This window comes from Ovis aries, chromosome 17, assembly GCF_016772045.2.
Source record: "Ovis aries strain OAR_USU_Benz2616 breed Rambouillet chromosome 17, ARS-UI_Ramb_v3.0, whole genome shotgun sequence".
NCBI lineage: Eukaryota > Metazoa > Chordata > Mammalia > Artiodactyla > Bovidae > Ovis > Ovis aries.
The window spans coordinates 67,053,852-67,125,940 of NC_056070.1; positions in this window are offsets into that span (position 1 = coordinate 67,053,852).

Consider the following 72,089-nt stretch of genomic DNA (forward strand, 5'->3'; position numbering starts at 1 on the left):
ATTTTGTGAGTTTCAGCCGTATACTGCATGTGGAAGTGCTTCGTTTCTATTTCTAGATAATACTCAACCTTGGGAATACACCATGGTTTTTTTATCTGTTCCTTAATTGGACATCTGAGCAGAGTTCTCAGTTTAGGGCTCTTACATGTACAGCCACTACAGACATTCTTTTGACAAATGTATGTAGCTGGTCCTCTGGGGTGTGGGCCTGGGAGGAGGATATCTGGTCTCCAGGGAAGGAGCAAGCTTACTTTAGCAGATGCGGCCAGATAGCTCTCCAGGGGGGCTGTACCATTCTGCTTTCCCAGTGGCATTCCGAGTGCTCTACATCCTCACCAACACTTGACGGGATCCGTCTCGTTGGCTTCCATCATTCAGGTGGGTGTGTAGTAGGATCTGGGTGTGTCTTCATTCACATTCTCCTGGTGCCTAGGAAGATCGTCACTCTGGGCGGTGACTGCGGTCATGAAATTAAAAGATGCTTGATCCCTGGGAGGAAAGCTATGACCAACCTAGACAGTATTAAGAAGCAGACACATCACTTTGCTAGCAAAGGTCCTTCTGGTCCAAGCTATGGTTTTTCCAGTAGTCATGTACAGATGTGACAGTTGGACCATTAAGAAGGCTGAGCACCTAAGAACTGATGCTTTCAAATTGTAGTTGTGAAGAAGATTCTTGAGAGTCCCTTGGACTGCAAGGAGAAATCAAACCAGTCAATCCTAAAGGAAATCAACCCTGAATATTCATTGGAAGGACTGATACTGAAGCTGAAGCTCCAATATTTTGGCCACCTGATGCGAAGAGCTAACTCATTGGAAAAGAGCCTGATACTGGGAAATATTGAGGGCAGGAGGAGAAGGGGAGGACAGAGGATGAGATGGTTGGATGGCATCACTGACACAATGGACATGAGTTTGATTGAACTCAGGGACATCGTGAAGGACAGGGAAGCCTGGCATGCTGCAGAACACGACTTAGCGACCGAACAGCGACAACCAAGTGGCTAGTGAGGTCGCCCACTTTTATGTACGTTCACTGGCCATTTGTCTGTCCTCAGCGGTGAAGGGCTTGTTCTAGTGTTTTGTCCATTCTATTGGGTTGTTTGTCCTTGTCTTTATCTGGATACAAATCCTTGTCGGTTGGAAGGATTGCAAATGTCTTCTCCCACTCTGCTGTGCAACTTGCCTTTTCATTCTGTTATGGTCTTTTGGTGAAGAGAGATTTTCAAATTTCAATCCGGTCCAATTTGCAAAGATTGGCTTTTACAGCAGTGCTTTTTCTGTGCAGTACAGAATTTTGATCCTCTTTAAAAAAGAGGAATCTGCTCGAAATAAATTTTAGTTAAGCTTCTAAGAGAACAAATCCGTTGGGCATTTTGTGGGTTTTTTTTTTTTTTGCCCCGCCTATTAATCCACACACCTCAACTTGGTGTACATGGATCCAGTGAGTAAAGATTATGGTAAATTATTCATTCACTGTGCATCCGTCTATCCATCCATTTACTCAATTATGGAGATTTGAGTGCCAGGCACTGTGCTTCTAAGAACTTGAGTCACACAGACGAATACAACAAACAGACATAGTTCATGACCTCAAGAAATATAAAATTCCCAGAAAGAAACATAGGGTAAAATTCACAGTGACCTTGACTCTGGGAAAGATTTTTTTTTTTTGGCTGTACTGGGTCTTTGTTGTAGCGCATGGGCTTCTCATTGTGATGGCTTTTCTTGCCGCCGAGCACAGGCTCAGATGCCCTGTGGCATGTGAGATCCTCCCGGACCAGGGGTTGAACCTGTGTTCCCTGCACTGGCAGGGATTCTTAACCACTGGACCACCAGGAAAGTCCCTTCTTAAATAAGACATGAAAAGAATGAAAACACATGAACTATAAAAGCAAAAATAAATCCATATGTTGGACCTCATTAAGATGAAAGAATTTTGCTTTACTAAAGACACTTTAAGAAAGGCTGAAAACAAGTTTTCCAGTAATCTCTTTCTTTATTCATCCATTCAGTGTTTACTGAGCACACATTATGTGCCAGGGAGCATGGTGGGCCCTGTGTAATCACACCTGGAAGAGAATGGTCAAGGAAGCATATTATGGGACCCTGTGCGATGGGGGCTGTGGTCGAAATCAGGGCCAAGGTGGTGGGGATGGTGAGGAGGACACCTGGAAGGCTTCCTTGAGGAGGCGATCTTTAAACTCGGCTCTGAAGGCTGAATACCAGAAAACAGTCACAGGCTAGGAGTTAGGAAAGAGGAGGCAGGTTCCAGAATGGAAAGTCGATTTAAGACCTGGAAGGAAGGAAGGAAAGTCGCTCAGTTGTGTCTGACTCTTTGCAACCCCATGGACTGTAGCCTATCCTCTGTCCATGAGATTTTCCAGGCAATAGTACTGGAGTGGATTGCCATTTCCTTCTCCAGGGGATCTTCCTGACCCAGGGATCGAACCCAGGTCTCCCGCATTGTAGACAGACGCTTTACGGTCTGAGCCACCAGGAAAGTCTAAGCTAAGACCTGGAGGGGCAGCCAAAGGAAGGACAAGAGGCGAGCCTGGAGAGGAGGCGGCTCGGCCACGTCTCAGAGGGGTCCACGTGCCGTGAGAAGGGCTGGGATTGCATTGCGAGGGCAACAGGAATGTCGGGAAGACGGGAACATCTTAGAAATAAGAGCAAGTAGAATTTCAGGGCCCTGTTCATCCTCCCCTCCTCCAGGCATCCCCTGGGCGGGGGAGGGGGGCAGCCCGCAGGGGGCGGGAGTGACGCCCACGCGCCCCAGACAGAAGGTCCCCACGTGGGGTGTCGGCTCTGCAGCTGAGCCTCCGCAGCCACACCCGCCCTCCTTCTGGGGGAGCCGGGAGGTGGTGGGGCTGGGGGCCGCGGGGGAGGGTCGCGCCGCAGTTGCGCTCCGCTAGGCAGCCTGCCGGGCAGACTAAGGGGCTCCCCGCCAAGGGAGGTGTGATCTCCCCCCACAGCTCGGCGTCCTGGAGTGCGAACTTCAAACGCCCGATTCCCAACATTTGGCCGATTTTTTTTTCCCCTTACCTCAAAGCAAATGCAGCTCCAACGTGGGCTTCTGGCGCCCGACCCTGGAGCAGTTGGCTGTTTTGCCCGGATGAGAGGGGCTCACTCAGGGGGACCAAGGAAGGGAAATCTAGCTGGGGAAGAGGGAGGCGAGACCTCGGGCAGGGTCATCGCGGGTGGGGATGTGGCTGCTCGGATGGATGGAAATGCTAACAGAGGCACAGAGCAGGCAGGCAATGTGGTCAGAATGAGACCAGGACCTACCATCCCCTCTGCGTCCTTGTCCGCACACTCAACTCCCCGAACGAGGAAGATCCCCTTTCCCGTCTTCTAAGGGGGTGAGCCTCCCCACACTCCCTGCGGCTGGGGCTGAGCATGGGGCCTGACATGGACCCACATCCGAGTGGAGAGCAGAAACAGGGAGAGAGAAGGGAGAGAAAGAGGGAAGGAAGAGGAGGTGAAGGGAGAGAATTCGGTCTCGACAGAAACAGCACAACCTCTCACACAGCAGAGAACCATATCTTGCTGCTCCCGGCCCGGATCTCACAGAGGACACAGCTGCAAAAAGAGGCAGGCGCAGAAGGGAGAGACTGTACGGCCCCAGCTGCGTGGGTGTCAAACCAGGCCGCAGTAGGCTCTGCAGGAGCCGTTGGAAGAACGGTCACCCCTGGGGTCAGGTAGTAACTGGGGATGCAGGTGGGTGTTGGGAATATTCTACGCTCTTGATCTCGCTGATGGTTCGGGGGGCAGCCACGTATGAGAGAGTCTATTGAGTTGTAACATAAAGATGGGTGGACTTCAGAATACACGTTCCTATGGGTACATTTTAGAGCTCCATCACTCTTTAAAAGTGGATAACAAGACAGAAAATGGATGTATGGATGGACAAAGGACAGATACTCATTCAGTGGATATGTATGGACTCTTCATGTGAGCAGGACTCTGTGGGGTTTTGGGGGTGCCCAGAGACAAACCAGTCTCAGTCTTTTCTTCCAAAGAATTCACAGTCAGACCGACCAGGAGACAGGTGCACGCAGGCAGGCGACGCAACAAAACAACAGGAGGGCCGCGGTTGGAAAGAAGGGAGGGGCTGGACCAGAGGAGAGGGGAGATATTTGCCAAGAGCATCAGATGGGCAGAATGGGATGAAAACACAGAACCAGACTGAAAGCAGAAGCCTGAGCAGAAAGAAATGTGAAAAATAGAAATGGATGGATGGGTGGACAGAGGAATGGGTGGGTGGGTGGATAGAGGAATAATGGATTGATAGATAGAGGAATGGCTGGTTGGCTGTCTGGATGGATGGATAGAGGGATGGATGGATGAATAGATAGATGGATGGATGGGTGGATAGAGAAATGGATGGATGGATAGAGGGATGGATGGATGGATGGAGGGAAGGAAGGAAGCAGGGATGGATGGGGATTTTATTTTACTCCTTGAAAGCTGAAATTGCCTTACACATAGTACATGTTTAATTAGATGTTGAATGAGCAAGTAAATGAATCTGATATGTTCCAGTTTTCTAGCAAGGCTTATAGCAAGGTAACTAGGCAAGGATCTTAAACATTTTGAGCTTCTTTTGGATCTGAACATCTACTTGCTCAGATCCAGCCTACAGAATAATCAGGGACCCAAGAAAGACCGTGGAACAGGGGGTTTGTTGTGGCTTTATTTATAATGGCACAGGTTAGGTGGCAACAACCCCTGAAAGGTAACAGCAAGGGCCTTAATGCAGCCACACAGGAATATGTAGCTCAACAGAGAGCTTCCCTGGTGCCTCAGACAGTAAAGAATCTGCCTGCAATGCAGGAGACCCAGGTTCTATCCCTGGGTGGGGAAGATCCACTGGAGAAAGAAGTAGTTACCTGCTCCAGTGTTCTTGCCTGGAGAACCCCATGGACAGGGGAGCCTGGTGGGCTATAGTCCATGGGGTCATAAAGAGTCAGACATGACTGAGCGACCCACTTTCACTTTTTTTCACATAGGGCAAGGCAAAAAATGTCATCAATGACTCGAGGAGATGTTTAGGGTGGGAGAAAAGGGCAAAATAAAATCATTAGTATATAAAAGTAGTTATACCATATGAAAGCACTAACGTTTGTGTTTTGTTTTTTTTTTTAAAGAAAGGACTTAGAAAAACATCGTGTGGAGGCGTTTCTTGCGGCTTTCCCTAAGAGGCAGGATAATTTTGTTTTCTGCTTTGTTACAGATTCTGCACTAACCACCGTGCAATGACAACAGAGAGCTTTAGTTATCGGACAAAGAAAGGCCCTTCCTGTTTTGCCAACTTCAAGGAAAAATAAAAAGGAAATTTGTTCTAAAAAATGATGATGGTGTCAGTGATGTAATAATGATAATCAAGTCAAAAATATTCTCACCCTGAAGTTGCTCCTTTTTCAGTTCTCATGAACACTTGTGTCCCTCCCAGCATCAGTATTAAAAGGCTCAAGAAACAGATCTGTTTGTCCCTGGAAACAGAGCTTTCATTCATAACTACACGTCTGCTGAGCACCTACTATGAGCTGGGTAAGCCTATGGGCTGCAAAAGATTCTCTTTGCTGGGAGTGTGCCTTTTGTTAGGTGTCAAGCCTGAATAGCTGGACTGTCACCCCTGTTCGCCCAAGCAGGGGGTAAGAAGAGTGCCTAGCATCTATGGAGTCCTGATTCCGTGCCAGGGCCCCGACATTCATCACAGAGACTGACCTCAAGCCAGTCCACGAGACCAGCTCTGTGTGCATTTCACCAGCCAGGAGACTGAGGCTCAGAGAGGCCAGGGAGCTTGCCCCAGGACACATGGAAAAGAGCCTGTGGTCACACCTTCAAGGCCACCCTCTTCACGCCCCCTCTCTAAGACCTGCTTTCTCTTTGCAATTACATTCATTCAGAAAAGGCAAAGAGACGATGAAAAGATAACATACTGTCATGCTGTGGAAAGTTTTGTGGAAGAAACCCAGTGGGATGAAAGGCAAAGGGTGACCGATGTGCATGGGGGCCAGATTAGACAGAAGGGGCTCCATGAAGTGTGAGACATGAGTGAAGGAGAACACCATGGGGAGAAATACAGGGAGTATTCCAGGTAGCAGGTATGGCAAGTGCAAAGGCCCCGTGGCAGGACAGAGCTCAGCACAGACAAGGAACAGGGGAGCTATCACAGCTGGAGTGAGGTGGGCAAGAGAAAAGGGATGTAATTAGCGGTGAGTGTTTGGTAGTGAGTTCCCCATCCCTGGATGCAAACAAGAAAAAGTAAATCAATCACTGCACACATATAGGCTTCAAGTAGGGAGTATGCTAGATTATCTGTATTATAGTAATAGCCGGAGCAAAGGTCATTCACTCATCCATACATATGCTTATTCCGTCAATCATCGAGCATCTACTATGCACCAGACACTGGGCTTTTAGCAAAGACACAAGAAAAGTATAATCAGCATGGCCTCTGTCCTCACAAGGCTTACGGAGAAAATTATAGCATGACCGTTTTGGAAACATTCACTCCGGTAAGGACATTGTGGCTGGCGACTCTGAGATGTTCATATCTTTTAACTTCATTAAATTTTCTTCAAGAAGAAAACTGGCATGCTCCCTTCATAGAGGAGGAGACTGAGGCGGGAAAAGTTGCAGAGACCTGCTTAAATGGTGTGTTAATGACAGAGCTGGGACAAAAGTCTGGATTTGCTAAAATCTGCACGGCAGCTTCCTTCCCAGTGAAGGAATGCACTAAGACCCTTACAGGAAACACTGGGTTCCTTGGAAACACCTCCCACTCCTGTCCCCCACCACCAAAAAACCCCCTCATGCCAATTTGCCAGGTCAGAGGATGCGCTGGGAATTCCCAGTCTTCCTCCCACTTGCCAGGAGGAGACCCAGAGCCTCGAGCCAGGCCACTTCCCTCCCAGCTCCCAGCTTAATGAATTCTCTGCTAAATTAAAGTTGTACTTCATTTTAAATTAAAGGGATTTTTAAAAAATAAAATATCTACAACATTTAAATATCATTAGTAATTACATTTTATTTTATTTTGAGCTGGTTGGAAACATTTTATTTCTAATTAGGTACATTTGTTTTTAATATCCAGTTTACTAAACAGAAAGACCTCTCTAGTAATGATTGGAGAAGGGGTGGGGGGCTTTGCTGGGTCCATCGGGTGATCCAGGGCAGGGGTCTGGACTCTGTGGAGATCAGAAACCATCCCCACTCCAGACCCAAACTCACAACTCTGGAGCCAGTCTTCCCTCTGGTCATCAGAGAAGCCGTGGAGAAAATGCAGAAGTGAATGCTAGTTAAAACTTATAATAATAATCACAGCGAACTAAAAAAAAATTTTTAGCGTTTACTATTTCTAAGGCACTTATGCTAAGCACTTTACTACTCCAAACGCCACTGCTAATGATTATAATCAGCTAACGTTTACTGAGCAGTTGCCATATGCCAGGCGCTTTGCGTGTAGGATTTCTTTTAATCCTCGCAAGAAACTTTTTAAGGTAGATTTCAATGCCTCAGTCTCAATTCTATAATCCAAAAAGCTCTGGAAACTTCAAGTCTTTTCAGTAACGCACCTGGCAGCCGTCCTGACCTCAGGATTGCGCCTACGGGGAGCCCACAAGCTCTGCAGCCCCAATGCCCCTGGGATGGTCCTGGACACTGGCCCAGCCCGCAGGTGAAATCTCTGAAATCTGAACAGGCTCTGGTCCCCTCAAGAGACTTGGACGAGGGATTGTGCACCTGCATTTCTTTTATTCCTATTTCACAGGTGAGGATACAGGTCGGGTGGTGAAATAACGCACCCCAGAGTCATGCAGCGCAGAAGTGTGGATTCAAACCCACATCTGGCTTCCCACGAGCTTCCCAGGTGGCTCAGTAGTAAAGCATCTGCCTGCGATGCAGGAGACCCGGATTTGATCCCTGGGTCGGGAAGATCCCCTGGAGAAGGAAATGGCAACCCACTCCAGTATTCTTGCCTGGAGAATCCCATGGACAGAGGAGCCTGGTGGGCTACAGTCCATGGGGTCGCAAAGAGTTGGCAGGACTGAGTGACTAAACCACCGATACCACTTCCTGTTACATTGTTCAAAGCAGCAGCTGTGATGGTCCTTCACAGACATATTTCTCCTTCCTCTGTCCTGGTCCTAAGTAGGACCAGGACCCAGGACTCAGCCTTATTGCCCCTTCCCTTGTTCAGCTCGCTGGCCAGAGTGTTTGTTGGCTGGCTAAGGAACCTCACAACTTGCACCCTGAAAGGATGACCTTGAAGTTATCTAATTACTGAGCTGGAGGGGGACCTCAGATGTTATGGGATCTACAGTTCAAACCTTGGGGAGGTTTTCATACAAAATGCTGCTCTCTGAGCCCCACTCAGACTGGTGGAATTAGCATCTCCCAGACACCTCCTTCACGATCTGATGGTGAGCACCTCAGCTCCTGGGCTGGCATTCTGCAGCTTAATCACCTCAATCCCCCCCCTCTGTCTCCATCACTTGTATTAATCCTCTGTTCAGCCTCCCTGACAAAGATTCTTGGCCTGTTTTATTTGCATACCTCCAATAACAAGAAGCTCACTCACTCTCATAGCTTTTAAGCCCGTGCTCGAGCCTGATGAAGCGCCCCAGTGCTGATCTCTAGCATACGTGCTTGCTCAATGGCTCAGTTGTGTCCAACTCTTTGTGACCCCATGGATTACAGACCACCCACCGGGCTTCTCTGTCCATGGAGTTTTCCAGCCAAGACTCCTGGAGGGGGTTGCCATTTCCTTCTCCACTGGTCTCCAGAGCCTTGCAAAAGGAGCGACTATTCTTTCACAGGTTAACTTGATGGAGGGCAGATCAGACAAGTATGTGCGTGCGTGTCAGAGGCTGGAGCCATACTCTAATTCATTTGGGAATTATCACTCAGGTAAAGGGATGGGGATGGGGCTTCAGACGTAGCGCCACTGCACATGTGCGCGTGTGACCAGTGGGTTAGACGGCATCATGGATAGTCCTCCAGATGGGCCATCAGGAGGTTCCAGCGCTACCCATCATTTCCTGTGACCTCAGGCGATTTGCTCACCCTCTCTGAGCCTCCCTTCCCTCTTCCCTACAAGATAACAAATAATGACTACGTCTCAGGGGTGTATAGGCTGAGTCCCTGCAGGAAAAGGATGCCATGTTGCAGACGGGAGCCACCGCATAAGGGGACCTATTTACCACGTTGGGGGCAGAGTATCGGAGAAGGCAATGGCACCCCACTCCACTACTCTTGCCTGGAAAATCCCATGGATGGAGGAGCCTGGTAGGCTGCAGTCCATGGGGTCGCTAAGAGTCGGACACGACTGAGCAACTTCACTTTCACTTTTCACTTTCATGCATTGGAGAAGGAAATGGCGACCCACTCCAGTGTTCTTGCCTGGAGAATCCCAGGGACACAGGAGCCTAGTGGGCTGCCGTCTATGGGGTCGCACAGAGTCGGACACGACTGAAGTGACTTGGCAGCAGCAGTTAGCAGGGCAGAGTATAGGAAACCACCAGGAGTGGGGTGGAACCCGGGGTTACTAATAGCAGGAAGCTATTCCCACCCCAGACATGAAAGGGTGAACTAAGGAGGGATTCCAGGCATCTGGAGAGAGAGAGAGGTAAGTGGGAAGGGCTGTGCTGCAAGAGTGGCCAAAGTCTTCGGACACGTGAAGATGCCTGTACCAACTCTGCCGGGAGGAAGGACCTACGCCTCTCCCTAGTCCCGCCCTCGGATCTCCCGCCCGGACTCCCTATTGGCTGACGCCACGGGCGGCTAAGGGAGAGAGACTCCTTGCAGCCCAGGGAAGACAGCTTCCTGGGGTCTGTAGCAGGAGGGAGAGGGTGCAGAGAGGACCCAAAGGGGCAAATGAACAATGTTTGAGCGCATCTGTGCAGCAGACTTAACGAGAGCGTGGACTGCAGAAGCTGGCGTGGTCCCGGGGGCGTACTCAGCCACGGGAGCTTGAGTCCCCTGCCGCTTTCCACCTCTGCGGCTCTTTGCGGTTGTCTAGTCGCTCAGTCCTGCCCCACTCTTTGCCACCCCATGGACCGTAGCCCCCCAGGCTCCTCTGTCTGTGGGATTTCCCAGGCAAGAACACTGGAGTGGCTTGCCACTCCCTTCTTCAGAAGATCTTCCCGACCCAGGGATCGAACCTGTGACTCCCACTTGGCAGGCAGATTCTTTACTGCTGGGCCAACTGGAAAGTTCCTGCTGCTCTTGGTATTGACCAAAAACCCCAAGTAGAATACCTGGCTGGAGGCGCCTTAGGTCTTCCCCTTCGGAGGTGGTCGGGGGGCAGGGGGACCCACCAAGTGGCCAGTTCTGGGCTCTGTGCAGACACAGGGCACACAGCTGCTCCAGGAAACCGGCAGGCTTGAGGCCAGGGGCCTCCGGGGCTGTTTGTGAAATTCCGGCTGCGCGGAGCTGCGAGCTGTTGAAATCAAGAGGCTGACATTTAACATGCAGCAGCTTCCTGTGATGGATAAATATTAAGCACAGCACGACCGACAAGACTAAGTAAATACCTATTAGTCTCGGCGATGGAGTCTGCAGACACAAGGAGAGGATGTCCTAATTGCTCACCCTTCTCGTAATATTAAATAAGCACCCCGCCAGACTTCAGCCAGGACGGGCTGTCTGACTTGGCTCCTCTCTCTTTCTCTCTTTATTTTAATTATAGTAAGTTGAAAAATCTTCCTTGTTTTGAGGCCAGCCCCCAAAATGGATCTCGCAGGTGGAAAACTAACCATTTCCATGATCCTCCTTCAAAGACTAGAATAGAAGGGGAAACTTAGAGATGGTCTAATTCAACCCATCACTTGGCGGGTGCTAAACAAATAAATAAAAGATGAAGGCCAAGGAAGTACGGAGGAAAGTCATCCTGGAAGCGAGCTCTGACTTCTTTCATGTATATTGTAAAGTCTAATTCATATGTGTATATAAATACATGTATAATTATATTATTATATGCATTGTAATCATTCCTAACATATATTTATATATCCACACACATCTTGGCAAGGAGTTACAGGTCCAGGGATGAGCACCACGCATTTGATCAAACAGCAGGTGTTCACTAAGCACCTACTCCAAGAGAGGCACTGTGCGAGGCCCTGAGATAGAAAAGCAAATAAGACAGAATGGGTTATTTTGTTACTACACTATCAGCCTATCACAACTGCTCACGGAGGCAACCTCAGGGCCCAGGGCTTCTGGAGAGAAGAGGAAGGAACATGGAGAGGAGAGAACTAAGCCATGCGTGAGCGTGCCCTACTCTGCCCGAGCTCCGAGCTCTAGGCGAGATTTGTTTGGGGTGGCTTTTGTTCTCACCCCAAGAGCAGCCGCACTCCTTAGTCTATGCCATGTTGGTGTACGCACTGGTTAAGAGCTCTCAGACTTAGGTTAGGCAGACTTGAGTCCCATTACTGACTCTGTGACCTTGGTCAGGTGGTGCAATCTTTCCAAGACTCAAATGCCTCGCCTGTAGAGCCCAGGAAAAGGCGGCGCTTTCTCCAGCAGCCACTGTAACGATCCAAGTGCTCAGATAATGGTGTGTGTGTGTGCTCAGCTGTTTAGTCATGTCCGACTCTTTGTGACCCTAGGGACTGTAGCCCGCCAGGCTCCTCTGTCCATGGGATTTTCCCAGGCAAGAATACTGGAGTGGGCTGCAATGCCCTCCTCCAGGGGATCTTCCTGAGCCAGGGATCAAACCCACGTCCCCTGCGTCTCCTGACTTGGCAAGTAGATTCTTTACCACTATCGCCACCTCGGTAAGCCCCTCCCCAGGTAATGATGCATGCTAAGTTGCTTCAGTCATGATCGACTCTGAGACCCTACAGACTGTAGCCCGCCAGGCCCCTTTGTCCATGGGGATTCTCCAGGCAAGAATAATTGAGTGAGTAGCCATGCCCTTCTCCAGGAGATCTTCCTGACCCAGGGATTGAACCCAGTCTCCCGCACTGCAGGCAGATTTTTTACCAACTGAGCCACCAGTGAAAGTGAAAGTGAAGTCACTCAGTCGTGTCTGACTCTTTGTGACCCCATGGACTGTAGCCTATCAGGCTCCTCCGTCCATGGGATTTTCCAGGTAAGACTGCTAGAGTGGATTGCCAGGGGATCTTCCCAACCCAGGAATCGAACCCAGGTCTCCCACATTGCAGGCAGACACTTCACCATCTGAGCCACCAGTAGCTATCATTATTAAGGTTTGTGCTTGACTAATAGCTTTCAGCTTCCTCCAAAGCTGACTTCTCTGTCTGATCCCTCTGAGTGTCATCCAAGAGGTCAGGGCGAACCCGTCTGAGGACTTGCTCCAAAGGAACATTTAGAAAAGGGAGCACTCAGCAGGGAAGAGGTTTGCCAGGAATCCCAGCAAGCAGGGAGGTGCAGAGTCAAGAACCCCAGGCTAAGGCTGAGAGCTGAAAGCACCACTGAGCAGAAAGGAAAGGAAGTCCATCTCTGAGCCCTGCTGGAAACCGATAGTAGACCTGGAATTCACACTGAGACTGCTTCACCTCACAACATGGGTGCTTTACCACATCACTGCAGGCTCTTTGCAAAGCTGAGGTCCATGAATCCACCCGCTTTGTTGTGCCGTGTCCTTCATGCCGGTAACTAACCTGCTCCATTCCCACGCAAGTTTATTTCAAGGTTAACACTTGCTTTTCATGGGTGACTTTCTGCGCTCTCTCTCATCAGAAATCCCTGCCTGTGCAAGGTGAGTCTGGATGGCGGGGAGTTTTGGAACACAATTCAGTGCTTATGGATTTGAAGCCGTTCGTCACTTTGTGTCCCTTCCAGGATCTCTGATCTCTTCTCTCCTTTAAAATCTTGCCTCTGCCTCATGTTAGAAGCAGTGGCAAGCTCCCCAGTTGATGAGCAGATCCAAAACTTTTGCAAATGTCCATACCAATTGAGTTATCTTAGAATATATCCAGGCCTGTATAGGGTCACCGCCAAAGCCCCTCAGTGGGTGGAACCTTGGGATTCTAGACCAAGTGGTTCATTATCGTGCCTGATATATCAGTTATCTATTGACGTCATGATGCTGTGTAACAAATGGCTACGAAATCTCAGGCAGGTACAGCAATGAACTTGTGTGTGGTCCCCATCGCCTCGTCCCAGTGGTGGCAATTTGGTTCCATAAAAGCTTCCTATTTTCCGGGAGCTGTTACTGGGAGGTCAGGGGTCTCCAGAGGGGTCTGCTAGGACTTACGACATTTTCCAGAGACAGGCCAGCCAGGTATAAAGGCGAAGACGCTGCAGCCACACAGACCAGCTCTTGTAAAGGTGCTAGTCCGTGTTTCTAACAGGTTAGTGACAGGGGCCCCCCAGTGCGATTCGGGGGCAGCCTGGGACAGAAGAGAAGTGGTGGGCTTAGAGGTGGCTTCCCCTGGACCCTCCACTTACTTGCTTCATGACTGTCTGCATGCCACTTCATCTCCCTGAGCCTCGGCATCCCCCGGAAGTGAGAATGACACCCGGCGGGCACGGTACAAGGCACACTGGATACACGGAGCCAGAGGGCGGCCAGGTACTATTTTTGTTTTTGTTTTATCCTTCACTCCCATCCCCTCTTCCTGACTCTTCACAGAAGAAAAACCGCCTGTGCATCTCGGCCGGGGCCCAAGCTTCTGTTTAGTATGCAGCTGACTGTGTTTCCCCAAACCCTCTTTTGAATTTTAGATTATAGGTTTGATTAAGGATTCAAGATATTAGAATATGAGAGTGCAAGTAACGTCCTATTTCCTGCTGTGGTCTCAGGATTTCTCCTCCCCCGCCCCCGTCCTTCCACCCCGCGGACTTTGCTGTATGGTACCCGGGACACAGCAGGCTTGCACAAGCTGCCCTCACCCAAGCCCCTTCTTACAGGTCCAGGTGAGTGAGGCCAGTTTGTCAGAACCTTTGTAAAATCAGGCCTGCTGTCATTCATTCATTCAATTTGCTAAGTAGGAACGAGGCACGTGCCGTGTGCAGGCAGTGTGCTGGGAGCAGGGAAGCAGGGGATGGCAGCCAACCCCAGCCTGCCCTCAAGAACTCAGCATCCTAAATGCCATGGTGATAAAAATGAAAGACCTTTACCCAACGCTTGCTACAAGCACTGCCCAATACTTTCTAATCTCTGTCTCGTAACAGCCAACCCCCGGCCACCTGCCCACACATCCCCAGGTCCCTGACTCAGAGGCAGGACAGGTTGGGGTACCCAGGAGAGAAGGGATCACTGCCCAGGGAGCAGAGGTGGCCACTTCCCTGTGCCAGGCCACGTGCTCAGGGAGGCCCGAGTAGGAGGGAGGATCCTTTAATGACTGCTCACCATAGAGGGAGCACTTCCCAGCCCTACACCCCCACCGTGGACCAGGGCAGATTGGGACAGTCTCTGGGGTTTGGGAAGTAGCCTCTGGTCATCCATGAATGGCTCTGTGCCTGATGACACGTGATATCACTTTCCACTTGGGAGGATGAATGGGCATGGAAAGCTTCCCTCACCATCTGCTGGACCTAGTGCCAGCTTAGGGGGAGGCTCAATGGGTGGACTGATCATCATGTACGTGGTAATAAACATCCAGGTGTCTGCTCATGTGCCCACTTTACAGAAAGGCAAACTGAGACTCCAAGAGTTTAGCAACTCATTCTCATTCTCACAGCAAGCAAGCCAGCAAGAGGTTGGGTGGGGACTTGAACCGATTGACATGAATGGTCCAGGCCTTCGCCTCCGCCTCCCGTGTGCCCAGCAGTTGGGCCTTGGGTAGGGGGAGGAGAGGGGACTGATGTTGTCTCGATGCTCAAAGGCTGACAGTGGAATCAAACTGCCAGGAGTAGGAGTCTGTGATTATGTTTACTTTTTAAATTCTTTCTTATTTCATGGGTTTTGACACATGTACACACCATAAAACCATCACCACCTTCAACATCATGAGCGTATCAGTTACCCCCAGAAGCCTCCTCCAGCCCCTCTGTAATCACACCCTCCCTCCAGCCTCCCACCCAGGCAACCACTCATCTGCTTTCTGTCACCGCAGATGACTTCGCCTCTTCTAGAATTCTGTGTGAATGGAGTCTTACAACATGTAATCTTTGGTGTCTGGCTTCTTTCATTCGGAACAATACCCTTGAAGTTCATCCAAGTTTTTGGAAATGTCAATAGCTCATTCCTTTTTGTTGCCAAGTAGTATTCCGTTGCATGACTGCGCTAGTCTGTTGATCCATTCACCTGCTGATGGGAATAGTTTAAATTGCTTCTAGTTTTTGAGCTATTTCAGAGAAAGCTGCCATGAAGGTTGGTGTTGTCTTTTTATGAGCACACGTTTTCAGTTATCTTGGGTGAGTACTCAGGAGAGCAAAGCCTGGACTATCCGGTAGTGGGATGTTTAAGTATTTTTTAAACTGCAAACCATTTTCCGAAGAGGCTGTGCCCTTTACATTCCCAACAGCAGTGAATGAATGTTTCCGTTTCTCTATGTCACCAGTATCTGCTGTGAACAGTTTTTTAAGTGTTCGACTTTCAAAGAAGTATGCAGTGGTATCTCATTGGGATTTGACCTTGCATTTTCTTTCTTCTTTAAATGAACACCCCACCCATTAGTGATTTTTTCTAATTCAATCAGTGAGGGGAATAGGTAGATGTTACAAGTGGTTCAAAAGAGAATCGGAAAGAGAGCAAACCTGTTTACAGATCAGGAATATTGACACGAATGTGCAAAGAGAGGCAAAATCTGCTTCCTCAAGGGGCTTGGGAGTCAACGGAGCCTCTACCATAACGGATGGAAAATTTACATTTTCTTAATGATGATTGTTGAGCATCTTTCCACCGGCTGCTTTGCTACCTGTATGTCTTCTTTCCTCACCTGCCCATTCAAACTCTGACACTCAGAGAGCAGGTAACCTAGATCCCAGGGGCTTCCCAGGTGGCTCAGCGGTAAAGAATCTGCCTGCCAAGCAGGAGACATGGGTTCTATCCCTGAGTTGAGAAGATCCCCTGGAGAAGAAAATAGCAACCCACTCCAGTATTTTGTCCAACCTATGGACAGAGGCGCCTGGAGGCCTACAGTCCCAGGGTTCACAAAGAGTTGGACACAACTTAGCAACTAAAAAACAACAACAAACCTGGATTCCAGGACTTGGGAAGAGCTGTCCAAGGTCCCAGAACAGGGGCTTGAATGCAAGTCTGATTAGGCTTCCCGTCTTAGCTCACTGCCTGGCTTGTTCACTAAATGAATGAAGGAAATGGGAGGATGAAGTGAGTGAGCACGTGAATTAGCGTGTCTGTGGGCCTCTCTATTTCTCACAAGTAATCAAAACTTCTCAGAGGCTCGGGGAAGGCAAGGCATTTACCTAAGGCCATACAGCCAGGGAATCAGCGTCCCCCTACCAAAAGAATCTCCTCTCCCCTTCTTCTTTTCCAACTGAGGCTTCTAAAGCAAGAACTGTATTCTGATTTTATATATATATATATATATATATATATATATATATATATATTCACATACAATATTTGGCTTTAAAGATGTGCACAGCTATATCTCTCACCTTGGCTTGCAAGCAGTCAGGTTTTATTTGGACAAATGAGGTTTGAGTGCACAGCGGAGATCTGGGTGAGGGGACACAGGTCAGCGCTAAAGAGGAGAAAGAAAACAGGGCTACTTGGTTAGGCTGTGTCGAGGCTTGTTTAGAAAACACGCTCAGTTCACTTTCCCCTGCAGCTAGGAACTTAATCTGGAGGGCTCTCTTCCCAGAATCATCCCAGGCTACGTGCTACCCATCAAACTGCCAGGATTGTTTTTCTTAGAGAACCAGTTTGGAAACAAAACCTTTGAAAATGATTTGCATTAAGGAGCCTTTTGGTTCAGGCTGAGAGGCACGTAGGGATGAACATGAGTTTGGAATGAGATAAAGTCCAATCTGGGTTCCAACCAGATATTAATTAGGACTCTTTCTGTTGTAAGTTATATGACCCAAATCAAACTAAATATATATATATATATATATATATATATATATATGCTGCTAAGTCACTTCAGTCGTGTCCGACTCTGTGCAACCCCACAGACGGCAGCCCACCAGGCTCCCCCGTCCCTGGGATTCTCCAGGCAAGAACTCTGGAGTGGGTTGCCATTTCCTTCTCCAGTGCATGAAAGTGAAAGGTGAAAATGAAGTCGCTCAGTCATGTCTGACTCTTAGTAACCCTATGGGCTGCAGCCTACCAGGCTCCTCCATCCATAGGATCCTCCAGGCAAGAGTACTGGAGTGGGGTGCCGTTGCCTTCTCCATATATATATATATATATATATATATATATATATATATATATCTGTGAATATATATAAACACATTGTCTATTATGTGTCCTGTAATCTGTTCATATAACTGGGAAGTCTGGGCTGGAATGCTTTCAGGCAAGCTGAATCCAACAGTTTTTGTCCCCTTTTAAAATAATGTTATTTTTTGCCATTACAGAATGAATCATGGTCATTTTAGAAAAAGTATTATTTAGTGTATTTTGAAAGTGCTGTATATGGAACTCTGCTCAATGCTACGTAGCAGCCTGGGTGGGAGGGGAGTTTGGGAGAGAATGTACGTATGTGTGTATAGCTGAGTCCCTTTTGCTGTTCACCTGAAACTACACAAGATTGTTAATTGGCTATACCCCAAAACAAAATAAAAAGTGTTTTAAAAAATAAAGTAGAATACACAATGAAGGGGCTTCCCAGGTGGCTCACTGGTAAAGAATCCTACTGCAGGAGACGTGGGTTCAGTCTCTGGCTTGGGAAGATCCTCTGGAGAAGGAAATGGCAACCCACTCCAGTATTCTTGTCTGGAGAATCCCATGGACAGAGGAGCCTGGTGGACTATAGTCCCTGGGGCTGCAAAACAGTTGGACACGACTGAAACAACCCAGCACTCATGCACGCATGCAAGAAAAAAAAGGCCAATAAATTGTAAAAGACCATTCATTGTAAATAAGTTCCATCCCAATTTCAATTGCTAAAATGAATTTACATTTAGCAATATTCAGCTGCTAAAATGTGAAAATAAAAGAGAGAAAAAATGAATACAAACCAACAACAACTAAATAACCTATGTATATCCTGTTAATAACAAAATTCAGTATTTTTTCTCTTTTGATATTCACAGTTGCCTTCTATTTATGATAAGGGTTTTCATTTAACATGGTTACATAAACTAGTTTTGGGAATAAATATGTTTATTAAACAAAATATTTAAATTTTACTTTTAATCATTAAATTTCATTTTATTAAATTAAAATGCATGAATTTAAAATTAAATATGTGTACAAAATAAGTTTGTGGATTTATTTAAAGGAAAATATTAAGTAAATCACAGCAATCCTGATTCAGATACTACAGGCTGGTGAATGAACAACTAAAGACTGGGAAAACCAATTGCCAAAACAGATGGTTTGGCAAAGTGTGGATGCTGTGTAATCATCCAACCTTTCTGAATATGGGGAAGAGAGTCCCCTGCGACTGCAGCACCCTAAATGAACACTTGGCACATTTTCATCTTTCTGATAGATGGAGAGATTGAGGCTGGGGAGGAAGGACGGTGAGTTCAGTTCAACTCAGTTGTATGTTTGCTCCTCTTCCTTCTTAGGACCAACCTCCAAGCCTTACTATTCACTGCATTATCCAGAGAGACTCTCTTGCTGGGTCCAAACCAAAAAGTGGGTTATGTGCACATCCTTTCTCACCACCACTTAGACATTCTTGAGTCCTAGACTTTGATTCATCTTTTCATTGGCTGGACTGCTTCTTCAGTCATTTCTTTTTCCAGAAGGGTACACGAGAATATGTTATTTTCCAAACCCTTCAGCATATGTTCCCTTCTGCTGTTTCCATACATTACAAGCAGTTGGGCTGGGTATAAAATTCTATAAAATTCTTGGGCCGCAACTTTTGTTCTTTTAATATTCCTTTCAGGGAGAATTTATTATTGTGGGGGATAAATCATGGCCTTTCAAAGATAAAATGATTCTTTTAATGTTTCTTTTTTTTTTTTTTCCTGTCTAGATTCTTTTAGGATTCTTTAATGTGCCTTCAGAATCCAAAGTCAGATTTCATCTAGTCATGGTCCCCTTTTCGTTAATTTATCTATAATGTCTTTTGTAATTAGCACATGTACCGTTGCATATGTGTATATGTGATGCTGCTTTTCAAATACTTTCTCAAGATGTTTCTTTCCATTGCATCTCTGATTAATGCTGGAATTGAAATGTTCCAGCATTAACCAAAGATGGTTGCTGATTAGATGACCACTTTAACTAGAAACTTCTCCCCTAATGTAGCAATTAGGGTGATTTCTAGCATCTACTAAGTGCTCAAAATTTTAACCCCCTGACCTGTTTTCCTCATAATTGTTTGGGGAATAGTTGGGCTTCTCATTTGGATAAATTTTGTGTTTATTCATAAATTGTTGTTTCTCATGATCATGTTTTGCCAGATTCCTTTTATTAGGTCCAGAACAAAGTGCTTTCTGATCTCCTAGAACACAAAAGATACCTTCATCTCAATGAAAGAGACTTTTGAGGTTTGACCTGAATCTCTAGAGAAGCACCAGTCTTTCCGTCTCATGCAAACTAACAGCAAACTCTCATGAAACATTTTGAGGTTACAGATGTGCGTTCTGAACTTTCCGTGAGTGAGAAGGCATAAAGCTTCAGCAACTGATAAATTCTTTCTTTCCACAGTGCAATTAAGCTGGCTAAGCAAATGTAAGCAGGATATAAAAGTATTTCTTAAGAAAGAAATAACTTTTTTTCCAAGTAGTTGTTAAAGACCCATCTACAAATTGCATATATGTTAATTATCAATCAAGTACCCTACAAAGGCCCATTGATAAATGATTCCTATGCAAATTCTAAATCCCTTAAGAGAGCTCATTCACAAAAAGATCTATGTGCTAATCACAAACCAAGCAACTTAAACATACCCACATACAACTGGTATATGTGCTAATTACAAGATACATTTTAGATGTTTTCATTTACAAATTAAATACATGCTCAGTGTCCACTAAATAATTTGGAAAATTCTATGCACCAATGGTTTTTATGCTGATTACACAGCAAGTAATTTGAAGCACATATTAGCAAATAAGCCATGTGCTAATTACGCAACACTTTAAAAACACTAATGTACCAATGATTTATGTGCCCTTGACACACTGAACACCTTAGAAACCCCCAAGTACAAATGATTTATATGTAATTACACACTAGACACTGCAGGAACATCCATGTGCAAATGATTTATGTGCTAATTACACCAATACTTAATCTCAAAAATGTCAAACAACAAATTACTTGTATGCTAATCACAAATCCAAACGCTTACTTGCAATTGATTTATGTACTAATTATTAGCTGTGCTTATCTGTTTCCTTTAAAGGCTCATTGTCATCAACAGATTGACAGCTTTCTCCTGGTTGATACTCATTATAAATACAAATAAACTTTGAGTCCATAATGAAAAGATTTGGGGACCCTCTTTTTATCCCCTCTTCCTCCCTTAATCCTGTCCAGTCATTGCAGTCTGATCCCATTCGGGGGCTGTTGTGAATCTGAGGAACTGCCTCTTAGAACAAGCTCGCAGATATTATCCAAGGTAAGAATATGCTCTTCCCAGTGTCTGTTTGGAACCATCCAAAGAAATTAAAAACTGAAGTACAGGTGTTTATTTGCCCCTCAGTCTATACAATCATCTTTCACATTCAAGGGGGCTCTTGCTGTCCCTGTTCTGTTTATACATAAATGTCCTTCTGTTGTCCGTCGAAGCTACTTCTGTCTCTTTATGCGTCATCTAGCATGTCATAGCCGATGGAAACTTTCCATACCCATTAGCCGTTTGGACTGAGATCTCATGAAAGAGGGAGAAATCCAGAACCAGGATTAGACTTCCCAGTTTTACAGACGGGAAAACTGAGGCTCAGAATAGCAAAGCCATCTTTGACCTAATTCCAAAGTCGACCAGACTCTACAGCCTGTGATCCTCCTGAGCGGTCTCCCGGTGTCATTTCTTCCACAAGAGAACTTCCAACTGCCATACTCCCAGAGGCCTCCTGAACCAAAAGACCCACACTGCCCGGAGGCCCAATCACCCTTGCCACCCGTCCCATCTCCTCTCCCCTCTTGGCTTCCTCAGGTCCCTGACCTCTCCCTCCAGACCAGCCTGGCATTCCAAACCAGACTGGGGGCCCCAGCACGCTTCTCACCTCTTTAAGAGTGAAAATGTATATCCCTGAGATTGCGGCTTAATTGACTGATTAATAACAGAAAACCTAATTGAATGCTCCCAGCTTGTATGTACGATGTCTTAATGTTAGAGCCTTGGGAATAAATGCACAGCAGGGGAATCTGAACTGCAGCACAAGCGCTAGCACTTTCATTTTAAGAGTCAATCTCATTATACAAGAAGCTGTTCCCTTGATCCCCCTGGAAAAGCTCAGGCTCTCAAACCAGACTCCCCTTGTACCAGCATCCTCCACTCTATCTTGTCTATGAGATGCAAAGGGGAAGATGGGTTCTCCTCTCTCTCTGTCACCCTCCCTCTCTCTCCCTGTCTCTTTCTCTTTCCTCTTTATTATTTGCTCTCCCCGCTGCATATCTGAGGAGCTCAGTGAATATTCATGAGATGCCATCTTGGGGTCTGTGAATTGCACAGACGTGGGCCCTGGGAGGTGATGTGTAATTTGAACTTGCCGGCGCTGAAGGGTGAAGGAGGCAGGGAGATGCCTCCAAGTGAGTCCTCTAGCTACAGTCTGCTCCTTTTAGCTTTCTCCTTCAGGGAAGCCAGATCTTTTGATGCTCAGAGAGCCGAGGCTGATGTTCTGGGCTCAAAGTGATGGGAGAAGACACCCCAGGCCCCGGGCTGGCGCTCCTACCTGCTAGTCAGCAGCAGCATCTCTGAGGCAGGGCTGCAGCCTCCTGGGCATCCCTATCACTCACCCTGGGCTGTCGTAACAGAGCACCACGGACTGCAGGGCTGAAACAATGGGAAATAATTTTCCCACAGTCTGGAACCTGGAAGTCCAAGGTCAAAGTGTCAGCAGACTTGGCTTCTCTTATTGACTTGTAGAGGCTTCTCTTATCTCTTTTGAAAGAATAAATTAAGAGTCACTTGAATTTTTACTTTCCTTCAGTGAACTTACACTTTTTCCTGGCTGATACCTTCCTTCTGCATCCTGTGCCTCTTTCCGAAAATAGCCCTCCATGATGTGTAACCCTACAGAGCATCTCCCTGTTTGTCATATGAGATGCTGTCCCATTCGGGAATCATTTGATAAGGGCAATTAGATCTCCAAATCGCCACAATTAAATTTTGTTTTTTTTTTTTTTTAACACAGCACCAAGGAAAGGTCATGTGAGAGGGTGGCCTTCTGCAAGCCAAGAGAGTCCTCACCAGGAATAGAATCAGCCCCACTTTGATCTTGAATTTTCCAGCCTACAGATCTGTTGTTTAAGCCACCCTTTTTGGTGTATTTTGTTATGACAGCCCAAGATGATGAAGACAGGTGTTATTCAGTCATTAAATCATGTCCAACTCTTTGAGACCCCATGGACTGCAGCACCCCAGGCTTCCCTGTCCTCCACCAACTTCCAGAACTTGCTCAAACTCATGTCCATTGAGTTGGAGGTCCATCCAACCATCTCATCCTCTGCCGTCCCCTTCTTCTCCTGCCTTCAATCTTTCCGAGCACCACAGTCTTTGCCAATGAGGTGGCTCTTCACATCAGGTGGCCAAAGTATTGGAGTTTCAGCTTCAGCATCAGTCCTTCCAATGAATACTCAGGATTGATTTCCTTTAGGATGGAGCTGGTTTGATCTTGCTATGCAAGGGACTCTCAAGAGTCTTCTCCAGCAATATAGAAATTTGTATGCAGCAATCTGTACCTTTTACTTTCTATAAAGTGAACCTCATACCAAGGTCAGCAAAAAAGAGAAAGGGCAGCCTGACCTCATTTGTACCCCCTAGCTGGTGCATGGGTGATGCAAGTTGCCCTTTCCCATGCCCATTTGGCTCACAAGGAAAGGGAAGCTGGGAATACTGATGGACTGCATGGATACAGTGGCAGCGCAGGGTGTGCAGTCCAGCTGAAGTCTGGTGCCACTTCTGAGGGATGCTAGACCATGGGGGTGATGATGTATAGACCCAGGTGGCGCCCCTGAGGAGCCCAGCCATGACAAGTAAGTAAATATTTACAACACTTCATGGTCTCCACCGTGATGGGCTTCAGAGGGGTCATGAAAGCACCCCAGGGCCACCCAGCAGCCCAGGATGCCAGGAACAGGGGCTTCTGAGCCAAGACTGAAGGATGGTCAGGCACTGAGCCCATTTTGACCCACTTTCCCAGTCCATGCATGGGAGCCTCTAAGCCCTGCTTCTTAAGGTGTGGTCCATGAGTGAGCAGCATCCTTGTCACTTGGAAGCTTGCTGAAAATCAGAATTGTGGCTTCATCCAGACCTACCACATCAGTTCAGTTCAGTTCAGTTCAGTCGCTCAGTCATGTCCGACTCTTTGCGACCCCATGAATCGCAGCACACCAGGCCTCCCTGTCCATCACCATCTCCCGGAGTTCACTCAGACTCACATCCATCGAGTCCGTGATTCCATCCAGCCATCTCATCCTCGGTCGTCCCCTTCTCCTCCTGCCCCCAATCCCTCCCAGCATCAGAGCCTTTTCCAATGAGTCAACTCTTTGCATGAGGTGGCCAAAGTACTGGAGTTTCAGCTTTAGCATCATTCCTTCCAAAGAAATCCCAGGGTTGATCTCCTTCAGAATGGACTGCTTGGATCTCCTTGCAGTCCAAGGGACTCTCAAGAGTCTTCTCCAACACCACAGTTTCAAAGCATCAATTCTTCGGCGCTCAGCTTTCTTCATAGTCCAACTCTCACATCCATACATGACCACAGGAAAAACCATAGCCTTGACTAGATGGACCTTAGTCGGCAAAGTAATGTCTCTGCTTTTGAATATGCTATCTAGGTTGCTCATAACTTTTCTTCCAAGGAGTAAATGTCTTTTAATTTCATGGCTGCTGTCACCATCTGCAGTGATTTTGGAGCCCCCAAAAATAAAGTCTGACCCTGTTTCCACTGTTTCCCCATCTATTTCCCATGAAGTGATGGGACCAGATGCCATGATCTTCGTTTTCTGAATGTTGAGCTTTAAGCCAACTTTTTCACTCTCCTCTTTCACTTTCATCAAGAGGCTTTTGAGTTCCTCTTCACTTTCTGCCATAAGGGTGGTGTCATCTGCATATCTGAGGTTATTGATATTTTTCCCGGCAATCTTGATTCCAGCTTGTGTTTCTTCCAGTCCAGCATTTCTCATGATGTACTCTGCATAGAAGTTAAATAAGCAGGGTGACAATATACAGCCTTGACGTACTCCTTTTCCTATTTGGAACCAGTCTGTTGTTCCATGTCCAGTTCTAATTGCTGCTTCCTGACCTGCATACAGATTTCTCAAGAGGCACGTCAGGTGGTCTGATATTCCCATCTGTTTCAGAATTTTCCACAGTTTATTGTGATCCACACAGTCAAAGGCTTTGGCATAGTCAATAAAGCAGAAATAGATGTTTTTCTGGAACTCTCTTGCTTTTTCCATGATCCAGAGGATGTTGGCAATTTGATCTCTGGTTCCTCTGCCTTTTCTGAAACCACATCAGAATCTGCATTTTAGCAAAACACCCTGGGAAAGCACATTCACTCTGAGAGAGTGTGGCTGTTGATGCTTCAGCTGTACTTGAGGAGCCAGGGAGAGCTGTGAGCAAAAGCGACAACCTCTTAAAGGACCCGATCCCCCTCTGTATCCTGGCTGCCAATACTTTTGACTGCCCGGCCCAGGGTACTCATTCAATCCCAACTGACCCAGCCAACCAAATCGCCTGGGACCATGTGCCTGTACTCAACCTCCTGACCGGCAGGTCTACCCCAGCAGATGGGTGAGCCTTTGATCCAGCAATTTGCTTGCTGGCTGGAAAGCCAGCTACTTCCCTGTGACTAAGGGGGACTTCTCTCTGAGTCCCTGGATAAAGAAGGCTTCCAGGGTGGCGAATTACCTGATAGGTAACAAGGTTCTCTGACCGACTGGGCCTTTTAGCTCCGATAATAAAGCAATCCGCTTGGCCTTTTATCCTTCTCTTGTGACTTCTTGGCTGACACAGGTTTTACAAAGCGAGAAAGTTGTACCAAGCCTGCTAGCTCCAGGGTTTAGCATCTAAAAGAAGGAGGAGGGCCCAGACTCCTCCAGCTCCTCCCCAGGCTACGGCAGAACAGGGCACCTGCAAGCTGAGCTCCCCACACCCCCTTCTCTTGAAAGGTCTGTAGACCGAACAGGTGTCTAGATGATTGTACCTACTATGCAGGTTAGTATAGCTCAGTTGGTAAAGAATCCGCTTGCAATGCAGGAGACCCTGGATCGACTCCTGGGTCAGGAAGATCCCCTGGAGAAGGGCTGCTGCTGCTAAGTCGCTTCAGTCGTGTCCGACTCTGTGCGACCCCACAGACGGCAGACCACCAAGCTCCGCCATCCCTGGGATTCTCCAGGCAAGAACACTGGAGTGGGTTGCCATTGCCTTCTCCAAGGGATAGGCTACCCACTCCAGTCTTCGTGCACTTCCCTAGTGGCTCAGCTGCTAAAGAATCCACCTGCAGTGCGAGAGATCTGTGTTCAATCCCTTGGTTGGGAAGATGCCCTGGAGAAGGGAAAGGCTACCGAATCCAGTTTATTCTGGCCTGGAGAATTCCATGGACTGTATAGTCCATGGGGTCACAAAGAGTTGGACACGACTGAATGACTTTCACTCATGCAGGTTATGCTAGAACTAATGTTAAGATTATATATGGTGGACTTTCCTGGTGGTCCAGGAGTTAAGAACCCGCCTGCCAATGCAGGGGACTCAGGTTCGATCCCTGGTCCAGGAAGATCCCACATACTGGGAAGCAACTAAGCCTGTGCCCCACAACTCCCAAGCCTGCTCGCCTAGAGCCTGTGCTCCACAAGAGAGGAGCCCTGCTGGCCCAACTAGAGGAAAGCCGACGCACAGCGATGGAGACCCAGTGCAGCCAAAAACAAATAAATGATGTTTTTAAGGAGCAAGCACCGTCATGTAAAAGGACCTCAGTAAGCTGTAAGCTCATAGGTAAGCCTGCGGGCAGATCTACTTGCTAAGCCCGCGTGCAGATCTCTTGAAATCGTCTGCTCAGCTATACTGGAGTGATGGGTCCGCGTCATCATTCACTATCTGCCCAGTGCGTTGTATACCACAGGCACCTAATGAATGCTTATCGAGTAAGTGAAGGATTGAATGAGGCAATTGGCAAGGAGCCCAGATGGCAGGCAGATCCAGGCTTGCCGGTTCATCTCCCCTACCCCTCCCTGTTCTCCGACACCTGGAAGGTCCCTGGGGCAGAGAGGAGGGGTCCCACTTGGATGCAGGGGAGTTGCCAGCTCTGCATATGAGAAGGGCCGGAGGGAGAGGGAGCTTGCTCACCCAGCCCAGCCCTGGGGGCTTGGGTCTCCGGCCTCTGGCATGGTCCCCATGGGAAATGCTCACCTTTCCATCTGGGTCAGCCACCTCCCACCGTTTGCCTCCACCCCACCTATCTTCTTCTTCTTTTAATTTGGAGCCTCTTGGTGTTCAGAAGAATGTAGGTTGTGAAATGTAGCTCTCATGTTTCAGGAAGTTTTGGAATACCCATGACTTATAAAGGTGTGTGTTTCCTGAATTTCCCTGGAAAGAAACATGGTTAGAAATTAGGCTCTTCTTGTTGTTTAGTTGCTAAGTCGTGTCCGAGTCTCTTGTGACCCCATATAAGAGCCCACCAGGCTCCTCTGTCCGTGGGATTTCCCAGGCAACAATATTGGAGTGGGTTGTCATTTCCTTCTCCACCACCCATCTTCTGAAATCACAAAACACATGACCTTCAGCCACCCAGGAGGCCTGGAAAATCCAGCTCTGTCTCCTTGCTTCACGTGGGCTGTCAGGAGAGGCCCTTTGGTTCCCAGGCTCCTGGCACCTCCATAACAACCTCAGGGACTTCCCTGGCGGTCCAGTGGTTAAGACCCTGCTCTCCCAATGCCGGGGGTGCGTGTTCCCTCCCTGAGGGGAGAGCGAAGATTCTGCACGCTGCACAGCTCGGCTGAGAAAAGAAGGAAAGAACCATCTGAGACACTGACAGGCCCGAGCGAGGAGGTGACCCCCTCTTAGGGAAAAATCGATGTAAGAGCCTCCTGGTGCCTCATTCCTGTGTCAGACCCAGGGCGGGCATCATCGGGGTGACTTGGCTGCACTGTTACTTTTCCATTTTGGAGCTGGGTCTTCTGTTTGGGCCTGTCAGGTTGATAAGGGCACTGCCTTCAGTACAGACCGAGGCCACAGAAGGTTTGAGTCCTGAGTTCTCTACGGTGTTCAGTAAGTGTGTGTATCTGGGGGGGGGGGGCGCAGGGAGGAGTGTCTGTGACAGACACACACACACGCACACTCACACACACACACATATGCAGAGGAACCTGGGATGGGGTAGGATTCGGGGCAAAGAAGAGTGCAGATGCGAACACAGAGCAGCCAAGAGCGACAGCGGGCGAGGACATTGAAGGAAGTCGAAGGTGCTGGAAGGTAAGAGAGAAGAAAAGGGAGGCACAAAGGGGAGGAAGAAAGAGGGAGGAGATGAGAGGAGACGGGGGAGGGAAGGGGACAGAGAAACAAAGAGAGAGAGAGGGCAGAGCAGAATAGCCGGAGAAAAGGCAGAAATGGGAAAAAAGGAAACAGTTATGAGACAAGAGAGAAAGGAGGGGCAATAAAATAGAGATGGGATTCGGGAGAGGGAAAGGGGGAAAGGCGAGAGAAGGGGGAGGAAGACAAGCAGAATGAGAGAGGGGAGAGAGGCCAGCAGTGTGCCCAGCGCCCCGCCGAGCAAGGCAGGGACACTCGGGTTTTCTTTTCATTGAATTTATTTATTTTTATTTATTGACCGTACCACGCAGCATGTAGGATCTTAGTTCCCTGACCCAAGAGGGAACCCACGTCCCCTGCATTTTGGAAGCTCAGAGTCTTCACTGCTGAAGGATCAGGAAGTCCCCAGCAAGCCTCTATTTTTTTTGGGGCAGCACCAAGGACTGAACCCTCAGACCCTGCAGTGGAAACTCGGAGTCTTCACCGCTGGACCTCCAGGGAAGTTCAGGATTTTTCGTGAGTGTTACTGCCTGTGGATGACAGACAGGTCCAGGGGAAACCAGAGACCCAAACAGTAGTGCAGTGCTGGTGGTGGGGTGCCCAGGTACCCCTGAGTTTGTCCTCTCTGCCCTTCAGAATGGAATTCAGACATCTTGAAATGTGGCTGCACATTACGAGCTCCCCAGTGGCCACAGAGAGGAGTGGAAGCAGTGCTGCGGCAGCAGAGGGAGCCTGGCTCTTCCCCTTTGCCCAGAATCCTGAGTGTCCCCAAGTCAGCTGGGCCCAGCACCCCAGTCCATCTGCCTGTGCCCCCACTCCGTCCCATGGGCCCAAATGAAGCCAAAGGATATTTCATGCTTATGGTGCAGGCAGTCTCCCAGCTTCCCAGAGAGTTAATGCTATTTCTATGTCAATACATGTTTGTTATGTGAATGTCGAATGACTTCAGAGGCGTATTATGTCCCCTTTTGGATGATCTCCTCAAAGAAAGACACCTTGGCACAGAGTCCTTGCTACTGACTCCCCTATTGCACTGTGTGTGGCAGGGTGCAGAAGACCAGTATCATAAACACCAACTAAATAGAACATTAAAAGGCAAACAGAAATTCAATTCCTGTCTCCTGCTTTATAAAAAAAATTTGTACCCCATTATTTTTGAGGAAAAATGTTTCAGAAACTTCTTTAGAACAATGAAAAGAATCATATCATAGGGCTAATAATTATGAGAATCCAAAAGAAAAAAATTTTTAACCAAATAATAAATTTCTGACATTGGAAGTAAAATCTTTTTGAAACTTTTTAGAAGGCAAAAAAAAAATTAATTAATTAATTTTTAAAACAGGATGAGGGACTTCCCTGGTTGTCCAGTGGTTAAGATTTGAGCTTCTACTGCCAGGAGCTCGGGTTCAGTTCCTAGTCAGGGAACTAAGATTCCCACATGCCACGTGGCAAAAATAAATAAAAAACAAGATGAAAAAACTTTCTAAGAAGATTTTCTTAATGTTGACCAAGTATCTCCTTACTCTGAACTCTGAAAGAAATCTATCAAATGGGACTTTATTTACGAACCACAACACTCTGGAAAGACAATTCTACGAAAATGTGTGCTTGCGTGGTCTCACTTTATTTCTTATTACTCCTTGCTATTCTGCTTTTACTCACTGCTTTGTTCTTAGCTGCTGAGAAATCCTAGTATTTTTTAAAGTAGACTCTTGTTGCTGTGTTACAAACATATTCCATACATCCAACACCTGATGTTCGCGGGGTCTCGGGAGCTAAACCATTTGACTAAGAACAGTGAGAAAAATATCCATGTGCACCAAAATCTTACTTAAGGATTGAAAATATACTTTATTACATACCTGTTATGAGCTAGATGTGTATATGTGCACACATACAAGCACACATATGTGCACACAAGCGTGCATGTGTGTGCACTGCAGATACATACGTGTGTGTGCATATGTGTGTTTGTGTGTGTACTTACAACTCAAACCACCGCGAGAATCTCAATTTTGAAAAGAAGAAGAAAAACGCAATCAGAAGACATAAGAATCCTTCAATGACCTCTGCTCGACAATGGAGGCCTTTGGCTGGGCCACACCGGACACTTCTTCTCCGATTACTGGCCATACATGAGTCACCCTTGACCCCCAGAGAAGTGTGAGCAGAAGCTGCTACATGTCTTCCGACAGGTGTTTTACCTTTAATAACTCCGAGGAGCAATTTTGCAGGAATGTGGCCAAGCATTTTTTTCCCAACTATTTATACATTCAACGTGTACCCAATCGGGAGAGGGAGGGATGGGTTAAAAAAAAGAGAGAGAGAGATTTTAATCTCATGAGATTTATTTTTTTGTCATAAAATGACTTAAAGGGAAATGAGGTGGGTGGGTGGCAAATTGTCCCGTATGGAGAGCGTGCTGTGTGCCAGGCGCCACACTGGGGGCTTAATAAACAGCCCCTCATTTAATCCTCATAACGCCCCTATGTGATGGGGATTGCCATCACATTTTAGGGATGAGGAAACAGGCTCAGAGAGGTCCAGACAGTTGCGTGAGATCACTCAGCCTGTCTCGATAGGTCTGGAGCCCTGGTCTGTGTGCTCACAAAGCCTGACACCAGGTTTTTCCTGGATGCCAGAGGTGGCTGCCCTGACTCCTTCTAACAGCCTCCCAGGAAGCTGAGCAATACACGTGGTTTCAACTCTCTTTTCCTAAAGTGTCTCCCTCTCATTCCTCCCATTTGTCCTGTTCGATCCCAGACCCCAACCCAAAGTCTCTGCAGTTTGCAGGTTGTGAAGCTGGATGTTTAAGGGGTTCCCCCAGCCCTGGGAGGGCGTGAAATGCTCGGGAAAGCAAAAGGACTTTCATAAAAAGGCAATTTCTTCAGCACGCAGGGGGGGATAAAAGCCACGATATTTTCCCATTCTTTTTCTTCAGGAGTTGATGAAAACTTGAGACCATGCACAGGCAGGAAGCAGAAAACGATCATTTCCCAGCAGGCAGCCGCCGCGCCTGTACGCAGGGCACAGTCGAATGGGAGGGTGTACCAGGCTGGTGCCTCTGAGGGATGGTCTTCTCTCTGCAGCCTGGTGGGGGCCCTTCCCCTCTTGGGGTCCCCCTCTGCTGCTCGCCTGCTCTGATGGTCTCCCACGCTCCAGGTTCACTGGGTGAAGCCAGGGGCTGCCCGAGCCCAGCTTTCTGCTGTAGCCCCCACTCCAAGGGGTGGCCTGAGGTGTCGAAGTGGCCCAGCAAACACCTTCTGACTTCTGGGAGATCGTCGGGAGCACTAGTAAGCTCATGTGCCTCTTGCTGTTTGTACTTGGCAAAGAATGTACCTCTGGAAAAGAACATTCTTCCTAATCCTGACACTGCTGGGGGTTGGAATGAGGGGACAGGCTCAGACACCCGTTCCCACCTCTGACAAGTCGCCCGGGGCTCTACTTTGTGGTTGTGCTAGGCTTCGGCTTCCCTGGTGACTCAGATGGTTAAGAATCTGCCCGCAGTGCAGGAGACCTGGGTTCGATCCCTGGGTGGGGAAGATCCCCTGGACAAGGGAATGGCTACCCACTCCAGTACTCTTGCCTGGAGAATGCCATGGAGAGAGGAGCCTGGCGGCTACAGTCCATGAGGTCGCAAAGAGTCAGACATGACTGAGCGACTAACACTTTCACTTTTCTGCAAAAGGTTATTGTTAAAAAGAAGTCCAGCAGACCCTGGTGACACAGAGAACAGAATTGACATCTGCTGGCTGTGGGACCTTGAGCAAGTTGCTCACCCTCTCTGGTTCCTGCACTACACAACAGGCTATACTTCATCTGGCTGTTGGAGAAATGCAAGACCTAAGAACATGACAGCCTGTGGACACATCAGGAGATTCTGTCCCCTTGATGACTGTTACACGAGCTCTGATGGGTTAATTCAACCATAGCTAGGATGAGGACACAGGAAAGGCAGGAAGGCAGGTGGGTCAAGGCGGTGGGGTGGGGACAGCCTAAACACTGGGTTGCCAAGGATTATCTGGCTTTTGTGTGTGTGGTGGAAAGAACTGGGCAACCAAGCTGGAGGAAAGGGGTCTCTGCAGGACCACCTTTGTGAGCATGCCACCTCTGCAGTCACGCAGAGTGACCCCAGCACTTGGCTTCATGCTCGGCTGTCACGCTCCTGAAATTCATATACGTTTTGAAGAAGGGGCTCCATTTGTCCGTTTGCAGGGCACCCTGCAAATGATGCTGCCTCTCCTGAGTTTCAGCCCATGTAGTCATCCTATAGCTGCATGTCAGCTGCTACGGCTACAAAACAGGCGTGCCGGAAGGTGAGGGCATGATGCTACAGGTGACAAAACAATGCCTGTGCTCTTCTGGGGGCCTCCTGAGCTGTGCCGAGCACTCCCCATGCCTTGCACCACGCTTGGCACCAAATAAAGACATGTTGAACACCCTGGTGAGTTTGGGACTCAATACCCAGTGCCCGCTTGTAGGACAGCAAGGAGTTCAATCACAGGAAATTAGAACCAGCCGGACCTCGGTTCACATCCTAACCCCTCTACCCAGCAGTTGTGACCTTGGGCAAAACCCTACCCTTCTCCGCAACTTCATGGTTTACCATGGGAGTGATAACACTACCTCTTTTCGAAGTTACTGGGGGCTTAAGTGAGATTGTGTGTGTTGAGCAGCAAGCTGAGTATTTTAATAGCAACCCTTAAAGTCCATTTATTTATTAACTGAGGACCTGCTCTGGGTGGGCTCTGACCACACAGTGGCGAGCTGATTCATCCCTGACCCTCGGTGGGTTGACAGCCCAGATGGAGGGCAGCCGATAAAGAAGCAGAGGCTGCTAGGTAATTTCAGGTGGTGGCCAGCAGGGAGGGAGGGCTCTGCCATGTGGAGGAGGTGACTAATCCGGAGACAGTGCCTTCCAACTTCAGGGTTGAACCGGTTATGAGCTGGCGCTGAGGCTTTCAACCCTATCCACGGTGCAGCGCAATTCAAAAGCTTTAGTCGCTCAGTCGTGTCCGACCCCATGGACTGCAGCCCGCCAAGCTCCTCTGTCCATGGGATTCTCCAGGCAAGAATACTGGAGTGGGTTGCCATGCCCTTCTCCAGGGGATCTTCCAGACCAAGGATCGAACCCGGGTCTCCTGCATTGCAGGCGGAATCTTTAACACCTGAGCTACCACGAGGTATGCAGCATGGTTAGGGGAGGGAAATATTTTCTAGGAATTTCCAGACAATTCGCCCCCAACTCTACGCCTGGAGAAGAAACTGCGTCTCCCCACCTCCGGGTGGGATACAGGGTGGGGGGGCAACCACCCCCCAGGGGACCCCACTAGGAGCCTCCCAGCACCCTGCAGCCCTGGGACCCTGCCCCCAGGGACTGGTGAGTGCTAAGAACAAACAGAAAGGGAAATGAACAAATTATCCTGATAATTTGTTTAAGAAGAGGCGGGGGGGGAAAGGCACCCAAGAAAAATGATATCCACTAAGACGGTGGGTTTCTAATGAATGTACGGATAATGAAATAAACCCGTTTAGGCCACGCTTGGCCCTGATCTTCCCAGGCCTAGATTAAAAAATGGAACATCTGTGATGATTTAATTTACATCTTAATAACAAACAGGCCTCGAGAAACCCGCGGATAAATGCCTTTTATTGCCGGCGTATCTTTTGCACTGCAGCTTGAATGAAAACTCTGGTAATTAATTGTTTTAAGCGATTCTATTAAAAAGTGTCTGCAAGTGCTGTGTGCCGAATGTTTATGTGGGCCAGGCTGCCACAGGAATATAGACAAGCCGAGCAGCGGGCGGAGAACGAGGTGACTTAGTCTTTTTTTTTTTTTTTTTCTTTCCACATTCATTGCCTTAAAGACACGCAGTCTTTTTATTCTTTCTAAAAAAGATAGATGGGAAGCTCGCTCATTTCCCTTCCATGGTTTTCAAGTCTTGTCTCTGAAGTGACACAGGCATGGTCCCCTCCCTGCAGTCCCCTCCCTCCCCTGACATCGACTTGAGAGTCTCCTCTGACCCACCCCAGAAACTGCGGCCACGTCGCTTCCTGTTTCCAACCTTCAGATTCCTAGTCTGGAAAATGGGGCCATGACTACACTGCGGCTGGATGGTAATGGTGTCAGGAACTCTTTCGAGAGATGGTTCCTTCGAAACAAACTAAGGAGGGTGGATGTGCCAGGCAAGGTGCTCGGTAGACTCCAGGGCTTGCTTCACGGCTCCCGGCATCCGTGAGCCTCTGGTCGCAGGGTGGGGGGAGCAGGCAATAAATGGGCGATAGGTGAGTGACCTCCTCCAGCCCTGGTTCCAGCCCTGGCTGCACATTAGAACCCCCGGGGGAGCTTTTATCACAAACCCAGGCCCCCACCTACCCCTCAGAGGTCTTTATTTAATTAGTCTGGGGTGGAGTCCAGACATCAGTATTTTTTTTTGAAAGCTCCCCAGAGGATCATGGAGGCATATAGGATTTTTGGATATTTTTAACTCAGCTCAGAGCTGTGACGGGAAGAGAAGGTCTCAGAAAGGAGAATCTGAGGAGCAATCAGGGTGGCCTCCTGGGGGTGGTGACATCCATGGTCAGGACCCTGTGTGGGTCTGAGGAAGAGTGTTCCAAGCACAGGGAACAGCATATGTGAAGGCTCTACCAGGGCTAGATGGATGTATTTGTTGGACAGAAAAGTGGGTGTTTATGCTGAGGGTCAGGGATGGGGGAAGGTGCTTCCTGGGCTGGCTGCCTCTCCCCTCCTCACCTCCAGCCCCCTAGTCTGGACCGGGATCCAGCTCTGTATTCCCTTAGCCCCCAAGCAACCTGTCACAGCCCAGAGCACAGTGGAGCATTATTGGTTGTGTCTGTCTATAGACTAAGGAGGGGGCTGGATTTGGGATGGCAGGTGGATCACAAGCCTGGCTGAGCCATCCAACAGAAGGGCCGTCTCCGCGTGGGACCCTGTCCAGATATTTGTCTTCCCAGCCCCTGTACCCACTGCAGAACATCACATACAGCGCTTCTATCCAAGGAGGAGAGTGAAGTCAGGCTTCAGGGGACAGGCTCTGGGTCTGCCGCCTGCTTCCTAGTCCCCATCTTCGTTTCTTGCATGTGATCCTTTTTCAAATTCTAACTTTAAGACTATTCCTCCCATACACAGTCTTTACAAAAGTGGAGATGGGCCTGGTTGGCAAACACAAGCAGAAAGCCCAACTTCAATGAGAAATCAAAGGAAAAGACATTAAAGCAATTAACATATAAAGCCTTAAATTAAAAAAAAAAATTGTTGTTGTTGTTGCTAAGGTAACCTGTCCCTGAAAATCAGGACGCAGTGAGAAGGGCCCCTTGCATATTCCTGGTGGGGACATAACACAAGGGGAGGGCGTCTTTGGAGTATGTGAGGCAACCAACTAAACTTCCCTAAACAACATGCCCTGGCCCTGGGCTCCAGCTCCTAAGGGGATGCCTTGGAGATCAAAACACAACAATGCTCCCTGCAGTATTGCATATGAGCCCCCAAATGGGCATTGACCTAAATGTCTACCCAAGGGAAAATGAAAAATGAGTTATGACTTATCTGAAGGCAGAATATTATGCAGCCATTGAAATGTTTACAAAAATGAGTAACAGCATGGAAACATAATTGTAACATAATAGTAATTGAAAAGGAAAAAAGACAAAATTACATAGCAAATATGTCAGGCACACACACAGAAAGAAAGGCACAGGGCAAAGACTCCAAATAAAACCATAAAACAATAAAATAGCCTCTGGTTACATTACTGGAAATGGAAATTAAGGCATCTTGTTTGTTTTGCTTTGGAGGGAATGGGGAAGGGTTTACCATAGTCTGTTCTTCTCGGCTAAGAATTGTAAAGGTTTTTTTCATCATATAGCTCCATTTGCCCACAGGTAGAAATCTCAGTCTCCAGAATAGGCCAGGATAGGCTAGACTAGGCTGGATTCCTGCTCCTCCATTCACCAATCCTGTGACTTTAGGTAAACCATCTCCTCTGAAACTCGGTCTCCTCATCTGTAAAATGGGCTCATTCATGCCATGTGAGACCATCATGGGGAACTTAGCAAAATCAAGGTGTAAAGCCTTCAGAGTCAGCCTAAATATTAGCATAGATCAATGTCATGATTATTTTCACAAGAGAAATTATTTTCACGAGTGAGATTATTTTTAATCAGAGGTCATTCAATTTTGTAGAGCTTCTCATGTGGCGCTAGTGGTAAAGAACCCTCCTGCCAATGCAGGAGATGCAAGAGACTTGGATTCAATACCTGGATCAGGAAGATCACCTGGGGAGGAAATAGCCACCCACTCCAGTATTCTTGCCTGGAAAATTCCACAGGCAGAGGAACCTGGTGAGCTATAGTCCTTTCAGTTTTGTACATTAAAAAAAGTTACAAATCTTTCTTAAGTGAAATAGCCCCCCAAATCTGGGCCACAAATTAATAAAGGAAGCTACACCTGAATCCAAGGGTCTGTGACCCACATTTGTCAGGGCTGCTGCAGGTGCTGTGGGAGGATCCCCCTTTTCTACAGACTTTGGCCATCCACCTGAGATCTTTGAGAATCCCTCTTTGAACGGGGTGGGCAGGACCAGAGAGACAGGGTGGGTGTGGAGAACGAGGGCAGAGCTGTTAGAAAGCCAGAGATCTGGGTCAAGACTCAGAGACCGAGACCCTCAGTTTCCTGACCTATGAAAAGGATGGGTGGGTGAATCGAGCTTGGCTTTTCTCAGCAAGGACTACCTGGATATGAGTCTGATGCATCCTGTCCAGTGCAAGGCTCTCTTCTAAGACACCAGTTTATTACGAAATGCATTTGACCATGGACATTCCCCCCAGCTGCACTCTCACGGTTGGTTTCGTGGCATAATGACATTTACCAACCTGCAAACACCACTTGGGAAGCTGAGAATAAAGGCAATGCATTCATTTCACATCTATTTCACATCAGTTGAGAAGCTGATGTGTGTCCAGCAGCAACATGGGTGTTGAGGATACAGCAGGCAGCAACACAGAGGAAAATTCCTGCCCTTGCAGAGGCAGGCAAAATGAACCTCGTAAGTAGGTAGGTTATAGAGCGTGATTGTTGCTGTTCAGTCACTAAGCTGTGTCCAACTCTTTGAGACCCCACGGACTGCAGCACGCCAGGCTTCCCTGTCCATCACCAACTCCCGGAGCTTGCTCAGATTCATGTCCATTGAGTCAGTGATGCCACCCAACCACCTCATCCTCTGTCGTCCCCTTCTCCTCCTGCCCTCAGTCTTTCCCAGCATCAGGGTCTTTTCCAATGAGTTGGCTCTTTGCATCAGGTGGCCAAAATATTGGAGCGCCAGCTTCAGCATCAGTCCTTCCAATGAATATTCAGGGTTGATTTTCTTTAGAATCGACTGGTTTGATCTCCTTGCAGTCCAAGGGATTCTCAAGAGTCTTCTCTAACACCACAGCTTGAAAGCATCAGTTCTTCAGTGCTCAGCTCTAACATCCATACATGACTACTGGGAAAACCATAGCTTTGACTAGACGGACCTTTTTCGGTAAAGCAATGTCTCTTCTTCTTAACATGCTGTCTAGGCTGGTCATAGCCTTTCTTCCAAGGAGTAAGCATCTTTTAATTTCATGGCTGCAGTCACCATCTGCAGTGATTTTGGAGCCCAAGAAAAGAAAGTCTGTCACCGATTCCATTGTTTCCCCATCTATATGCCATGAAGTGATGGCAAATAGAGTTTGATAGAAGATGCCATATTCTATAGAAAAAAAAAGGCAGGAAAAAGTAGGGGAAATAAAAGGATCAGAGGGAGGGGTTTTGATTTTCAATAGAGTCGTCCAGGTTGCTTCATGGAGAAGCTGACATTTGAAGAACAGCTGGAAGGAACAGAGGGAGGTATTGAGGCATTTATTGCCAGGAACAGAGTTTCAGGCAGGAAGAGCAGCCAGCGCAAAGGCCCTGGGGCAGGGATATGCATGGCTTGGAAGAGGTGAGTGGGCTGGAGCAGAGTGAGCAAGGGACACTGGGCGGGCAAGGACAGAGGGGAATCCAGGCCATTGCAAGGATGCTGGCCGTCGTTCTAAGCACTTTACAGCCCAGGGACTAGAAACAGGGCTCCCGCCCTCCGCCACTCTCACCCCACCTGTGTCTGAGAAACTCCATCATGCCAAAGGGGGACAGTACAGAGGGGCTTCCTTTTGCTCTCCTCCGCAGGCAGCCCCTTCCGCGGGACCCACACCCTGCAGAATCAGTCTCCTTGTTCCCCACATACAGAGAGAGGGGCAATGCAAGCTTGGCAGAGTCTGTCGCCCACCGCCTCACGCACCATGGTGGAGGGGGTGTTGAAGATGCCAACTCAGGTCTAAAGGGCTCCATGCCTGGGCCAGCCCTCAGAGAGACCGAGTTCCGTGATGGAGGAAAAGCTTAATCAGCGTGGCCCCTCCCCTCACCTCCATCTCACGGGGACACTCCAAGGCATTTTAGGAAAAAAATTAAAGTGCTGTACTGCTTTACTCAGTGGGAAGTAAATATATGAGATTCATTATCCCAAGAGGTGGTGCAGACTAAAAATACATGTTGGTTTGCGGAGGGTTTCGATTAAAAGTAGGGATGATGGATTCGGGGCGTGTTATGAAGGGAAGCGAGGCAGCTTGGTGAGGAGGCAGGACTGGAAGAAGGCGAGGTCACAGAGGGCAGCGGTCACCTCCAACCCCGACCTCTCTGGGAGCATTTGGGAGGCAGCTCATAGGAGGGGTTCATGGGACTCTGGAGCCACGCAAGCCCGGGTTGCGACCCCAGCTCCAGCTTGCGTATGCCGCGGGCAAGTCTTCCGCCCCTCTGACTGCAGGCTCTTCTATGAAACCGGGAGAGCAGGAGCCTCACCCCATGGCAGCAGCGCGCTGATTAGACGGGATAACGGATGTAGCCAAGCACGCTTGGCGATGCAGGCGTTTGGTCAATGTCTGTCTCCCCTCCAACACCGGGAAGTGTCAGAGGCCCCTCTCTGCCCAGCTGGTGCCTGACACACGGGAAGAATACTGGCTGAGCTACATGTCAGCCTCCTGCATGGCCAAGCCTATCTACATGGGAGCCGGATCCACCCCGTTCTGCTTCCTCAGGGAGCTACTCAGCCATCCTAGCAAAGTCCTACCAGCCCGGGGAACCACCCAGCTAGCCCTAACAAAGAGCCGCCAGCCAGAGTCAGAGGAAGAAGCTAAAGGCTTCGAAGTCTAGACATACACACACTGCTATATTGAAAATAGGGAACCAACCAGGACCCATGTAGGCCCTTAGGGAATATCCATAATCTCAATATTCTATAAAACCCTAAATGGGAAAATAACTTGAGAAAGAACAGGTACATGGAACGCATGAGTCACTTGGCTGCACACTAGAAACACAACATCGCTGATCAACTATACTCCAACATAAAATTAAATTTTTTAATTAAAAAAATAAAAATTTACAAACAAAAATGACTCCTAATCCAGACAGATATCACCCTCCACAGTCTAATCCCCAAGGAGTGGCAGGATGGAGTGGGGTATGGGTGAGCGGGGGGGTTGGGGGCTGGAAACTAATGTTTCCGTTCTGTTGTTGCCATCATTCAGTTGCTAAGTCGTGTCAGACTCTTTTCGACTGCAGCACACCGGGCCCCTCTGTCCTTCACTATCTCCTTGAATTTGCTCAAATTCACATCCACTGAATTGGTGATGCCATCCAACCATCTCATCCTCTGTCGTCCCCTTCTCCTCCTGTCCTCAGTCTTTCCCAGCATCAGAGTCTTTTCCAGTGAGTTGGCTCTTTGCATCAGGTGGCCAAAAATTGGAACTACGGATGGCCAAAATATTGGAACTATGGATGGCCAAAATATTAGCACTGCAGCTTTAGCACCAGTCCTTCCAGTGAATATCCAAGGTCAATTTCCAGTCTGAGGTTTCATTACTTTTTCCATTCTAAAAATTGTGGATTTCGGCTGGGTGGAGTGTTTCCTTTTCTCTACAGTAAGAGAACAGTCCAGAGGCTAAAAGCAATCACAAACAAGCTGGCTTCACATCTCAGTGCAACGAAGTCACAGAGTACTTCCTCGGTGGCAGGGGCAGACCTCAAGTCCTAGAACGACCCAGCCCCAGAGGAACACAACACAAGCAAATCATTTAAAATTTTTAGAAGCCATTTTTTAAGAAAAAAACCTGGGAAATTAATTGTAATAGTATCTTCCTTAACCCGCTGCATCAGAAACACAGTTCCAACCTGCAACCAACAGACAGACGGAAGGACAGACCCAGATGGAGAGACAGGAACAGAGAGAGGACCAGAGAATCCTTGAGAGGGAAAGGCTCGAGACATGGGGTAGCCGACCGCCCCAGCTCGCCTGGCACCAAAAGGGCACGCGGGATGTGGGACTTCCTGTGCGGGGGCGAGGCGGGTGGGGAACCTCACCAAGAGCCACAGGCACTGCGCGGTGAGCCTAGAAGACGCGGGGGGTGGTGGGAGAGAAGCCGCTGGTCGGAAAGGGGCTGGCAGGGGCCCTGCCCCCCAGGCCAGGCTGGGGTCCGTCGCTGGGCAGCCCTGGAGAGTTGCTAGGGGCAACATGACACCAAGCCCACAGGCAAACTCAAAGAAACTTCCCTCAAACGCTCACAAAGCTGACCTTCCCAGAGAGCTACTCCTTTCTTGCATGCGTTGTTAATAGCTCAGTCGTGTCTGACATTTTTGCAACCCCATGGACTATAACCCACCAGGCTCGTGGGATTTCCCAGGCAAGAATACTGGAGAGGGTTGTCATTCGCTTTTCCAGGGGATCTTCCCGGCCCAGGGATCGAACCGGCGTCTCCTGCATCAGCAGGTTGATTCTTTACTACAGAGCCATGGAGGAAGCAATCCTGTCTGCCCCCTGATGACGATTCAAAAGCCCAGGACACATCTGGACCCAAGGCTCTGGCTTCGCATGGTGGCCTCTGAGCCACCTCTTCCAAAATCAAGTCTTGATGAAGTCACTTGCTGACCATCTGACCTCGGACGCCCCCCTCTGCTCCCCCAACTCAGGCTATAGCCTGTCCATCTTCAGCTGGTTGAGCTGTCGCAAAACCCCCCAGCCTGAAATATCCCCGGGTCTAGGTGCTGGGTGATTCCCCCCCTCCTTTTTTCCCCTTTGCTTTCAAATGTTAACCGTGAACGGATTTATTTCAAACCAAATCACCTTTCCCCGTTTCCCGGGGAAAGTGTGACAGTTTGCAAGGCCTGTAATTCTTTTCTTCCGAGTTAAGATTTGCTGGAGAGAAATGGATTTCTCCACATCGCACAAAGAATGCAAGGGAGAGAGGAGGAGATATAAAAAAAGAAAAGGGAGGCATTTGTCAGCTTTGGAGAGTGTGTGTGCACGCACGCGTGCACGGGTGTCTGTCTGTGTATTTCCTGCCGTCAGCCGACATTTCACAGAACTTTGTTTTCACTAGTTAGCACAATTAAAATCACAAGGAGGAGTCAGGTAGAAATCAAAGTTCCTTTACATTTCACCAGAAAGACGAGAGGCTGACTCCTCACTGCATGCACCAATAAAAGATATGTGGTCGCCTTTGGCGGGAGAGGCAAAAAATAAGCAATTTAGGATCTTAAAAGATAAAAGATAATAAAAGTAATTAAGATAATTAACCACCCTGAAGAGAGAAGAATTTACTGCTGTAAATTTTGTATTTTGTTTCGCTTGGCAATACCACAGCTGCCACTCTGCTTAATATACAGCGCGTCAAGCATCTGAGAGTCTTTGGCTGTCAAAAGGCATATATAATAAAAATTTTTAACAGAAGAGGAAGGAGGGGGGAGAGATGAGAGCTGCAATTACAATTTTTTAAAAATCTGGTTAATTGAGTTTGGAGCCAGGTGGTCGGGCTTTCTTTGCGTCCTGCGGATTTGGAAACGAGGAGATTTTAGTCTCTCCACGTTCAGTCTCTGCAGCCATGGAAGGATCCCATCTGTACCACCCTGCTTTCCCCCCCACCGTCCCCACCCATCGGTCCCCAGTGTCACCAACTCAGTTCAGCCCTTATTGTCTCTGTCCTGGGCTGCCCCGTTCCTACCACGCTGTCTGCATGAGCACCAGATACATGAATACCTACGGCTGATTCACGTTGAGGTTTGACAGGAAACAGCAAAATTCTGCAAAGCAATTATCCTTCAATAAAAAAGTAAATAAATTTTTTTAAAAAAGATGCTCCAGCATCCCACTGCAGGGTCTCCCTGGGGCCCTTAGGCCTAAATCCTAATTCCTAGCCTGACATTCAAGCTTCTGAAAGATTGGGTCCCTGTCTCAGCCCTGGGTCCATCCATCCTTCTTACAAAACACAGACACTCAGCGCTCTCAGGTCTTCCTAAAGGACACGATGTTTCTCTCCCCTGGACCCTCTTGCCACACGAGCAGTCTGACAAACTCCTGCTCGCCCTTCATCTGTCAACGTGAGCATCAGAGCTTTTGGAGAATGCCCCCAACAGGTCCCCCACCCCCCAGGGCCCCCATGACATGCTCACTCTCCTGAGACTCGCTGGTCATCTACGCCTCAAGATACGTATCCCATCTGAGCGTATTTTCTGTATCACTCGTCTCCACATTTCGTTGAACAACTGTTTAGCCCCCAGTGAATGCCAGCTACTGCGTGGGCTGTTGTGGGTGCAAAGATAGGTTCATTCCTTCAGGGAAAGTTTATGGAGCATCGATCACGTTCCGGTCACTGATCCAAGTGCTGAAAAAAGTAGCGGGGACATAGAGAGACAAAAGATCCTCATGAAGCAAAAGTTCTGGGGCGGGGGGTGGGGTGCGACAGATGATAATCAAGGAACAAACAAATGTCGGTCATGAGAGGCAATGACCAGGGCGGAAGTGATAAAATAGCAGTAGGGCCGAGAAGGGTAGAGAGATTAGCGCTGGGCAGAGACTCTAGAGAGAGGAGGCAAGGAGGCAGGCATTTAACTGGGACACCAGCACTCCTGGCAGTCGACCTGGTGCGTGGAAAGGCCCTGAGGTGAGCCTGAGTCCGGGGTGCGGAAGGAGACCCTCCAGTATGGCTGGGGCTGGCCAGCGAGGGTGGGTCATAGGAGCTCAGATCACAAGGATCCAGGGTTTCCCTGGTGGTCCAGTAGGTAAGACTCCATGCTCCCAACGCAGGGGGCCTGGGTTCGATTCCTGGTCAGGGAACTAGATGCCACAGGCCGCAACTAAGAGTTTGCATGTTGTAACTAAAGATCCCACGTGCTGCAACGAAGACCCGGCCCAGCCAAATAAATAAGCATTTTTGGAAAGTCACGCAGGACCTTGTAGACTATTCTAGGAGTCTCGGTTCTCCCCTGGGAGGGGCGGAAACTGGAGGATGAGGACGGAGGGGTGACTAGACCTGCTTACTGTCTGCAGCTCATCCTGAGCTGCCGGGGGCAGGGGTGGGGCGGATTTAAGTGGCGAGGGGAGAAGGGGAGGGATTCAAGAGGGGCTGTCATCCCTCCCAGGCCAAAGAGTGACCAGTGAGGACCCCAAATGTCGTGAGCACCTAGCAAGCACCTGGTGCGTGGCAGCCTTTCAGTTCTGGCATGTGTCTGAGTGTGCGTGCGCACACATACACAGGCATGCATGATCCACGCCGTATAGCCTAGAATTTCAGCAGTGAGCAGAGCAAGGTGACCCTGAGTGAGCACACTTGCCGTCTTGCAAAAAGTGCACATGATACAAACCAATGCTTTGTCCAGCACCTGGCTTAATAAGAGATGCTATCTCACCTCCTGAACCTTTTATATCCAATCATGATGCATGAGGGGCTCTCCTGATCTCTTTATGGAATGAATGAATGAATGAGATGAAGACGGGACAGAGACCTGTGAACAAACAGATACCACGAGATGGCTCTAAACCAGAGGCACGAAACGGAATCACAGGTATGAAAGTGCGACAGGAACCCGCTGGAAGAGTCCAGATGACTCCCGGAGGAGGCCCTGCCACCCTGGCTCGGACACACCCTATTCTAGCTGTCCCTCTGGACCCCCAAGTCCCTCCTCCCTGAGAGCCCCTGGCTGCCCTTCCCTCTGTGTCCCCACGGATACGCCTATGCAAGAAGGCCCCCCCGCACCATGTCAATCTGGACCCAGGTGAGGCGGGTGCCTGAGATCTCTCAATAAGCAGACTTCAAGGGGCCCCTATAACTCAGTAGCTAATTACCTCACCCGATCTGTCAGCTCAGCCCTCAGAGGCAAGCAGCCCATTTCTCTGGCAGGCTGGCCCATAAAAAGCCCCAAAACACATGGATTTACTGTATTTATGTATTGGGATTTGGAGAAATACACCTGATACCTGGGGGCCTTGTGGCATGGGGACATGATTTTGAAATCCAGATAGTTAAACTAAGGGAGAATTATAAGAAAGAAAGAGTCAGGAGGCTCCCACTCTTCTGGGAAGCATCCAAGTGGTGGGAGTGCAAGAAAGGTGGAATTTACAGACCCACCACCCTGGTTTGAGGTCCTGAGTTCTGCTCTTCTGCTTAAGCCCTGAGAGACTCAGTCATCTCATCTATAAAGCAGAGAGAGACACTTACTCCTTGGAAGAAAAGTTATGACCAACCTAGACAGTATATTCAAAAGCAGAGACATTACTTTGCCGACTAAGGTCCATCTAGTCAAGGCTATGGTTTTTCCTGTGGTCATGTATGGATGTGAGAGTTGGACTGTGAAGAAGGCTGAGCACAGAAGAATTGATGCTTTTGAACTGTGGTGTTGGAGAAGACTCTTGAGAGTCCCTTGGACTGCAAGGAGATCCAAGCAGTCCATTCTGAAGGAGATCAGCCCTGGGATTTCTTTGGAAGGAATGATGTTGAAGCTGAAGCTCCAGTACTTTGGCCACCTCATGCGAAGAGTTGACTCATTGGAAAAGATTCTGATGCTGGGAGGGACTGGGGCAGGAGGAGAAGGGGACGACCGAGGATGAGATGGCTGGATGGCATCATGGACTCAATGGACGTGAGTCTGAGTGAACTCCGGGAGATGGTGATGGACAGGGAGGCCTGGCGTGCTGTGGTTCACGGGGTCGCAGAGTCGGACACGACTGAGCGACTGGACTGAACTGACTGAAGCACAATGAAGGGGCTTCCCTGGCGGCTCTGGTGGTAAAGAACCCACCTGCCAATGCAGGAGACGCAAAAGATGCAGGTTCAGTCCCTGGATGAGGAAGATCCCCTAGAGGAGGGCATGGCAACCCACTCCAGTATTCTTGCCTGGAGAACCCCATGGACAGAGGAGCCTGGCGGGCCCCAGTCCATGGGGTCGCAAAGAGTTCGACATGACCGAAGCGGCTAGCACGCACACACACGATCATTGTGAAAGAGCAGGCGTATGGCACCCTGGGCATATAGGAAGTGCTCAACAGATAATCAGAGAAGGCGTGTATGTGTACATTCCTCACGCCCAACCCCGCATGTGGCACTTTGCAGGTAGCTCCCCAGTTCTTCCTTACGCCAGGCATGAAATAGGGACCATCACCAGTTCAAGGTCACAAAACCGAGCGGCTCAGGAGGTGAAGGTCAATGGTTCACAGGCAGAGTCCACACTCAGACCCTGTCTGTCTGACACCAGAACCTGTATCCCTAACAGAGTCCCCTCGCTGTTAAAATGTGTATGCTTGGAAATACACGTTTGCTGCATTCTCTGGCTTCACTCACCAATCTCAATGTGCAGGGGGTTGGAGGGAGGGGTCCCTCTATATGGGCATCGAGGAGGACCCCAGATGAAAAGCATTTTAAGGCCAAAATATCTTGTGATTCCTCCCAGGAGAGCTGTCTTTTTAGAGCCTGTGTTTAGAGACTGTAACTTACAATACAAGGGACTAGCTGTTTACCAAGTGGTGACAAGAACACGTGTTCTAGCATCTCAGTACTACCCGCTTCCAATGTGGCAACTATAGGCTGAGATGCAACGGGTCCAGGGAAGAAACTGGAAAGGAAACACACAGCTCCAACTCCTCTCTCCCCAGCCCCCATCCTGGGAGCCTAGCCCAGAACCCCTCCCCCCTCCCCACCCATCAGCAGCCCTGCCTCAGGTCCCAGCTTGCAGGGGCTCCCAGAGGCAGGACCAGCCATCCATCAGTGACAGCCCCTCGTGGTTACTCTGGGAGAGTCACCTTAAGTCCCATGGAAGAGAGGCAGGAGCAAAGAAAAATAGCCCCCATCTTAAGAGCAAGATTCTGGTGCCCACACTGCCCTTATTTCACTGAGAGTGTTGAGCAAGTTGCCTTATCCTGTACAGGCCTCGGTCTCCTCATCTGTAAAATGGGTATAATCACGATGTCACTCCATAGCCACCTTCCCTACAACCCTGGCAGCAAATCACCTACTTTGAAAAGAGGCTTTTTTCAAAGTCTCAGTTTATTCACCTATAAAATGGGTCAATAATGACAATGGTCACAGAGTTGCTTTGAGCCCTCAGTGCCGCGACAGACACCAGAGGTCAGCACACGTTTTCTCTAAAAGGCTGGATATTAAATACTTCGAGCTTTGCAGGCCAGATGGTCTCTGTTGCAACTACTCAATGCCGCCATTGCAACGTCAAAGCAGCCTAAGACAAAATGTGAGCGAATGGGCGTGGCTGTGTGCCAATAAAACTTTATTTCTGGACACTGAAATTTGAATTTCAGATAATTTTCATGTGTCACAGAATAGTATTCTTTTGATTTTTTTCAATGATTTAGAAATGTAAAACATTATTTTTAGCTCACAGATCCCGCCAAAACAGATGGGTGGTTTGCAGCCCCCAATACACACACCAGTTGCACCGTACCTGGCACATAGGCCCTCAGTCAATGTTCATTTTCTCTTTTTCCACTGAAATTTAAGTTACAGGAAGAACAGTGGAGGTCATTCATCCAATATTACTTCCACTTTAGGAAGCTCATCCATCAGACTTGGGAGAAAAACAGAGCTGGTTGTTGTCTTTCCGAATATAAATCCTCTAAGGTGGGGTCCTTGATTTTATCAAAGCAAAATCTCACTTCCAGCTCTGGCCAGACTGGCCCAAAGTGGCTCCTGTTGTCGTTTAGTCTAAGTCGTGCCCCACTGTTTGCGACCCCATCGACTGTATCCCACCAGGCTCCTCTGTCCGTGGGATTTCCCAGGCAACCATTTCCTTCTCCAAGAGATCCCAGGGATCAAACCCATGTCTCCTGCATTGCCAGGTGGATTATTTACCACTGAACCACAGGGGAAGTCCCAAAGTGACTTTACCATGAAATACAAGTATGCTTTGTGATAAGCACATTTCAATGTTTATTTGACAATCCCTATATCCGTAATTGCTCGCAATACCCTTTGAGGTAGCTGCTATTATCCATGACCATTTTTCAGATGAGAAAAGTGAGGCCAGAGCAGTAGAGTCACGCGGCCCATGATTGCACCACTGTGTCTGGGCAGAGTCCGGGTTTGAACTCTGACTGTCTGAACGCAATGACTAGGCTCCAGGGTAACTGGGATACAGTCTTTCCACCTTTGAGAGGATGAAGGTCATGGTACCACCAGCCATCAACTCCCAGCCCCTGACATCCCCCCAGAGAGAAGCCCCTCATCCCACCTCACTGTTCCTAACAGTTAGTTACACCCTCTCCCATGATTCAGTGAAGCTGAGCGGCTTCCCGGCAAGAACATTATTCTTGCAGGGAAGCAAGGGTCTGATGTTGGGGGGATGGGGTGGGCAAGGGAAGGGGTAGCGGGCAAGAAATCAACACATAAGCAATTAAAAGGCGTGTAAGATTTTTAAAAATATATTGCTTCCTCCACATGGGCAGGCTGCAGATCCTGACGGAAGGTTGCACAGATGCCCTGTGCTTTTCTGTCCGGGGACGTAGGAATGGATTCGGCTAATTGAACCCCCATGTAGTGAGAGGTGCGGGGGGATCTCAGGAGTGATCCATCTCCCCTGGCAGGCTCGTTCCGGGAGGCAGACGAGGGAGGCCTTGTCGAGCGCCTTTGTCGAGCGCCTTCCAAGACGAATATCCCCTCAGCACGAGGGACGGCCCACAGAAACCCTCGTTTGTTTTTCGAAATTCTTTTTCTTATAGAACTGACGTGGCAGTTTTTCCCCCTGATTTTTCAGAAGCTACACTTATTTACTGCTCTTTGTGCATCTTCAGAAAAATGTGACTCCAAGTCTTTTCTCCATGGAGCGGGTGGGAGAGGAAGATCAGAAAATGGAAATAACCTATTTTCTTTTTAAAAAGAAACAGTCAAACTCTGTAGTTTATGTCCCTGGGTGCATGTATATTCAGTCACGTCCGACGCTCTGCGACCGCATGGACGGTAGCTCGCCAGGCTCCTCTCTCCATGGGATTCTCCAGGCAAGAGTACTGGAGTGGGGTGCCAGCTCCTACTCCAGGGGATCTTCCCCCGCCCAGGGATCAAACCCGTGTCTCTTGCATCTCCTGCACTGGCAGGCGGATTCTTACCTTGGGTTGCTTTCAGCTTTAATCCATTACAACTAATGCTGCAGTGAACATTCCTGAGCAAAATTTGTTTGCGCAAATGTAGCAGGAACTTGGAGAGGATCGTGTGGTGGTCACTCACACTGCCCCCCTCATATGTCTTGTTCTCCTCTGAGGCCGTGGTAGGACTAGGCTTCCTTGCCCCCTTAGAGACAGATGCATCATGGGCCTGCCGTCAGTGTCCAATGTCACATTTTTCTTGCGTGGTCACTTTGGGACTGAGGTTCTCCCCTCTTTTTTCCTTCTGCCCCTGCAGCTGGCCGTGCTCTGGAAAGTGACTGCTCCACCCGCCGAGGTTCTAAGCTACAGGTAACGGAAATGTATATCAGACCCCCCAGCCAGCCTGCGATGGACTTATAGTGTGAGCCGTAAAAAAAAAAAAAATTGTTTTATTCCATTGTGATTGTGATTTGGGGTGCATTTGTTACTGCAGCATAGCCCAGTTTATCCTGACAGGTTCAAGCTACTAAAATGCTTCCATTTTACAGATGGGAAAACGAAAGCTACGTTTATTGCCTCTAATCCTTCGAGTTTAAATATTTTTAGGGTGCCCCACCACCCTCAGATTAGAACTCAGACTCCTTAGTATGTTATTAATAGGCTTTGATTATTTTGTCACAGCATACCAATCATTACAGTATTCTTTCCACCAGATTTACATTGTGCCCCAGCCATACCTCAGATTCACCATAACTATGGATTCTACAATTTCATCCATGCTGTTCCCTAGGCCTGGAGTGTCCCTTCCTGCCTCAGGGTGGACCCCTACTCATGCTTCAAGAGCCAGTTTAGAGAGCTGCCCATTTGTTGAGCCTTATCTGGTCCTCCCAGGCAGCTGCTTCCTCAGTACCTTAAACAGCCTCCATGTGGGACAGAATTATACTCTTTCCTAACTGCTTATTTGTGTGACCATTTTGCCGACCCCCAGACTGTAATCCCCTTGATAGCATATAATCTATTTTATTCACCTCTCCCCAGTTTTCAGCACAGGGCCTGGCATATGGCGGGTTCTAGGTAAATGTTTTACCCATGAATTAATGATACCAGTGAATTAGTGAATGGATGGATAAATGAATCAGTGGATCCACGACCTTGACCTTCTAGACTTGTCCACTAACCGCACTGGTCTCTCCTTCCACAGCCCTTCTAGGATCTCATTGCTGGACAGCTCGTCCCTGATTCAAGGTTTCCCTGCCAACTCTCAGATAGAAATGGATAGGACAGTGATGGTGGACAGGTTTCAGGTTGCCAACACAATTCCTCTAAAGATGTCATTATGGTCTGGGCAGTAAGATGATAAGGCAATTTAACAGGTCTTCAAAATGTTCAACATGGAATCACCACACAACCCAGCAATTCCCCTGCTAGATATAGAACCAAAAGATTTGAAAATAGATGTTCAAACAACCCTTGCACACCCATGTCCATAGTGGGATTATTCACAATCACCAAAAGGTCAGCTCAGTTCAGTTCAGTTGCTCAGCCGTGTCTGACTCTTTGCAACCCATGAATCACAGCACACCAGGCCTCCCTGTCCATCACCAACTCCCGGAGTTCACTCAGACTCACGTCCATCGAGTCAGTGATGCCATCCAGCCATCTCATCCTCTGTCATCCCCTTCTCCTCCTGCCCGCAATCCCTCCCAGCATCAGAGTCTTTTCCAGTGAGTCAACTCTTCGCATGAGGTGGCCAAAGTACTGGAGTTTCAGCTTCAACATCATTCCCTCCAAAGAAATCCCAGGGTTGATTTCCTTCGGAATGGACTGGTTGGATCTCCTTGCAGTCCAAGGGACTCTCAAGAGTCTTCTCCAACTCCACAGTTCATAGGCATCAATTCTTTGGCGTTCAGCTTTCTTTATAGTCCAACTCTCACATCCATACATGACTACTGGAAAAACCATAGCCTTGACTAGACGGACCTTTGTTGGCAAAGTAATGTCTCTGCTTTTTAATATGCTGTCTAGGTTGGTCATAACTTTTCTTCCAAGGAGCAAGCATCTTTTAATTCCATGGCTGCAGTCACCATCTGCAGTGATTTTGGAGCCCCAAAAAATAAAGTCCGACACCAAAAGGTAGAAATAAATGTCCATCAATGGATAAATAGGAAAGTACCATATGGCCTAGCCATACAATGGAATACTATGCAGCTGAAAACGAGAATGAAGTAGTAACACAGGCTGTGACGTAGATGAACCTGGAAGCCAGCAGACTAAGTGAAAGAAGGAAAGTGAAGTCGCTCAGCCGTGTCCGACTCTCTGCGACCCCATGGACTGTAGCCCACCAGGCTCCTCCGGCCATGGAATTTTCCAGGCAAGAGTACTGGAGTGGGTTGCCATTTCCTTCTCCAGGGGATCTTCCCAACCCAGGGATCGAACCTGGGTCTCCCACATTGCAGGCAGACGCTTTACCGTCTGAGCCAGTAAAAGAAACCAGACACAAAAAGGCATCATTTATACCATTCCATTCATATGAAATGTGCTAACTAAGGAAATCTAAAGAAGCAGAAAGTAGGTTAGTGGATGCCTGGGCAGGGGTGGCTGGGTGGGTGGGATGGAGAGTCAACTGTTGGCTGGGTTTTTTTTGGTTGTTTTTTTTTTGTTTTTTTTTTTTAACCTCTTCACTTGGCTTGTGAGTTTTCAGCTCCCTGACCAGGGATTGAATCAGGGCCTCAGCCGTGAAAGTGCACAGTCCTAACCACTGGACTACCAAGGAACTCCCAAAGAGTGAACTGTTGATGGACAATTTTGGAGCAACGCGAGTGTTCTGGAACTAGATAGACGAGGTGGTTGCACCACACTGCAAATGACACAAAGCCACCGAAGTGTTCACTTGAAAACAATTAGTTCAATGCCACGTGAATTTCACCTTAATTTAATATTTTTTTTTAAATAAAAGAAGCTAGGAAAGGCAGCTGGCACATTCCTTCCTGGCTTCCTTCTGGGAGGCAGGATGGTGGGCTGAAAGCTGGGGCAGGGCAGGAATCCTGAGCAAACGTACCCAGCACTAAGCAACCTGTCTTCCTGGAGGGTAATCCCTTCAAGAGGGCAGAAATGAAATGTGGGAGGTCAGTGGGGTGCACATACTGGAGGAGGTGGAGGAGGGAGAGACAGGGAGAAAGAGGGAGAGACCTGGAAAGAGAGCGAGCGGAACAAAACCCTGAAGAGAGAAACTCAGGGAGGAACAGAGGAGAGGGAGGGTCTTGGATGAATTAAGCAAGCCAGGAGGACCACAGAGCCCTGATTACTCCCCGCTGGGCAACATGTGAATAAGGAGCTGAGAAAAAATAAGCAGAAAATCCTTTTTTTTTTTTTTTTCTTCCCTCCCAGTGACAAATCCATCCCACAAGCCAGATGGAGGCTCAGCCACAGGCTTTTGTGCGGGGCCTGGGGAGGGAAGGCCACCTCGCTGGCCCCCACCGGCAGGGGGGCGGGGAGTGGATACATTCCAAGGGGCCCTTGGGGATGATGGGAGGGTGGGCTTCCTACGCGGTGTGGGCCTGGGGACTCTCTCCTCCTCTGAGCCTCTCTGGCCTCAGCTGCAATTAGAGCAAATTGTGTTTTCCAAAAATGACGACAGCAACGTTTGCAGAACTTGCCAAACAAGAAGTGCCGACTGATTTCCCCTCCCTCTGAAAGCAGGCAGGTCTTTGCAACTGCACAGGCTTGAAAGAAGGTGGCAGATGTTCTATGGATTCTGAGTTGAGGCTGTGAAAGGTCATGTGGGCACTTGCCCTTGGAACCTGGCCGCCATGCTGTGAGGAAGCCCAGACCACACATAGAGAGGACACGGCCATGGGCAGGCGTTTCCCCCGGTGGCCCCAGCTGAGGTCTCAGCCTACAGCCCCCAATCCAACGTCAACCACATGTGTATAAGCGGACAAGACTTCAGAAGCCCCACTCTCATAGTCTGAGCCATCTCAGCTGACACCCTATGAAGCAGAGACCAGCTCTCTGTGCTGAAGTCTGCCCCACTCGCAGATCCATGAACAAAATAAATACCATTGTTTTAAGCCACTAAGTTTGGGATGGTCTATTACACAGCAGCAGACACCTGGAAGGAAAAGCAGAGTGCCTGATGCATCGCTATCGCTCCCGAGATATTTGCTACAGATGAATGGGCAGCACTCAAAGGGCCACCAGCTCCCCTACAAGGTAAACGCTCCATCGTATTTTAAATTGTATTTGTTTCCTTTATCCATATGTATTTGGCTGTACTAAGTCTTAGCTGTGGCATGCAGGATCTTTGATCTTATCTGCAGCATGCGAACTCTTAGCTGCGGTATGTGGGATCTAATTCCCCAATCAGGGATCGAACCTGGGGCCCCTGTATTAGCAGCATGGAGTCTTAGCCGCTGAACCACCAGGGAAGTCCTGCTCCATCATCGTTATGGGCTGAATTATGCCCACCTACAAATTCATAATATGTCTCCCCCTCCCCCCAAATCTCACATTTCTTTCATGTTGAAATCCTAACCCCTGGTAGCTCAGAATGAGACTGTATTTACAGATGTGATCATTATAGAAGCAATCAAGTTAAAAGAAGGTCGTGAGAGTGGGGAACCTAATCCAATGCCCTGGGATCCTTATAGGAAGAGGAGATTAGGACACAGACATTCTCAGAGGACAGAGCCTGTGACGACAGTGGGACAAGGTAACCATCTGCAAGTCAAGGAGAGAGGCCTCAGAAGACAGCAACCCCGCTGGCACCTTGATCTTGGACTTCCAGCCTTCAGAACCATTAAAAAATACATTTCTGTTCTGTAAGCCACCACGTGTGTGGTGTTCTTTATGGCAGCCCTAGAAAATAAAGATAATCAGTGAGCCCACTTTACAGATGGGAAAACAAAGCTCTAAGCATTCATGTGTCACTAGACTGCCCAGCCAGTCAGCAGTGAAGTGGACTTGGATCCTCCATACCCCTAAAGGGGAGGGATGTGACCCCATGTGCTAGGTCTCAATGGAGCTAGACAGAGTAAACCAGCAGGGGTTACACAGAACCCAAGCTGCACCCAGGGCAGGCATTGCCAGTCCCTTCCAGCACTCCGTCCCCCAGCCCGGAAGTGGCCTGAGTCTCCTTCTGCAGCCAGGCAGTCCCGTGGGGGCCAGGAATGGCCAGAGGAGGACAGACAGTCCTAGGCACGGCTCAGAGGGGCCTGCCTACGGCTGCTCTACCTGCGTAACCCTTTAGAGGTGCTGGTCAGACTCTGAATGGCTTGTTTACTCAGTCGTGTCTGACTCTTGGCGACCCCATGGACTGTAGGCCATCGGGCTCCTCTGTCCATGGGATTCTCCAGGCAAGAGTACTGGAGTGGGTCACCCTTTCCTTCTCCAGGGGATCTTCCTGACCCAGGGCTAGAACCTGTGTCTCCTGTATTGGCAGGTGGATTCTTCTTCTTCTGAACCACCAGGCAAGCCTTCTGTACAGGTTCCTATAGTGAAAATCTTACTCCGGGAGGCCCTTCTGATTAACTCATCAGCATTATGGTGATATGGCATTTGTGAGATAAGCTAGGATTCTGTACAGAGATTTGTGCAGGGCGCAGAGCTGGGCCTACCACGGGGAAAATTATGGATTAAATGTTGTCCTCCAGAAGATCTCTTCTCCCCAGCCACTGGATCAGGAAAGTTTAGATCCCAGCCTTGGAGTCTGAATGACCCCCAGTCTGCCTGTTGGAATCATACAGAGGATTAAAATAATTACTTGAGCTGGTTCCAACTTCCAAGAGTCTCATGGGATTGCCCAGGCCTGGGTCTTCCTTTAAAGCCCCCAGGAGATTTTCTCAGAGTCTGAGAACCCCGATATGAACCTCAGTGGGAAGCTGGAGGTACAGAGAGGGCCCTGGGGTCAAGGGCCTCCTGTCAGTTTCTCAGTGGGGCAAGCTTGTTGCTGCTACAGGATCTTTGCACAGACTGCTCCTGTGGCCTCCACACTCCACCCTTTGCAGGTTCCTAATCCTCCCTCCAACCTCAGCTTAAACAGCACCTCCCCAGCCCACCTCGTCCTGACTCTCCCGCCTGGCTTCCTCCTCTCTCACTGTTCCCTGGTCTTTGACTTTAGATCTCTGACAGTATTTTCCAATGTTGTATTCTTGGCTGTTTTCCTTACTTATCGGGTGTTTCCCCACCAAACTTCAAACCCACAGGGACCGCAGTGAAATCTGTGTTCTTCACCACTGGGTCCCAGGGCTAAGCACGTCACAGGTTCTGAACAAATAGAGTGAATGAATTTAATAACAAAAAGTCAGTTCTCCTCCCCGAGCCTCACTTTGCTGGAAGAAGTAAATGAGTTCATTTCTGTAAACTGCTTAGAAGTTCTACTTTGTGTTAATCAAACGCGTTGGTGTAGATCAGATGCCTGGTGTAAAGTCAGACCTAGGATAAGCTCCCAGTAATGATGATGGCTTCCTAGTATTGTCATGGCTACTGTTGTTGTTTACCCTGTCCACAGTGCAGAGTAGGCGCCTGATCATACTAAGGTGGCCTTGGACGAGCCATGAAGATGGAGGGCGTGGCTGCCGGAGGAGGCTTCCGCAGTGGTCTGACGTGGAGAAGAAAGCATGGCTCAGAGAGGGGAATACAAGGACCCAGGGTCATCCAGCAAGTCTGAGGCAGCTCCAGGACCACAACCCAGAACTCCTGGCAGTGTGCCCTTAAGCAGATCTCTTCCCCTCTGTGTAATGGGCCTGGGGGCTCTGCCAAGGTCTCAGAGGTCAGGCCCACCTCTGCCCTCAGCCCCGACCCCAAAGCCTGCACCACTGTGACCCGGGTGGCCACTGGGTGGCACTGTGGAGTCACCGCCAGCTGGCAGCCACCCCAGGAAGCCCAGTCTAGTGGAGATTGCCCAAAAGACCTCAGAGGAGGCAAAAGCGGGTCTCAAAGGGTGTTCTGTGCTGCCTTCATTTCAGACAAGGAGACCAAAGCCCAGAGACGGACAGGCAGCTTGCCAAAATCACACAGCTAGTCTGAGAAGAAAGAAAAAAAAAGCCTTTTAGTGAACACCTATTATGTACCCAGGTGGCGCGAGTGGTAAAGAATCTGCCTGCCAAGGCATGAGATGCAAGAGATGTGGGTGGGATCCCTGGGTTGGGAAGACCACTTGGAGGAGACAATGGCAACCCACTCCAGTATTCTTCCCTGGTCACTCCCACGGACAGAGGAGCCCAGTGGGCTATGGTTCATGGGGTCACAAAGAGTCAGACACGACTGAGCACATGTGCACACATGCACACACACACGTGCACACACACGTGCACACAGGCACACGAACATACGTGTGCACACATATGTGCAGGAACACGCAGATACATACACACGTGTGTGTGCACATATGCACATGCAAAGGAACACGGAGACACATGTGCACACGTGTGCATGCATACACGCATGTGAACACATGCACACACATGTGCATGTGTGTGCATACACGTGCATGCGCGCGCACAGACACAGACACACACACACACACACAATGTTCCCAGTCTGCAACTCTCTCATCCAGATCTCATATCTGCCCAAGGACATGAGAACTATTCTCCCATTTTCCAGATGAGGACACAGGCACAGAGAGCTTGTAAGACCTACAGGAGCAGGGATGATAATAATAACAGTTATGGATGATATTCACTGAGCACCACCTGTCCTAAACATTGTCAGTGCAGCTGGCCAGTCCCACCACAAGGCCGAGGTTTGGACTCCAGGATCAACCCATCTTAAAGAGATGGAAACTGAGGCTCAGAGAAAGGAAGGCCTTTGCAGAGGCTGCACAGCCAGGGAGTATCTGTTGCCAGGACTTGCTCCTAAACAGAGAGGATTTCACTGATTCCTGTCCTCTCCCCCAAGTACTCAGGCTCTCCCCCCAGACTCAGGCAACTCCTGTCCAGCGTGACCAGACGTAAGCCAGACCTATCCTTCCAGGGCTCCGAGAAGAACAAGCCCCTTCCCCAAGCCAGAGCTGTCCAGATTGGGCTCCACAGCTGGCTGAACTGGGCTGCCATCAAGTGTCTGGTGCCCACTGGAGCTCGGAGGTATGTGGAGGAGTCCCTGCACCTCTCCACACGGCCCCACAGTCCCTGGACCAGACATGAGCTCAGGGGTGCTGCTGCCTATGTGAGACTTCTCTCCAGGGTGCCCCAAAGGAAGAGGGTGCTGGGGTGAGAGCCTCAGAGAAAAAGCCACGGAAAGATGGTGCCATAGAGAAAACAGAGGTAGCGTAGAGGCAGCGACAGAAAGAGAACAAGAGAGCCAAAAAGAGAGAGAGGAGCAAATTCAAACCAAACAGAGGGGAACCAGCCAAGCCAGAGAGATAGGGGCAAGGAAAGATGCTTATCAGGACAGGCAGACAGAACAGAGAGGGAGACAGAGACAGAGATAAGGAGAGGTAGGCATTCTCAGAGACAGATAAGGACCAAGGGACAGAGGGAGGTGCTGGAGATGCAGACCCAGAGAGAGACAAGCTCCAAGAGAAGGGCCCCGGCGGAATCCTCAGGTGAGAGGGACCAGGAGGTTGGGCAGGGAGAAAGCCACTGAAAAGGAAGGGCTGGAGGAGGCTGAGAGGAGCCAAGAAAAAGAGATCCGAGGGAAGCCAAGAGGAAGGTGAGACTGTGCAAAGAGCAGAGGAAGGGGAAGTCTGGATGGGAAGGATGGGAGGGAGGAAGATGAGACAGTCCGAGGGGGGAGGCCAGGGCAGGGCAGGGCTGGCCCTGCGGCCAGGGATCCTGGCAGCCTGGAGACCCTACCCGGGCCTTGGACGCTGGGCGGCCAGGGCCCTCTGCTCACCACCTGCCCCTGCACCCTGGAGCCTCCCCAAGCAGTGGGGGCCTGGCCCAGACCCTGGACAGCACAGCCCGGGAGAATGGACACCCTGACATCTTCCATTTCCGCCCACTCAGCAGGCCCCAAGCATGTCGTTTGCATAAAACAATATTCCTGTGGGGGATGCTAATGGGCCCTGCTATTTTTGCCTCTCCTGGATCGTGGTTTGCATATATTTGCATACCCTGGGAGAATTAAGCCGGGATCATGTAAATGAGCCCACCAGCCCCGGGGGTGAGGGAGGCTCCTGGCTCCTTGCCTCCCTACAGGCTGCAGAGGCCTCAGCCACCACCCACCCGCACCCCCAGGGCTGCCCTGGCGAGACTGGTCAACATGAAGGCTCCGTTGTGTGCATCTCCTACCTGAGGCCACTGCCCACCAGGTTTCGGGCAGCCAGAGAGAGCTTTCAAAAACCCAGATCTGCACACGTCACATCTTCCTTGAAAGCTTTCATGGCTTCTGAGGTCTGAGGATAAAGGGGCAAACCCCACTAGAACCACAGGGATGAGCCCTCACCAGCCCCTGCCCCTAACCCACACTCCCCCTCCCTCCAGACACATGGAGCTTCCTCCTATCCACCCTCACCAGGCTTTTGTCCACCGCAGGTCCTTTGCACATGCCATCCCTGCTGGCTGCAATGTGTTTTCCTTCCCCTCTTCACTTACTTACATCTAACTCATCCTTCAGACTCCAGCAGAGTACCACTTCCTCAGGGAAGCCTTCCCATCATCTCCAACCTCCTGAAACTTATTTCCCCTTCTGCAAACTGGGAACAGAGGAAAATTTCTTCTTCAAAGGGCTGTGTATATCAGATGCAGCCACAGTGCCTGGTACATAGTGAGCCCTCAATAAACAGACAGGTATTCTGTTATTATTGGGCCTCCGAGGTTGGCACTAGTGCAGGAGACGTAAGAGACACAGGTTCGATCCCTGGGTCAGGAAGGTCCCCTGGAGGAGGGCATGGTAACCAGCTCCAGTATTCCTGCCTGGAGAATCCCGTGGACAGAGGAGCCTGGCGGGCTACAGTCCACAGGCTCTCACAGGCCTACACGACTAGAGCAACTTAGCACGCACGCACGCTCTCTGTTATCATTGTTGTTGCTCCCTCTTGCTTAGGTGTCAGGAGTTTGGTCCAGTCCCTGGCATCGCCCAAGAAACAGAACACATCCACGCTGCCTTCTCCTCCCGGGGTTCGTATCTTGCAGCCTCGTAGAAGAGAATGAGGCTCAGAACATGTCTGAGTCTCAGCGCAGCTGAGCCACACTTATCCTGAAGATGAAGTGTTTTCTTTCCAGAAAGTTCTACCCTTGACATCAAAGGTCTCCCCTGTTCAACAAACCAACACCTGTTTAATTATGAGGAGACGCTTGTCAGCCAGGGCAGGGATCAGCCTGGCTGGATTTTCGTGGGGGCCAGTGTGCTCCGCATGCAGGCATCTGTGGTTGGGAGGTAGATAGGGCCAGGTCTGGACAAAGGTTCTGGAGGAGGGTGTGGTGGGGAGGAAGGTGCTGACAGGTGATGTTTCTCCAGCCTGCTGCATCCTGCTCTTCCCAGCATACATCAGGATGCTGGGGAAGAAGACGGACACCCCAGCCTGGTCCAGCCGACACAAGGGCATCTGTTTGTGTGGGCTGGAGAGATCCCCAGGTCTGCCTTGGAAGGTTTCCACCTGGTAGTCATGGTTCCTCATATCTGGAGCCTCAATCTTTTCAGCTGAAGGAAGCAGGGGTCTTTTGTGGAACTACAGAGGGGTTCCGGGGGACTTCCCTAGAGGCCCAGTGGTTAACACTTCACCGTTCCGTGCAGGGGGTGTGGGTCTGATCCCTGGCTGGGAAGCTAAGATCCCACATGCCTCAGGGCCGAAAAAGCAAAATGTAAAACAGAAGCAGTATGGTAACAAGTTCAAATAAAAGGTCCACACTGAAATGAAACAAAAAAAAAGACTCTGCTCTTTCAAAGGCCACAGGTTCAAGCCTTGGTCAGGGAACTAAGATCTCACATGAGATGCTGCATGGTATGGCCAAATTAAAAAATAATAATAAAGTATAAAAGAGAGGGCTTCAGCCTCACTCCATCCTCCAAGCCGCTCTGAGTGGATATGAATGTCAGTTCTGGACACATCAATCCCGCTTCTGCACTTGCAAGCCAAACGCTGCTCAGAACCACCCCCAGAGACTCAGTTGTCCCATCTGAGAAATGGGGACAGCACTCAGGCTGACTTCATTCATGGGGCTGGGGCGAGAGTTAAAACAGGGCAGGCAGCTCTGCACATAGTAAGAGCTCCGTAAGTGGATCTCCTGCATTGTGACAATTGTCACGAGGTCTTAGGCTTCTACTGGGTTTATCACCATCTCCCCATGTGACTGGGCAAGTTCTTACTCGCTCTGGGACTCAGTTTCCCCTTTTGAATAAGTAAAGAGCGGGGCTTGTCCAGATGATCCCCTGGGACTCTTAGTATTTTACCATTTCCAGTCTCAAGTTCTGTCTCTTGAATTCTATGTTTCTCTGCAGCCACGATTGAATTCACCCATTTCCCACAAGCATTAGCCCAAAGGATCAAAAGGCTATCTTGAAGATATAATTCCCAAAGGAGAGAGATCCTCCATAAACTCCCCTTCCCCACTCTGCCCATGATCGCCCCTCCAAAATGCCCCTCAACAGAGGAAGCAGCCACGGTGACCCAGCACCTACTGTGCGCCAGGCACTGCTCTACATACAGCCGTGAGGTCCAACCAGGGCCTCCGTTTTACAGGGGCACAGAGAGGTTGAGCAACTTCCCCAGGATCACACAGCTCAAAAGCAACCCAGCTGGGATTTGAACCCCGGCCATTAGGTCCTCAACCCCAACGCTCCTGTCGGCAAACGATGGAATATTTTGCGTGTGACAGACGGATGGCAGGTGACATTTGGGTAGGGAGAGCCTTTGCTGTCACAGACACTGCCCTGATCTCTAAAGTTGCCCCAGACGGGCCTCACAGGGTCATGTCAGGAGGCCTGCTTGGCCCAGGGGAGGCCAGACCACCCCCTCTTCCCAGCCTGTTGGTTTAAAGAAGATCCAATTACCTTGGCCGTGGTGCACACAAGTGCTCTGATGAGCTGAAAAGGGAAAATGAGGAGCCTGCGTCACATGCTGTCGGAGATAATTAGAGGTAACATCACTTTTAAGGAAAGAAGCCTGCGGCCAATTGTCCAGGACTGATGCAGTCGGTGGCCAGCAGGGGCAATGGGGATAAGGAAGGGCAGTCTGCTCCAGATCACATGGCCTGTACGTGGCAGGGGCTCTGGGCTGGGCTGGATGGCCAAGGTGGGTGATTGCCAACCCCCAGCCGATGCTCTCCCTGCCCCAGGGGTTCCTGAGAGCTGCTTCAGTATGCATTCAGGGTGGATGTGTGAGCAAGGGCCTGCTTGCTCCCTCAAGGCAGGACAATGGCTTGCCAGCCCAGGGGCATGAGCTAGGTGGCCTCAGGGAGAGGAAGATAGGCTAGGGCCATCAACTCACAGCCACTCTGGCACTGTTTATCAAGCATCTCTTATGCACCATGAGGATACAGCCTGAAAGTGTCTTCTAAGCAGAAAGGGCAGTGTGTGCAAAGGCCCTGAGGTAGAGGCAGGCTTGGACATACTTGAGGCCATGCCAGAAGTTCAGCTCGGTTGGAGCAAGGATGCTTGGGAGAAGATGGAACCAGATGAGCTTCTTTTAAAAGCTGAGCCACTGGCGTTTCTCGAGGATTTCCTCTGTGCATGGCATTGGGCTCCATCTGCCCCACAGAAAGGCTCTGAAATGAATCACAGGTCATAGATGAGGAGTCTGAATGTCACAGAGGTGAAGTCATCACCAAGGTCCCATGGGTAATACATGGCAGAAGTGGATTCCTTTTCTAACACGACTTGTCCCATGAGGCCAAGCCCACTTGCCCCAAACCATAGCTTTCCAACAGGACAGAGCCTGAAGGTGACCTCGAAAGGCTAGTAATGGGAAAACTGAACACAACAGGGGGGAGGTAAGGTGCCCACTGCCAGGCTGAGAATCTGCCGTCCTTGCATCGGCCCCCACAAGTGCCATTTGGAGGCAGCCACAGTAAAGCAGAAACCACCGTGGGGAACTGTAATGACGGAGCCAACACACTGGTTTTCTGTGAGCCAACAGGCATTTTCCTTTTCTTTGAAATTCACCACCCTAGAGCATTCCCAAATAGTTTTGGGCACACAAACTCTCTGAGGTGTCTTTTAAAAATCCATGGTTCCAAGCCATTTGAACTTGGAATATGCTGCTAACTGTATCCACTTTGGAGAATCGCTCTGTGTGTGTGTGTGTATTCATCATATAAAGGCTCTGATAAGGCCTGCTGCAAAGGAACCTGTTTCCATTCCCTTAGCCCAGCATTCCCCAGATTCATTAGAGCACGCCATCTTTACAAACATGATCAGAATTGGAATTTTCCAGGAGTGGTAATGGAAAACACTGGTGTTGATAACTAAGAGAAGCTAAACTAGTCCTTCTGACCTTGGAGGGAAAAAAAAAAAATCTGATTTGGAGGGCAAGTGAAATGATGAAGTGATGGAGAAATATTTAAAGAACCAAGGGGGCTATTTCATACAGAGGAACAAAGACCCCGAATAGGGGATGATGGCCACGGTGGCCACCATCAAACCCACTGGAGGCTCCCAAGTGTTCTGGGGGGTGAGGGAGGGGAATTCCTCTCTAAATTCAGAGAGCAGAGCTAGGACCAGTAACTGATGCTAAAGTAGGAAAGGAGTTGGAGCTTTCACTGGAGACCAACTGTCTTGGTAGGAACTGAGTTTCCCATCACCGGAAGTGTACAAAGAGAAACTAGAAGACCACTGGCTTGTAAAGGGCTAGTAAAGAACAGATTCATTCTATAATTCTGGAGTTTCCAAGGCAGGGACATATTGACCTAGGCCCCAGCCATGCTGTATTCCCCTCCTCTCTCAAGGCTGGGCAGAAAGGAACCAGGCATGTCACATCCATCTGACATTAGGAAAATTCTTATAAATAAAATAGTTCCTATAAAAGCTGTATGAGCTCTCTCCAGTCCATCTCATCTCGACAGTAATAAAACCGAGCCCGTAACTCCAGCGTCGCCTTGCCATCTACAAGAGGAAACGCTTATTTTAAGAAGTATAAAAAGAAAAGTAATTTACAGTCTATTAACATTTTAAAAAGTGTGTTAGCAAGAAGCGGGAATACATTACAGGCTCGATGAGGGATCCACAGAGAAGCGGAAAGTGAACTCGTATAAATTTCCCTTGGTCTCCATTTTAACCTGGGGGACTGCAAACTCATCCTGAATCCTTTCCTCTTTCCTGGAGAGGAAAGTGTGAGGGAGAAAGGGTGGCCAGGAAGAGTGCGGTGAGGTGGCTCCATGAGGCGGAGCGAAAGGCATTGATGGGGTGGATTAGGATATCAGATCTACGTTCCCTTCCCAGCTGGGGTTCCTGGGGGGGCTTTGTCAGCTGCCCAACTTCTGTGAGCCTAAGCGAGTTTCCTAATCAATGGATGTAATAAATCCCAGGGTCCCGCTGTTTCATGTAAAAGTCTTAGCTTTCCAGCATACTTGAGAAGACCAGTGTCTGCGAAAGGGACCGGGTATGCGGCGGTCCTCACCTAGCCTCACCTCCTTACCCAGCAGCCAGCCCTCCATCTGCCGGCCCAGAACTGAGCCGGGTCCGGGGAGGGGGAGCGGAGGAGCGCGAGGATGGATTGCAAACTACAAACCGAGGGAAATACATGGAAACAATTACAGAAGGATGGACTGGAAGGGAAAACAAACCGTTCCCTCAAAGGAACGCAGCCACGAAGGACTAGCCAAGGGGAGGACTAGCCAAGGGGAGGACTAGCCTTGGGGGAGATGCCAGCTGCTGAGCAGGAGGACCGGGCAAGGGGGCACGCGGGAAGGCAGGGACATTCCATGAGGTTGTCACTCGGGCCTGGAACCCTGACTCAGACCTTCACCTGCCGTGACATTCCAAAGAAGCCCCTTCTCCTTCCAGGGCAAGCGCGCATGTGCGCGCGCGCGCGCACACACACCCCCCCATAATTTACATACACACAGGCCAACACAATCTCACACATGACACACAGACAATACAGTCTCACACACCTATGCCTTCCGCACACACAAGCCACACACACACGCACACACACACACGCGCACACACACACACACGCGCGCACACACACGCAGGCGCATGCGCACAACGTAACTTACCCACACACACCAAAACAATCACATGTGTGGTCACATGCACATCCAGTTCTTACACGCATGAGCCAATGTAAGCGCACGTGTGCACACATGTCCCATCGCACACGTGTGTGTGTGCATGTCTGCACGATTGTCCACGGGCATGTGGGTATACGTGTGTGTTTAGCGCACACACCCATGCTCACGGCGTGCTCCCAGTCATTTGCCTTTACACACTTGTGTACACCCACAGTCGACATACCCATATCCTGACACTTGCTCCACACACGTGCACACACACAGACACCCAGGCGGCAACTTCCCTGCCCCTTCTCCCCCCCCCCCCCCCCCCCCCCCCCCCGCCGTCCTGGCTGCTGGAAAGCACACCCAAGTGCAACACACACACACACACTCACACACGTAGATTCTCCCAGGAAAGTGTCCATGGGCGCCAGCGTGGGGCGCGGGGCTGCCGGACAGGCAGCATCTCACACCCCGGCCGCCCCCCTGCCGGCGCCTCTGTTTGTGCAGCTGCTCTTGCTGGCCCCCCACCCGCTCCCAGCGTGGGGAGGGGGCAGGAAGAGCCACGCAGGGGAGGGGGCGGGCCGCAACTGGCCCTAATCAAAAATTTCACACCCCCATCAGGACCGGGCCCCTGTGCAAAGCCCGCACGCAGCTGGGGGAAAGCCCAAAGCTGGCTTTGTTCACGGCTGCTGATGGCCGGGGCCCCTCGCTGGGACAGAGTTCAGAGGGCCGGGCCCAGACTCGCCCATCTCAGGCCTCTTCCAGCCCTGAGTCCTGCTCCCTCCAGCTGGGGGCCCTGTCGAGGGTGGCCAGCAGGCCCCGAACGGGCCTCAGAGAGCCCTCCGCCCCTGGCCCTTTCCCAGGCCTTATCAGTGCAGGGGGAGGTGGTGGCCTCCAGACACACCAGCCTCCAGCAGGCTGTTACTCCCAGTGCGGCTGAGCATGGCTGCTTTTAAGATTTGAATCTGGAGAGGCCTATAGTCTCAGAACCACACTCCCGCCCCTCCCTCCCATTTTTCCAGCCGATCATCCTTGAAAATGATGCACTGTCCTCACCTCCTGGCCTTGCCTCAAGTTGTTCCCCACTGCCCACCACCCGTCTCAGATGTCTTTCCTCTTCTCTGAGCATGGACAGCTCTTACTCATCACCGTTCAAGACCAGCGCGGATGCCTCCTCCTCCAGGAAGCCCTCTCTGACTCTTTCGGCCCCGCTCGCACCCCGTTGTCAATTTCTTGTTCCACTCATCCATGTCCTGGACCATGAGCTGCCAAGGGCAGGGACTGGGCTTCCGTCACCATAGCAACCCTCAAACTGGCACAAGACCTAGCGTACGGTGGGTATTTGCTGAAGGAAGGGAGGATTACGGGGTGGAGAGACACAGTGGAGTTCCACATCGGTGCCTCACATCCATGGGCAATGAATTCAGTCCCTGATCTGAATTTAAGAGTTAAATAATACCACACATATATTACAAAAGTTAGGTAAATTTCGCCTTCCCTCCTGTCATTACCTAGAAAGCTGCCAACTTCTAGATTGTAATTATGTACATGAATAATGAAATTAGCATATCTACCAGCTCACTCCCTGCTCATTACATACCAGCAAGAGCCATGTGTTCTGATTCCAAATCACCCACCTCTGGAGGCTGGCTGGGCTCTGGGCTCTGGACCAGCCCCTGGGGAGAGGTTGCAAGTCTACCCTGCACACCCTTGGCCTGGGGGAAGGGGCTTCAGGGAGCCCCTAGAGACCCTGCTGGATGGAGAGCTCAGGTCTGATCAGCCTTTAACCTCATCCAGTGGGTGGATGGGAACCATCGGTTGAACCAGCCATGGCGAGGGGTTGAGGCGGTGGAATAGTGATGCTAGGAAGAGGACCTGAGTCCTGGGTTCACCCTGCACCACTGTGGGCCTGCGGATGGGCCTCCTTTCCCACTGTGAAACGGGCATGGCGATACTATCTGTTTTGTCAAGGATGGTGGGTAAACAGGATGTGCTTGGAAAAGCAGGGTCCGGATGCAAACAGACTTGGGTTCAAGATACAGCTTCACCACTCCTCTGCTACATGATGTCACTCTGAGCCTCAGTTTCCCTGTCTGTAGAATGGGTATGATCAGGCAAGTGGAAGGATCCAGTGAAGTTCCACTGTGCTCATATCATGTAATAAAGAGTAAACATCAGTTATTGCAGGTGTCCTTGTGGAGATGGGTGTTTATGCCTTAGTCTGAGGGATGTCATTCTCTGTGATGGACAAAATGTTTGTACACTTCCAGATTTGTATATTGAAACTCTGTCCTCCCTAGGATGGTATTAGGAGGTGGAGGTGGTGCCTCTGGAAGGTAATTAGGATTCAATGAGTTCATGAGGGTGCAGTCCTCGTGATGGGATTACAGTCTTTATTGATGTAAAAGCCCTTCCTCCTAGCTCCGTGAGGATACAGCAAAATGTGGGTAGTCTGTAACTTGGAAGAAGGCTGTCCCCAGAACCTGACCATGCCAACACCCTGATCTTGGACTTCTCAGCCCCAGAACTGTGAGGAGGGAATGTCTTTTTTATAAGCCCCCCAGTCTGCGGTATTGCTGTCATGGCAGCCCAAGCTGAGGAAGGTATGTGCGTCCAGCAGGAATCCTCGTCACGAAGTGGGACCAAAATAAAGCCCAGGACTTGGGGCTTCCCTGGCGGCCCAGTGGTTAAGAATCCGCCTGCCACAGCAGGAGACACTGGTTCAGTCCCTGGTCTGGGAAGATCCCGCATGCCAGGGCACAATGAAAGCCCGTGCGCCACATTAAGGGACGCCACTGCAAGGAGAAGACCACGCACCACAGCGGAAAGAGGTCCCTGCTTCCGTAACCGGAGAAAGCCCGTGTGCGACCGTGAAGACCCAGCGCAACCACAAATTTAAAAATTAAAAAAAAAGAAGTCAGCACTTGGGTCAGCCCTGCCTCTCTACTGGGCATCCTCAGCTCCTGGATCCCCCTGTAATTATACCAGAAGGCCAAGTTCTCAACTCTCTCCACCTTGACCCCACCCAAGCTGCCTTCCCTCCGTGGAGCTGAAGGCATGAGCAGGCAAAGAACGGGCCCAGCCTGAGTCTGCCCGGCTTAAGCGTACCCACGCGTTCGAACTCTTCTCCTGGGCTCCCTGTGGGCGATGCAGGAGGCTGTGGGGAGCCAGTGAACACTTGAGAGCAGGGGAGAGTTGGATGCAGATTTGACTTTGCAAATTATAAATGTCAGGTTGCTCTAGGGGCCTTTATCCAGACTCCCCTGACCCCACAGAGAAAGACCCAGGGGCTCAGCTGGAGCCACCTTTGCTTCCTCACTTTCCTCCTCAGTTTTGCAGGGCTGGCTGGCTGGCTTCGGCCCAAGCCTGCTAGCTTCCCAAATTGACTAAGCATCTTCACAAACATCGCCGTTGCCCCCTCGGAGGACCAAGCTGGGCCAGGCCTCTTCCTAGCACTCATCATCCAGAGCTTTGCCACCGTGAGCTCAACTTCCGTGCCCAGTGACTGATTGGGTCCCTACCGTACCCATTTCACAGATTAGAGATGAGTCAATCCCAGATTCATGGAGTCAATGGAAGCATTCAGCTGAGACCCATGGGGCTGGACATCTTCCGAAGAAGAGGCTAATTAGAAAGAATGAAATAATGCCATTTTCAGCAACACAGATGGACCTAGGGATGAGCATAGTAAGTGAAATAAGTCAGACAGAGGAAGTCAACTATCATCTGATATCACTTAGACGTGGAACCTAAAAAATAATAATAATAATACAATTGATGTTATTTACAAAACAGAAACAGACTCACAGACGTAGAGAACAAAGAAGCTTATGGTGACCAAAGGGAAAGACAGGAGTGAGGGACACATTAGGAGTAGAGAACTAACAGATACACGCACTATATAGATCCTAGATAAACAAGGATTTACTTTATAGCCCAGGGAGCTACGTTCAATATTTTGTAATACCCTATAATGGAAAAGAATATGAAAAGAGTATATATTTATTATATATGTTCTGTATATAAATAATGTATATTATTTTAACACATATATATTCAATCACTTGGCTGTAACCTGGAACTAATGTAATAATGTGAATCAACTAGACTTTGGTTTTTTTTAAAAAAGAGGAGGCTGCACATTACCCGTGTTTTCACAGTCTCTGCCACACTCCAGGTCCCCACAGCCTGTGCAAGACACACCCCACATAAGTAGATAATAGTAATGATAGGAGCTAATAACCTGGGCACTCGCTGCAGGCTCTGTGCCTTCATTTAATCCTTGTAAAGCCCTGAGCACAGTGCCTGGCACACAGTAAGAGCTCAATAAAGGTTGACAGAAGAGATGAAAGAATGAGTGAGTGGAGGAATGATCGCAACGATAGCAGCAAAGAAGCAAACCTCACAGCCTCAGTCCAGGGCTGGGAGCCAGACAGGCCTGGGACTGAATCCTTGCTCTGCCACTTGTCTTGTCAGCTGTGTGACCTTGCCTGAGATGCACTCCTTCCTGAGGACTTGAGTCTTCCCATCTGTAAAATGGGCATGGTGATACCTGCCCAGCAGATGGGCATGAGAATGAAGCAAAGCTCAGCATAGAAAGAGCTCAGCACCACCGGGTGAGCCCAGAGCAGGGACCAAAGGCTTTTGTTCTTGCTATTGTTGTGGATGAGGCTGCTCTTTCCATCTGTCCCCTCGGCTTGCAGTCACGGGTCAGGAAGTTAGAGCCCAGAGGTCACACATGCGTGGTCTGGAGGCTCCATTCGGCTCCCAGATGTGTTTAGTTTGGCCCTCCATTCAATTTTTTTTTTTTCCTAATTGAATTAGTTGCCAACATTTCAAGATTGAAGGATTTCACATAAAATACAGAATATTTTTTTGGTCTCTCTTGGAACTTTAGAAGTTTGAGCCACATCAGAATCACATTTACCCAGAGCCAAGGTCAGCCTAAGCCGAGAAGCATCCATCCTGGAGATGAGATCGCCAATCTGCCCCAGTCCCCACCCCTCCATATTGCCTCACTCCCAGCCAGCTTCACTCATTTAGGTAATTCACCCGCCCTGGGAGGATTCTGCATTTAGAAGGCCCACTCTAGGTTTTCTCTTCTGTAAGATATCCCAAGCAAAGTCCAAGTTATCTTGAACCAAGGGGGATTCAACAATGAGAAGGAAAACCTACACCTCCCAGTGATTTCACGGGCTTTTCTCCCAGCTTCACAAATGCACCCCACCGCTGTCCCCAAGAGCTCATCACCTTGTGGATGGTGAAAGCCACCTTCACACCCATGCCCACTCGAGGAGCCCACAGGAAAACCCCCCTGAAGGGCCCCTGCCCCTCCCACAGGAGGAGGGTGAACAGAGAAAATAGCTCCCATCTGAGCCGCCGGGGCCACTGCTCCTCCAGCTCTAATTGGGATGCAGTAATTAGATGATGGCAGAGTGTACCCGGGCTCAGCTTTCAGCCTGAGGTCCCACCGACAAACCATCCCATTTGGAAAGTTCGCCTGACATTCCTGAGCCGGGACGCCTTGCCAAAGAAAACTCAAGCGAGGCTTGTCTTGGCGCTGACTCAACCCCCAGCCTCAGCAGGAAAACCAAAAACATTTACACAGCTGGGGCTGCGACGCCCGCTTCCCTCAAGAGTTTGTCAGGGCCCGGACAGCTCGGCTGGCTTGGGGGCCACCTCTGAAGGGGCCTGTGTTCCCGAGCACAGCCAGGCACGGCCGGCCAGACAGAAAACACTGTGGCCGACCCCAGGGGGTGGGAGAGAAGGGGCTAGAAAATAAGGACAGAGCAGGGAGGGCTGGGGGCCCGGGTGCGGTCCATCCTTGACCTCCACCCCCTTCTCCAGCTGCATCGGCACGGGTCAACCCGGCCAGTCCGCCACCCCACCTGTGCGTGCTGGCTGATAAATCGACCCCTAGACACGGTTCCTGGAGGGCCCGGTGCCTGGGGCCCCATGCTGACAGCTCCGAGCACCTCTCTCTTCACCACTCTCTCTTTGCACTCAGTCCCCATCTCTTTCCCTGGCTACCTTTCCGTGGGCTTCTCTGATGCTCTCCACATCCTCTCTGTCCTGCCGCCACCAGGCACCCCATCTGGCCTCCCGGTCCTGATGACCGAGGACGGCGATAAAGAGGTCCTCGAAGGTGTGGTTAAAAGGCAGAAGCCTAAAGCACCAGCGAGCACGCCGGAGTCACCAAATTATCTGCTAAGTCCCTCGGGAATCCCTCTGCTTCTCTCTGTCCCCATCGCCGCCACACCCCGACCCCGCCACTCCAGGTGACCATCGTCTTATACGGGCAGCTGTGGCAGCCTCCCCTCCGGTCTCCCAGCCTCCATCCTGTCCCTAGAGCCCAAGCCAGCAGAAGCTTTGTTATTCTCTCAGTCGTGAAACATAACCAACGTACGGCAAAGCACAGAAAATGTAGTTTTGCACAATTTCATGATTAACTATCCAGCAAACATCTACATACCAGACAAAAAACGAGATCTCAGAAACACCTGCTTGCCCCTCTTCCATACCTCTCCTTCCCCTCCTCCTGACTCTGATGATCATTACTTCCTGGGTTTTCTTTAGATCGGAGAAAAACATGGTTTCCTATTGCCTATTTCTGGATTTTATGTAAATAGAATAATAGTATTATTACTATTTTTCTTACCAATAATGTCAGTGTTATTTTGTGTCTGGCTTCTTGCCCTCAACGTTGTACAGCAAGACTCATTCATCTTGTTGCCAGGAGCTAAGGGTCGTTCATTTTTCACTGCTGGATAACATTCCACTGTGTGAGCATAGCAGGATTTCTTCATCTGTTTCACTCTTGTTAGATTCTGTGTGGTTCCCTGTTTGGGACTAGCTGAAGGTTGTAGTTTTATCTTCTGGTGCCTGAATACACGGCATGTAGAAGTTTTATACTCAGTGATCAAACACGAGATCAAAGAAAGCTGCAGTATGAAAAACTAAATTCACTTGTTTCCTGCAGGACTTGTCAGAGCCTTTAATGTATTAATGTGTCGACGTGCTCTATGACTCTCCAGAAGGACCAAAAAGTATTGGCTTCAAAATCTGGTCATAGTCATTGCCTCTTCCTGGTTTGCTGTGAAGGTTTGGGCAAATCCCTTGCCCTCTCTGAGCTTCAATTTATTCATTTGCAAAATACAAGTTGAGAAATTGTGATTCCCTAAGAGACTTCCCCCTCTGACACTAAAATACTCATGTACATTTTTTTTCACATGAATTCTTGTTCACTGTTCACTGTTTTAACTGATCAATTGTTCACCATTTTAACTGATCAAACCCTGGAGGAGGGGACACATGACTTGTGTCTTGAGTATTTGGACAGGGGTCAGGTCGGGGCAGCAAGACCACATGAGTAGAATATGGACCTCCTGGAGCTAGCTTGTTGTTGTTCAGTTACACAGTCATGTCTGACTCTGCAGCACCGTGGACTGCAGCACGCCAGGCTTCCCTGTCCTTCACTATCTCCGAAGTTTGCTCAAACTCATGCCCATTGAGTCGAGGAACCATCTCATCCTCTGTTGCCCCCTTCTCCTCCTGCTCTCAATCTTTCCCAGCATCAGGAGCTAGTTTAGGGGGAAGTAAGAGGAGGCTTGGGGCATGTATGGAGGGTTCATCCAGTGGAAAGTCAAAGAGAAATGAGTTACACAAATCAAATCACCTCCTTGGCACCCCCCCTTCTATCCTTACCCCACCATCATGGGAGCCACTAAGAGACAGGCTTGCAACCCCATAGCCTAGAGGATGCGTTCTCACCAAGGGTGAACTTTGCCCATCAGGGAAAAACAACAAAAATCTCACAGCTATACATACAGAGCAAGAATACTTTTCCAATATATCTGTGGTATTAAAATTTCACCAGAGGGAGAAGGGACAAGTAGGGAGAAATGTCTAAAATGCTTCCTTATGGGGGCAATAATGTTTTAATGGCTGAGGACACCTTGATCTGTAGATGCCCAATTCAGATGCCCCAGGGGCCAGGCCGGAAACTTAGAGAATCCAGTAAGTGGTATATGAGGCAATAAGGAAGGGTGGGGACTGTGGCAAACTGGCACACCCACATTAAATGCATCATTTCCCTTTTTCCTTCATTACCGTTCAGGCCAACAAAGCACACCTGTGGGCTGGATCAGTCCTGCCATCCACCAGTTTGCAACCCCAAATTTCAATAAAGAGCCGGACCAGACCCAGTTTCCGGAGCTGATGCCAAGACCGCGCTCAGTCTGCCTCCATGCCAGCTGGCTACCGCCACATGAGAGGCGCCCCCCACCCCCACCCCAAACACACACCATCCCAGCAGCTTCCTCCAGCATCCTCCCGCCGACAGGCCCCGAAGCCTTGCTCCGCGGCGTTCACACATGCATATGATGGGGATTAATGCTGCATGGTGCATAATTAATGATACTGAATAAATATGCAGATTGGCAATCACCGATTGACAGCTATGATCGGATTCCTGAAAGTCGGCTAATTGATAGGCTGCCTGTAATCACCGTTTTCAGCGCTGCTTTCTCCAGCACATGTGCAAACCAGTCACTGGCAAGGGTAGGGGGCTGTCCCGTGGCCCTGTCAGTTCTAAGAGATGCAGACCCTGCGTTGGAACCTCCTCTTGTTGCTCCAGGTGAGGCATTCTTGACTCCTGGCTCTTCTCCATCCGTTACACCAAAGGTGTGGACCGAGTGCCATGCCATGGTTCAGGAATGTATCATTATTGCCATTTCACAGAAACAGAGCAGTTCAGAGAGGGTATTTTGCTCAGGGTCCTACAGCTTAAATAGATGGGGAGGCCAGGATTCCAACCCAATCTGTTGACTCCAGCCCCTCCTCTCTTTC